We start from the raw sequence: 51,710 nt of genomic DNA, 5'->3' as shown, positions 1-51,710 counted from the left end.
GAAAATGAAAGCGCTGGCACGCAGCTATTATATGTCTGGTGGCCGAACATAGACAAAGAAATTGAAGAGATGGCAATATGCTGCACCAGTTGCCAAGCATCACAAAATTCACCACCCCTAGCTCCACTCCATCCATGGGAGTGGTCAGCAGAAAAATGGCAACGAGTGCATGTCGACTACACAGGACCAATGGACGGACATGTGCTCCTGGTGGTCGTCGATGCATACTCATAATGGCCGGAAGTTACACTCATGAAGTCTACAACTAGCGAGCAAACAATCAGTGTTCTTCATGCCATCTTTGCAAGAAACTGTGTCCCAGAACTACTTGTCTCCAACAAGGGGCCGCAATTCACTTCAGCTGAATTCAAGGACTTCATGACACGCAGTGGAGTGAAACACATGACTTCCGCTCCATTTTACCCATCCACAAATGGACTTGCCGAACACTTTGTACAGTCTCTGAAGTCTGCATTAACTTCTGCAAGAGGGGAAAAGGGAACACTCTAATGAAAAGTCTTGCAGTACAGTATTTGACTGATTTCTACTAGAATTGTAGCACACTTGTACCTGTGTACTCTGTAACTGCATTTACAGGACTGATTTTATTGGGGTTGCCACATCACCACTCTGGTATGTGGGATACCGGTACCAAAGTAATGGGCAGCATGGATACAAGGAGGTCATTGTTTTACTGAGATGGAGAGAAAGAGAGTCTGTAGAAGTGAAAGTATAGTCTTAGAATTTAGACCTCGATATAGCATTATCAATATGCAACAATAGTATAGACAGTTTAAAGGGATATAGCATTATCAATATGCAACAATAGTATAGACAGTTTAAAGGGATGGTATAGGTTTAGCTGAGATGGGGAATTCAGATTTTACCTTTTTACAATTTGTAATTAGAAACTATGAGATATTCAAGAGTATACAATTCTAAGAGGAATTCAAAGCTTATACTTTATTTAATTAAAAAAAAAAATGGTTTTGAATAGCTGAGATATATGAAAACAAAGTGGTCCTAATAAAAAGTGGGTACCATTTTTCACTACGACCTCTTTTCTTTTCTTTTTTTTTTTGATATCTCAGCCATTTCAAAACCAAATTTCTTCAAAGACTTAGAATTCCCGGAGAGGGAGCCATCTGCCATGCCTGGGAGTGCACGCTTTGGCATGATGGATACCGACAGCTACATGCATCATACCCCCGTCAAACGACAGGATCTCCAAATAAGCCACATCAGTAATACGTTTGGGCCACAGGTGATTGGGGGGCCTGCCACTGTCCAAAAGTTTGCGGAGTCAAACTGCGTAGGTGTGATGTGGAGTTACAGAGAGGCTGTCGCAAAAACATTGGAAAAGCTGGATACAGACATCACTGAAGGGCTCGCCAAGCATGGATTTTCACTTGATGATCCAGAGCTTATCATGCAGATCACAATGAAAGACGGTGCATACGGAATGGGGGACATTTCAGTTCACAAGGGCTCCTCCGACACTTATTTGCCTGACAAGGCTTTCAGGGCAGCATTTGCAGTTCTTCAGTCAGAGGTAGTGAAGGAGAATGGCACTCGAATCACAGTCTTTAAGGAGCAGAAGCCCAATGCCGTGCGCGTCAACAGGACATTTCTAGAAGAAGCCATCAGAGGCAGAAACTCGCTGTCAACAGCCGTTGACTTGCTGTGTGACATGGAGTTCGAGAGAAACCTCATGCAAGGCCAAGTGATGAAAATATACACGGCAAACTCCACACGTCTGCATTACCTCAAAATTTACAACTCCATGATCGACTAAAAACTTGATTGGTCTGACGGAGGATTGCAAGGTAGTGGTTCCAAATACCTTTGCACTTTATGTCACACCACTTGAGAATCAGCCAAGTCGGAACTTGGAAACTTCAAGATTGACCGGACCTACATGGAGACTGCAGACCTGGCATCCCATGTGGAAATCAATCCAGACAAACTCTCGCAGGCAGAATTAGGTGACATTGCCAAGGGAGTGAAAAGCAGGCCCATCCTCCTTTCTGATCCTGGAATGAATTTTCTAGATTCGACGCATGCTGACATCAATTTGGGCCAGTTTTTTCAGAAACCGAGCAGGTGTGGGCGGCAACACATGACGTAAAGAAACTCCTGGACGATGCCGAGAAGCGGTTGAATGACCATGTTCGTGAAATGATTGGGTTGGCGCTAAGCCTAATGATGCCTGGCAATTATGCCAGGAAACTCTTCAATCCTCAAAATGTATCATGTTTCTTGGAGCTCATTGCAAATGAAGAGCGAAAGGAACACCTGAAATCAGTTTTCAGTAAGGTTCGATGCCTAAGGAAGGTCTACAGGGCAAGAAGCCCCGAGGAAGAGGAAGTATCGAACTATAAGTCAACGACCGTCGACATGGGCAAATGGGCAAAAAGTTAAAATCTTAATCTTTATCTCAACCAAAGGCTAGAGAAACCTTATGCAAGGCCAAGCGATGAAAACATACCCTGCAACTCCACACGTCTGCATCACCTCAAAATTTACAACCCCATGATCGACGAAAAACTTGATGGGTCTGACAGAGGATTGCAAGGTAGTGGCTCCAAATACCTTTGCACTTTATGCCACGCCACTCAAGAATCAGCCAAGTCGGAACTTGGAAACTGACCTGACCAACATGGAGACTGCGGACTTGGCATTCTATGTGGAAATCAATCCAGACAAACTCTTGCAGGCAGAATTGGGTGACATTGCCAAGGGAGTGAAAAGCAGGCCTCATTCTCCTTTCTGATCCCGGAATGAAACTTCTGGATTCAACGCATGCTGACATCAATTTGGGTCATTATTTTTAAGAAATTGATCGTGAGAGAGATTGCAGGTGTGCAGGTGTAGGAGGCAACACATGACGTAAAGGAACTCCTGGACGATGCCGAGAAGCGGTTGAATGACCATGTTCGTGAAATGATTGGGTTGGCGGCAAGCCTAATGATGCCTGGCAATTATGCCTGGGAGCTCTTCAATCCTCAAAATGAATCATGTTTCTTGGAGCTCATTGTAAATGAAGAACGAAAGGAATGCCTGAAATCAGTTCTGAGTAAGTTTCAATGCCTAAGGAAGGTCTACAGGGCAAGAAGCCCCAAGGAAGAAGAAGTATCAAACTATAAGTCAACTGCCGTCGACATGGGCAAATGGGCAAAAAGTTAAAATCTTAGTCTTTATCTCAACCAAAGGCTTGTAATAGCCCCATGGAACTCATTGCAAATGCAGAAGGAAAGGAACACCTGAAATCAGTTCTGAGTAAGTTTCGATGCCTAAGGAAGGTCTACACGGCAAGAAGCCCGGAGGGTAAAGAGGTATCAAACTATATGTCAACAGCCATCGACATGGGCAGATGAGCAAAAACTTAAAATCATCTCAACCAAAGGCTTGTAATAGCCCCATGGTCACATTCACATAGAGCTGTTGTGACTCAAGAGATGAGACAATAGACACTCATGTTGCCGGTTCAAGTTTGCTGGCAGCAGTAGCACTCTCACTGCCTCCTTCTTTGAAGGCTGCCCATGGAGAAATCGGTCCTGGGGTAACTTGCTTATAAGTGTTTGACTACTGTACTTCTGTAGTGGTCATGTAAATTAAATCTAAGCTCAAATCATCTCTGTACAAAGCACACATAAGCACATGCATTAATCATAATAAAAGGAAACATAAATCATATTCACAGAGTCCAAAGGAACAATGAAGTGCATCCTTTAAGAAGCGCTCCCAACACTCCATATGTATTCAAAGATAAGCTTGAAAACTGATGTGGTGTCCCAAAAAGAGAGGTGGCATTAAAGTCTGTCACTGTCATTTCAGCTGGCATCGAAGACAACGAGTGAAGTTTCCATTGCACATTGCTTTCAGGTAATCCTTGTCTATGTTCTGTCCACACGTTTATATAGGAGTGGGTCCAAGACATGTTTGCACATGTCCATATCAAGGTCCTCCACTGGTACTGGGCGAGATGCTATGCCATGAAGTCCAGGGGGGTGTACACATTTTCTGCCACATACAAACTTGTCTCCTCATTTCCTGTAATGGCAAAATAAACAAATAAATAAAAGACAAGTAAATAAACAACATCAAATATAGAAGCTAGGCAATATTAGAAATTCAAGTGTAAAAAGATGTATAGAGCAACACATTATTCTATATCTTCACAAGGACAAATAAATTTAGTCTGAAACTAGGGGAGCATTGTCTTGGCAGGCATCAAAGTATTGGTGTCAACTGTTAACAGTACAATGCATATCATTCCATGTCAGATACCCACAAATAGTTTGTACTTAATTTACTGATCAAGGCAGGTTGAGCGCAGTTTTCTTCAAGACCATTTCAAACACATGATACTGTGCCATGCGTGTCATTGAAACATGTAGAGATTTGAATCACAAAATCAACTTAATGGTGTGAAACGCCATTCCCAGTCAGAGAGAAATCTGGATGGCTAAACTGAAGGAGGAAATGGTATTTATATGAACATGTATTTGGATGCAAAAATAGATTATTTCTTTGAACTGCAATAATTTTAAAGGTTGGTTTGCATGCAAGCATTCTACTCAAAAGATACCACTGTTTTCCAGAGCATGCAAAATAAGAGATATGAAATATACTACTCAAATACATTAATACCACTCTATCAAGGGCCATAGTTAAAAATATGATGCTGTACCCATTCACCATTTCTTAAATCTGTCATTTCTTTTTTTTTTTTTGTTTTTTTTTGGTTAGTTTGCTTGCTCTTTACTATTAGGGAGAGGTGGATGGGATGGGAAGACTTCCTGTTCTGTTCATATTGTTCAGACTAATCCATTTTCCAGGGCCCCGTTGCAAGAAAGTTGCAATCAATTGCAAATAATTGCTAATTTTGAAACAACCATTCTGATTGGCTCAGTGTCTGCCCTACTAAGAAGACATGCATGCAACAATGATTTTGATTGGCCAGTGACAATCAGTTGCAAGTTGCGTTTAATTCAAAGTTTCTAGCAACGGGGCCCAGGTCTTTTTGTTCTGCACCTAAAAAGTTGGCATTACAAAACCAGTGGTGTAGCCCTTCACCGACATTAAGCTTCGAGGTCTAGATTGAACTGTCAACCAAACCAAAAGGGGCTGCAACTACAGTAGAAGAGCAACTCACTTAATTTCAATTTCAACATCCTTTCCCTCTTCAGCTCCGCCTTCTCCTCGTCAGAAAGATTTGGCGCTTCCGTTGAGACTGCTGCGTTCAGGTCCAGGCCTTCCTGTCTCCACTTGATGAAGAAAACGCCGAGTAGTGTCCAAGTTCCAAATGCATAGAACAGCGACACTCTCCTGCCCCACACAGAATTCTTACTCCTGTCCAGCCTCCGGTTCAGAAATCGAAGATACTTCCACATGGTGCACCCAAACCTTCAGTCCAGCAATCCAATATGTGCTAAAACGTCACAAGGGATAATGTGAGGTTGGCAGACTCTATAAAGGGGCAAAGAGGAACTTTCTCATCGATTTTTCCAACTGTCACCCAGTAAAATAGATACCTGAGAAACAATCAAGGAAAACAGAAAAAGAAGAAGAAGAAAAAACAAACAAACAAAACCTCAAGATTCTATCACAGTTACAATGTAGAAAATAAGACTGATCGATCCTCAGTGTGCTTGGAAGATACCAGAGCTACCTAGGACGAGAATAAAGACAGAGGTGGCTAGTTTTTCTCCTCTATCTTGTCCTTTCTATCAACAAACAAAATTATGTCAATAACTTAAAAATATTTTACACAGTACAAGTAGGATATCAAAATCTTAAAAATTATTTTCTTATACTCTCACTGTCCTTGCACAGCTGGAATTATGAGTTTTGTGTGACAGTAATAGCATAGTGTACAACCAAGGAGGTTCAAGAGATGGAGTCACAACAGTCATACTCCCTACCTTTGATCCCATGTTTGATGCCGCCACTAAAAAACATTTACAAAAGTATGTGCCAAACTGGAACTGTCACACAGATAGAAGAACAATTGATTCATGTGTCATTGGCTGCATTAAATGACCATTATTGACCAGCCTCTCTCTTCAAGGATCAAGAAAAGTCTGCACTGTATGTCCTTATGATGGTAATTACATGTACTTAAGAGCGATACATGTGGTAGAAACATGGGGATGTGCAAATAAAAATTGTGCCAAGATTGATGAAATAAGAATAAAGATTTCTAACACTTGAGTTTACATGACTTTATACATCACCTATTGTAATCTCACATATACTTGCCTTGAAGAATGAGGAATATATACCATATTTATTTCATTTGTAGAAAGTGATCGGAAAAACAATAAATCGTCTTTCCAGTGAGGGTAGAATTTCAAATACCATACTTTCATATTAAACTATACACAGCCCTGTCGCTGTACACAAGTTCGCACGCCGTCTGGTCGGGCTATTACTTTCACAACATAGAAATTACAGCTTAGAGTGACTCATAGTTACACTTTTGCACATATTTCTGGATGGGATTTAAACTTTACTTTTGTGTCATATCACGACATCAGGTGAAATTTCATTTAAGTTAATAAATGAATACCGGTAAGAAAAATCACTGAAATAAAGCCAACATGTTGTTAGCGTTTCAAAATGAATCTTGGATTTTGGAATAGAAGTTGGATGAGTATAAAGAAACTAATTCACAGTAGGCTAACTGTTAGACCTCCCATTCCCAATTTATACCCAAACATCTCCTGTGGAATTTTAATCTACAGATGTCGATCAGATTGCTCAGAAAGATGACACGGCACCGAACCAGACCTCGATCATCAAACGACAATTGCACCTTTAAAATTACCTGTGGAAAAGTTTCTTTTGTCCATCCACAGAAAACTGACAGATATGTGAAATATTATCATTAACGTTTAATACAGCCAGTTGGAGTTGGACCTCCAACAAACCGCACTTGCACTGGTGAGTGCATAGTGATACTTAGACAGAAAGATCCGTCTGTCCGGAGGACTCTTTTATATTTTGCCATTAACGCTGTCCTCAAGGGGATCCGTGAAGCCAGACGCAGTCTCCGCGGAACATTCCCCGACGGACAGATACAGACCGATCTTTCGGTCAAAGTGATACTAGATTTAGGTAGTGATAGTGTATTAATGCACTAAAGCGGCATAGGCTAGCAGCTCCCCGGGGTTGAATAGATCTGAACACGCAGTACGTCCGGTTTTCCTTGGCCTTGTGTGGTTTAACAGTTCATTGATTGTTGTGTGTTGTAGTGTTCGTCAGTAACTAGAGTCTAGGGTCTAACCTATGTTTTACATAACTTATAAACCAATGTGTATGTTAGTGCGAATGGGGCTGCCGGTCGCAGTTAATGTGTATGATGACTCTTAGCCCGACCAGACGCTGTTACGCTATGCGAAAACAGTATTACCTGTCGCGACGTACCATGTACAGCTCAGCGACTGGGCTGTGTATAGTTAGATGACTCTATCAAAGCAACAGCGACGTGATTAAAATTACTAGTAATAGACTAGACTCTACTTCAAATTACGTTACACGGCATGGGGAATGATACGATTCCAGCAATACTCACTTGAGGTGAATAATGTTGAGATATACTTTCAAAGGTAGTGTGTTGTGTACACGACTGCCCACGTCCTTTGACACCGGCCGGCGAGCTAGCTGAGGGTAGAGATGTTCCCTTTAATTTTCTTTAGCTTTGTGTCACGTATGACTGGTTAAAATTCATGGTACAATTGAGTACGTACAATGTACGCGTAAAATCCGATGAGAACGTTTGCTATTGTGCTGTGCGTGCGTTCCATAGAGATATAAGCTCTATGGTGCGTTCACACATCCGCGCGCGCAAATTATGCCGCTCGCCCTCGAGCTAGTACGTGATTGATTGACCGGAAACACCGCAGCTTTTACGCCAATAATGCCATGACTTCGTGTTCTTTGGGCACCCACTTGCACAAGCCTCTCCGTCCGGCGGTGCGGCGGCTATGACAGCTTGGATGATGGTGGTACGTGCCCAATGCCGTATGCATGCATGGTATGGACTGACTGATCGCTCGACTTGAGTAGCTTCAATAGGGCAGTTGAGTTGTATCGGCATTTCATACCAGACGCTTGAGTAATTCAGGTACTCAGTAAGTTACAACACTGGGACTGAGTGAATGGAAGGGAGGTGACCGGTGACAGACCCTGACTGCTGAAGTGAAAGCTTGACCAGAAAACGGCCTCCCCTAGCCAGCGCCAGCTAACTCAAGTGAATTGCACAGACACAGTCAGAGTCAAACTCAACAAACATGGACAGTGATATACCATTTCGCTTCGGGGAACCTTGCAGAGAATCCTCCAGGACTTCAAATGATTACGGGGAAGACGACGACGGGAGGTAGGATTATTAGGAGAACTAGCCTTTCTTCATCAGCATGATCAGCTCATGCCTCAGGCTCAGTTGTGCAACTGCGAGTATGATTAAATTTTGATAAATTTTAAACGTGAATTTTCAAGAGCCTTTTCTTTCACTAGAAGTAGAATATATGAGATAAATTTATCCGTCTATAAATTAGCTTGGTGTATTAAAATAGTTAATACCATGACGGAAGAAATTAAGATTCTTTGATGTTGATAATGTCACACTGTCACAGACAATTACGCACATTACTAATAAAAAATAGATGCTTCCATGACATTTGCTTCTGTGACATTTGCTTTCATGAAATATCAGTAAATTTACATGTACGCTAAATGCCAAACATAACCCCTACCCACTCAAAGTAACTGCACCAGCGCCAGCGACCCTGCTGTTATGTTACTGGTTACAACGCCCCGGGCTTACCCACAATCCCACAAACACAGGGGTGGATCCAGGAATTCCGTTTGTTTTAACAAAAAATAGGGGGGGGGGGCGCGTGCACCCGGCGCGGTGCGATCCCCTGGCCCTGTGGATCCACCACTGAAACACAACCCTAAACTTAATCCTAATTCGTGCATCAAACTAGAATCTAGGTCTAAAATTTTAAACTTAGAAATCTAAAATTTATCACAACCCAAACTATTCCTTAGTCCTTGGAGAAAAAGACCGATGCAATTGTTGTATGAGCAAAATGTTATGTCACCAGAATAGGTGTGCATTAGCATTTCTAACTCTTTCATTTGGTTGTTGTTGGTGAGTTTGTTAGTTTGTATGTTTTTTTGTTGTTTTTTTTTTTATTGTAAAAAGACTTCTGGTTTGGAACCACAGCACACTACCTTTCATAATGATGGATAGTGACAATGTTAATGAATGTGGATGAGATGAATTTTATTCTCTTGGACTCACTGTATATGCCCTTGGTTGTGACACACTTTACTTAGTGTGGTCCAGTTGGCAAAGTGAGGTTTTTCAGCACTAATCTCAATGAGGACCTCCTAGTCTCTAGAGGTACAATCTGTTTTTGTTTTTGTACAAGGTACATCTAGGGGATCACCTCAATATATTCTAATTTTCCGCATCATCTTCTTCCTTTTCTCATTTTTCTTTAACAGTATTGTCAAATTTCTGTCCACATACAAGTATACAGCTGTATAATCAAAATTTTAAGCATATTCCAGAGTTATGAATGTTTTGTTTGGAAATGTGACTTTTGTTTTGTTTTCAGCTCAGAGGATGAACTGGACATAATCCTCCATGGAACTCCCGAGCAGAAGCGTCGTTTGACTCGCAGTCTGAGCCGTGGAAGCCTGCAGATGTCGTCCAGTGAAGATGAATTTGAGAAAGAGATGGAGCTTGAACTGGATAGGACGATGAGAGATCACGAGAAGCAGTTTGTGGCAAATGGTAAATCACCTTGATTTGAACAAGGCTTGAAAAAAATTCTAGGAAGAGATGGAATGGTCAAAATGAGAACATAGCTATCTCCAATTCATGAATTGCACTACCACATTTCACACAATAGTATATCTATGAACCTTTTTGTTACAGTAGTATCTCTTATGTTTTCTCCTAGGAGGGTGAATGAACAAACAGTCGACCTACAAGTCTACTCAGTTGTGATTGAGTCAATGACCCAAACTTACATCCAAACGTTTCAAACTATCATTTAGGTATTTAATGTAATCTTCAACATCATGAAATTTACTCATCCTGTTTTGCAGCTTTTGGTGGTCCCACTAAAAGGTGATATCTTTTGATGTGATTGTGCTAAAATATTAATTGTAATGATATGGCAAAGCCTGTGGCAGCCTCCAGAAACTCAAAAACTGCTGACCATTTTGCAAGAGCACTGTCTCAGTCATATGATTATTTCTTTTTTGCTTCCTTTCAGTTGAGAGAAGGCTGACATCTGCAGGAGGGGCTGGTACATCCCAGAGAGAACCATCTTCCACACAAGGTGCTCCAGGTGAAGCACCCCCTCCCTCCTCCTCCGCTTCCTCATCCCAACCAGCTGCACAGCAGTTCTACGACGACATCTACTTCGATTCCGACGAGGAAGAAAAGGGAGACAAGCCGTCTGCCAGTGGAGCTGGAGCGAGTGGGAGCAGCGAGGGGCGCAAGAGCAAGAAGAGTATGTATTAATGTCAGTCTTTTATTTTAAGGGCTTAAACCTTAGTCATATAAGGCATTGATTTGATTTCTTTGAGGACACTGTTGTTGTTGGTTTTTTTTTTGTCTTATATGATTCTTTATTAACTTCCATTCAAATAATACTGGCGACAGCAATAATTTTGGTATTACTGGACAAGGTAACAAAGAAATCATGATTGGTCACAGTAAACAGAAATAGATCCTTTAATGTGTTATACTTTTGCACTTTGGAAGTAGAACTTGACAAAGGTAACGATTGAAACTCACATTTCATTTTTGTGCTATAACAAATGGAATGAAAATAGTACAGGAAAATTTCAAAAAAAAAAAGGGGGGAAGTGTGTTATCTAAAAGTTACTGTTGTTATTTCAGAAGCTTGTTTGTCATACATAGAGTAATTTCCCATGAAATAATAATTTTATTCTCAGCATCGTGCATGCTTAATATGTATATATGTCATTATGTTTGGTTATCTTATTAAAATATTTTATTGTTGTAATCGATTTCGGCCATTTCTTCATGTTGGAAAGGAAATTTTCCCTTGTGAATGCCTGGCTCTAGATAGAGAGGGATCTTGGAGTGCTTTTTGGTTTGGGCTTTTAGGAGATCAATAAGGGCAGAGAGAATATCATACAGAGGTGGCATTGTACATCTCAAATATTTCTTATTCTGATTTTGCTTTGCAGGTAACAAGCAACCGAAGCAGCGGCCCATTCCAAGCAATGATGAACTGTTGTATGACCCGAATATTGACACTGAAAACCAAAACTGGATTGACAAGCAGAGAGCGTACTACTATCCCCGGAAAGGGGCGGGACAGTCGGAGAGTGGGAGGTCAGGTGCTAGCGGGACTGACCAAGCCGCCGGGCAGTCGTCGGATGGTGGAGATGGAGGGGCAGGTGTCCACAAGACTGACGCCATTTTGAACTGTCCGGCTTGCATGACTACACTGTGCATTGACTGCCAGAGACACGAAGTGTACTCGAACCAGTATCGTGCTATGTTTGTCATGAACTGCTGCATTGTTCGGAGCGAGCAGCTGCGATATCCCGCTTCCAAGAGGAAGCGCTGGAGGAAGAAGAGAAAGCACGATGAGGGAGAGGACGCAGGAGGAGATGGTGGGGGCAGCTCGGCCTCGGACGAGCTCTACCACCCTGTGAAGTGCTCAATATGCAACACAGAAGTCGCAGTGCTGGACAAGAGCGACGTTTTCCACTTTTTCAATGTGTTGTCGAGTGCAGCTTAGAAAGACCTCTTCTTTTTTTATCTTTTGAACAGTGTAAATAAAACATTTCACAATATTGGAACACTTGGTTGATGTTGACGTAGTGTGAGGGGCTCTTGAGCAAAAGACCTAGAGCATGAACTTTTCTGATCATGGAATTGGCTGGATGCTTACCGTATTTTTGTCTTATTGAGTGTCAAGATACTCGTAATATGTTAGATCTCATTGCTTCTGTTTCCAAGAATGTCAGGATTTGTGCTGTATATTTCAGATGGATTTATCATCTATCAGATGCCAACATATTTTATATAGACATTTATTAGCTATCTTTTTCATGCTTGTCACAAACCAATATTCAAGTAATAGTACCATTTGAAAAAACAACAACAATATAAATGAATTTGGTTTGATTGCCCTATAGCCTTCATTTTACTTACATTGTATGACTGTGAATTCTTAGGCACTGGATGATAAATGGTAATCTGATCCATTTGTGGCTTCAGCAGTTTGCAAAATGATCAGTTGGGTGAATATTTTCCCCATTTCATTTTATGTCAGATTGCAATGAAGTGAACAAATGACCATAGCATTTGTGTCCTTTGACAGCAACTTGTGCATATTGATAGAGAGGAAAATTACAGAATTTGGCCGACCAGGAGCATGAATGAATGCTCAACCCAATGACATGCACAATGCTCCATCTCTAGTTCTGGGTTTAAATTGATGTGATGTTTAGTCAGGAAATATGAGTGTCATGGAACTGTCTCAAGGGCTTCTCTGGTGTGTTTAGGGCATTTTTCATAATTTTTGTCATGGCCAGCCTAAACTTCCCTGCAGTAATAATGCTTAAATACATTGGCATTCACGACATGACAAGGGATCATTTATTTTGGGTAAAGTACAATATGTTTGTCATTTTTGTCAGAATTCCCTCACTACTGTACTATTTAAGTGCTTCTCCTCTTCACAATATTGGACTGTCAATATTGCCTAAGTTGAATCTACAGTGTATTTGGACTGAAGAAATAGCTTCAACTTTTTAAGGAAAATACATTGTATTACTTATGAGGGATTAAAATCAATAGAATATAAAGAGAAGAAGACTTTAAAAGACCTTCGATTTAGGCCATTAATCAACTTTTCCAAGGTCGACTTAAGCAAGGTTGACTGTATATACATATGATGTATTAATCTTCAAATGACCATTGTCAAAAGTTCTGTTCAAACTGCATGGTGATTCTGCTCCTTTTGTTGTTGTTGTTTTTTTTTTTTGGGGGGGGGGGTGGGATGAGTGCTGCATATTTCCAATATTCAGGCCATCATTCAGTTTCCATTTCTTCAAAATGTTTCCCTGTTTATGAAAGTCATTGAAAGTAAAAATAAACATCGCCTGTAACTCCAATGCGAGTATTCAGTGAAAATCATTATGAAAGGGTGGTTGGAGCAGCGCAACAAATTGCAGCAGCTCAGTGAAGGTACACTGTACCCGCAAATTCAAACTTACTGACAGGAGTATGTTTTGTCAGCTTGTCAAGTACATGTAAGAAGGCATCCTATTGCCTTCTAAGACCGTCAGCCTTGTTGATTTACTGCAGCAGCACTTACAAGGAATTGATTTCTGTTTCAGAGTATTCTCTACCTTGTTATTCTCATGGATCAATTTCTCTCTGACTCCACAGAAACTTATCAAGGATTTCTTTCTTTGTTTGTCTTCCAATCTTCCAAAAGATAAAAGATGTTGCTTTGTAACTGTTTTTCCTTGTGCTTAACTCATGAGAATGCTATTTTATATTATATTTTTGGCAGGGTGGGGGAGGGGAGTAATTTCGAAAGGCCTATCAAAACAATGATAGAAAATACTTGTAGCATACATATTAATTCTGTTCTTTCTCATCAGTTGCAAACTAATTACATGTCTCGAGTACAGTGAGGTACCCTAGCTGTCATGAAGGTAGAAATTGTGCGCAAGGTTCATGAAAACAATAAAAAGATGTACCAACAACAGTTATTACATCAAGTATAGCTTCAATTATTTATTTTTTCATTTGATAAGTCACACATAGCTCACAATCAACTTTGTTGAGATAAATGTACAAACAAAACAGGTGCATTCAGTAAATGGAAAGCTGGAACCCACAGAGATCAACAGCAAGGAGCTATGTCATCCTGTGCACACTGACACAACATTGGGGTTGAGGCATGCAAGCTTGTAATGCCTGGTGGCATGCCACAAGCCACAGCAGTCAACTTTACTACAACTGTCAAAGCTTGAGCTTTACACAGCTGTGTTTACTCTTATCTCTTATCTTACAGGGTGTGTAATGCCACATTGCAGATCAGTTTTTGGTCTTCACTATTAAAGCCTGCCCCTTTCTGGTTTTGCTTTGGATCTTTCTTCCTTTTTTTTCTTTTGAAAAGGGGGGGGGGTGCAATTAAGGTTGATGTTCCTACACTAGAATTAGGGAGGAAACTCAGAAGTCGGGTAGGCGAGAGTGTGTCTACTCTATTACCTGCACTATTTCAGCAACATGACTGTACCTGCTATGTCAGTCCCACAACTTGGACTAATATGTTTATGCTGGAAAACACATACATTGTACTGAACTTCTTTCCAAGTCAAATCCACATGGAGTGAACTAAAATACTATACAGTCACTCTCACACAAGTCACTCACTTGACAAGATCATGGAAAATGTCAGTGCTCAATTGGTTTTCCCCATGTGTATTCGGATATTTTGTCTACACAAGCATTTTCAAAACTCCAGAACGCCTAGATTCAGGGCAAGTGACATGGACTTGTGTGAGATTGACCAGAGTTTCATTTTTGACCAAACACAGAGAACAATCCTGAAAGACAACATAATAGAACAATGTCCATTAATTTCACAAGAATATGACAAGTGTCAAAAGATCAAGGTAAGGAAGAGTAAAAAATAATTGTTGCTTCCATCAAACATCTTGCTGAAACATGCCATTGAAGTAAATCGGGCAAGTACCGGTACACTTGTTAATGTACACTGTACTTGCTCTCAACTGACACGAAAAAAGTGGCTACTGTTAAATGAGCATGATTGTTGTTGGGTAACAGAAGGGATCAACCCAAACAAAGTCTAAATGTACCACAGTACTTCCTTGTAAATCCCTCCTGACCTAATCACAATTCTCTTTTAAATTTTACCTTTTGAGGGTAAGGATGCACAAATGGAATGTCATTACATATGAACAAGTGTAGAAATAAAAGAATATCAATGCAGCCACAGCTAATACAACACTATAAGTTCTACATGTTTACATTCAATAACACGTTCACACATGCCATACATATTACAAGCAAATCCAACCACCAGATGGCAATAGTAACTTGTGGCTATGGGAAAAAATTAAAAATGAAATAGCTTAGTGTTTCTACATTGTGAATATTTCTACGGACTTTACCATAACAAACGTATAAAGCACATTTAACATATCAAAAATATCAAAAGAGATAAACCTATATGATTGATAAAAGTAGAGGAAGTAGATGGTAGACTAGCAATATCATTCTACAACACAGTTTGACTGAACTGTCTGGGGACAGAGGACATTCCCATCGACAAATTTTGTAAATACAGCTAAAATGTTTAAGCACATGCCGATACATTCGTTGAAAGCACAACTTTCAAGGACATACCAATGTCTGGCTATTTAAATGTTTTTCAATATCAATTCACTAATAACTAATCAATAAATCACATGCACATTGGCTCCACTCTTTGGGCAAACAGACAGGTGTATACAAATCTTGTCTTCTTTTGTTTCCAAGAAATGAATTGCAAAAATACTGTGTCTATCCTCATGGCCACTGAAATGCCAGTCAAATTTGTGGCACATACCAAGAAGACTTGACATCTCATTCATTTTTGTCCATTGATACCAAATCTTTGGTTGTTGGGGGGGGGGGGGGGGGGCGGGTAGGGGGGCTGGTGATGACTCCCATGGCATTCTGAGACCCACGAAATGAGCCTCGCTCCCTTCGTGGAGGGACATGGTGCGGGCTGTGTTTGGTTCAGGTAGCTAGTGGGAAGTTCAATCGATGAGCAGTTCAGAAAAGAATCAATATACAATGTACCACTTAAGAAGTGGTCTGGCGTCACAACCTTTGACTTCTTATTTCTACCCGTACGAACAACTCTACTCAGATGCAGTGTATAATTCATCTTGTTAGAGGGGGAAAGTGATCAGGTAACATGACTAGTTGTGAACACTGCACAGCAATGATGACAGGGTGCTGTATGATCCTTCCAAGGGATGAAACGGGATAACATTACACGGAAAAGCTTGGGTCATAATCTGAACACTCAGTAGTCTTTTCTTTTTTAACAGTCATGGAAGCAAGAATGATGAGAACAATATACAATACATCATTTTTCAAACCAGTAAGGAATATGTCCAATGCTACTCGTAAGAAATTTTCTTTTTATCTAGCAAGCATTTCCTTCGTTTCTACTTTTGAATTTTGTGGAACTGTTTTCCTTGTTTTTCTATTTTACTTTTGTCGAGTAAAATCCCTTTCTTTCTAACACAGGCTCTTTTCTGTATTCACTGCTTCAAATGAAATAAAAAATTGCTCAGTTGAACTGCATTATCTTTCCTGTTGCACTTAAAAAGTTTGTTCCTTTGTCTTATTGCATGAGGAGGGCAGACTGGTCATAAACTAGATGTCCTTGAGAAAAGAATGCATTTGATAGAACAGAAGTATAAGCATGCTGCAATTGAACAGATAATTGCACTTTGGATGATAGTTCTTCAAAACTTACTTGCCCTTGCTTTGTAATAGATCATTTTCATAAATCTCAGTTAATCATCTTCACATTGCTGCAACCTATTGATAATAAATGCATGCTTTGGTTCAAACACAGTAAAATAAAAAAAAGTCCTAACTATGGATACCTGGTAACTCATGAGTTTGACCAGTACTCAAAACACAGTTTAAAATCGTCATTCTCACTATTTGCTGACTTGTTGACTAGCAAAACAGAATTATTTTTACGTCTAAAATGTTGGTGGAGAAATCTATTGACTAAAAAGAAAAGAGAGATATGATCTGTGTTAGGACATGAACAGATATTTCGCACATAGAAAATAAATCTCAGGTAGAGAGTATATTACAGAACTATGACAAAGTACCCATACCTGCTGCCAAAGTCAGTAAATTTTTGTTGATTTTCTCAATTACTTTGATTGATTTAGATTTCTATGTACAACTTACATGATACAAGGCATTGAGAGGCTTAGAGTGTTGATGAGACTTGCAAAATAATGCATGCCGGTCAAAAATTACCATCGCAAAATAAAATAACTTTCTCTCTCTCTCTCGTCTCTTCTCCGACAGAAAAGAGTAGGAATAATTGTGGATGATTTCTTCTATGCTAGAGTGGAGAGTCAGGGCATCTCCTCCTTTAAGGATGCTAGGCAGTTCCTCAGCAGCTGGACTTGTGCCTGAAGATGGACGGGAGAGAAAGAAAGGATAGAAGAGACATAAAGAGCACAGTGAGCACATGTGGGGCAAAAAGGGAAGACCTCTCTCTTAATTGTGCGAGATCAAAATACAGAGAATTTCTCATGACTACAGCAAAGCAAGCTATCAAGATATCTTGCTACCCTCCCCTTGGAAAAAACAAAACAAAAAAAAAAACGCCATAAAACAAATACGGCACACATCTTGTGATTATGAATCTCTTATGGCTACTAAAAGCATGAATCCCATCACCCTCTACACTCATCGCTCCTTGCCCCTCCCAGTAACCATTCCGTCTCCTTTGAACATTTAATCAGTTCACACAGGGGGCCTATCCTGGACTTTTGGGTATGCCTCTCCAACCTCACTGCAGAAGTGAGAATGGTTTGAAATAACATGCAGCTGTATAAAGCAACACTTACCCTCCCACTGAAAAGGCAGTACCTTTCTAAATGTGCACATGGAACGCAATAAAATTTCCTGTGTGCCTTAGGCTTATTGCATCACAAAGCATCTGAACCGTCGCAAATGAGACCTTGCTTCAATGAAATTGAGCCTTGCAAGAGCCATAATCCACTTAAGGTATGGTGGAAACATTGCTGAAAATAAGAAGCATGGTGATGGTCACCTACTAAAAAATGACTCGCATCTTCATCATCTGTCTTTCTTTTCTACGGAAAACACTTATGCAGTGTTCCTATTTAAAAACGGTTCTTGCTTATTGGGTGAGCACTGTATTAAACTCTTTAAAAAAAGCTAATATCTGTCACATTCAGTGATGCATGCCCCATGATATGATGCTCCATCTATACCTTGGCATGTTTGAGCTCCAGCTCTGCTAGCTCTGTGAGATTCTTCCGGTATGCCACCACTCTCCGCGCCTTAAAGTCCGACAGCTCCCCCTTCGCCACGTCCGACATCTTCTCAAACTTCTCGCAGGCCTCCGTCTGGTTCTTCTCCGCCGTGTGGACGTCCTTGTTCTTCATGCGGGCCTTCTCCAGAGCCTTGTTGGCATTCTGGTAGTTGACCAGAGCCCTCATGCGCCTGTACAGCAGATTCTGAACAAAATGGGCGAAGAAAGCTCAGATTATAAACCACATTTTGTATAAGCCATATATTTTGCAGGTTTTTATCTTCACTAATTTCATGAGTGGGGTGCTATCCATGAATTTGACAACACACAAATATACCGAGTCTGGTCCCCAAATGAATGCGAAGTGCAAGCATAGCAAGGGTACATTTCCCTGTTCATTACTGGACTCCATGGTCGCGATTGAACCACTCCTGTAATTGTCAGAAGTCCCGGTTTGCAAAAACTTGACTTGCTAATAAATATATGGTGTATACAGTGTAACATTTGACAGGTGACATATTGGCTTAAACCTACTCCACTAAAAGATACTGTTATGTTTTCATTTCAAAGTAGTTCATCACATTAAATGGGTTTGTGAAATATGAAAAAAGATGGCTTTGTAAAGTCGAACTGTGCTGTTTTCCCTATGTTCTTTTAATGTCAGTGCCAATATGAGAGTGGACCATAGTACAAACTTTAAAAAAAAAATTCTGCCCCTGTCACCCTTCAGAGGCAATGGTCCAGAAAATTGTCATGAAAACAAATCTTAAAGTATCAGATCCTTACATATTTTGTTTGTGAGCTCATATATTGGTTTCAAAATCTCTGAAAACTTCCTTTTATCAGGTGAAGAGTGTGAATGTCCAAAAACATTCCACAAGAGAGCTATGCCAACCTTTGCTGCTGTCGAGTCCCTCATGTAGTAGCGCAGAAGATCCGACTGCTTTAGGTCCTCATCTGATGCCACTCTAGCTTCTAATTTCTGTGGGAAGTAAAGTAATGGGGAACATCAATGTCGTGTTACTAAAATCTTTCTACTCTTTGCTGTGGAGGTTATTTGTGGGCAGGGCGTAACATACAGATATGGACTGCTTTTCGGGGCATTATTCATATTATTGCCCTGCCCGAAGGATCTCGACTCCATGCCATGACCTAAGAAGCTTGCACACCAAGGGTCAAAGCATGGATTTAAGATCCTGAGGGGCAATACTATCGATAATTCCTTGAATAAAAGCAACCTTTATGTTTCATACACTGAATAGACTTAGAAAAATTTTTTACTTGGCCAAATGCCAACGCACATCAAGAGCTGCCATAGATGTTTGTATTGCAATCGCATTGGACACAGGTCACCTCTCATGCTAAGGAAGCAAAGCATTTACAGTGCATGTGCACATATCCACGTACACACCAATAGAGGGCAGTTTAGCACTATGGGACAGTTTGGGTATTATGAAGCTGAAGGCAATAGTTAAATGTATGCCCCTGATTTCAACCAACCAGAATCAAGGATTAATCAAATGAGATATATAACAAGAGATAGTGTATTGAACTATTCTTCCTCTTTCGTAAACGAGCATTTATGCACAGTGCCCATAACTGAAAAGGCAAGTGCAAATTTCATTTTTTTGTCCAACAGAGAGGAGTAGTTGCCCTGAGGGAGAGGATAATAGTGGAGAGAGTCTTTGCATGACTATAACATCTCAATTGACTGTTTATTATAAAGAAGAATGCTCACATTAAAAACAAACAAACTAATATATCAATCAAGACTATAAATACACTGAAGGACAAAAAAAAAGGAGTGATCATCATGGAAACAGCAATTTCTAGCAAACCAACCTTCTGAAAGAGGGACCAGGGTGCTACATAAGCACTTGCCCGATTGCCCGGGGCAAGTGAAAATCAAATTCGGACAAGTGTTTTTGAACAATGAGAACAAATTTTTGCCCGAATTGGGCAAGCAAACAGTTTTGAAGCCATCTGTTTTCCACTTATTCCCCCCAACAAACCCATAAGGTCAACCATACAGAAGCCCAAAGATGATGTCTGTTTAGTGATGCAACGCACTCTAGACTATATTTCATTTCAGCAACTCTCCAACACTTTTGCGAAGAAGCCCTAATAATATATGCAATGTGACGGCAACACTTGATCAGACAGATTCTGTTGCTCCATTGCGTGCGAATCAATGTGTGCTGTTTATTCAAATGATTGTGTTGTTATTAAAGGACAAGTTCACCTTCATAGACATGTGGGTTCAGTCCGGTTGAGTGAATGCAGCAATATTAGTAGAACGCATCAGTGAGATTTTGAGCAAAATCGGACAATCCGTTAAAAAGTTATGAATTTTTGAAGTTTCTGCTCAGTCACGGCTGGATGAAAAGACTACTATAGCTTGTGATGTCACATGAGTACAACGATATAAAGAAAGAATAAAAAAAATTCAACATATTTCCATTTTTCTCGCATAACAAAAGAACACTCGACTTCTCTCTTTCAGAAGGCAGGGGGAATGATATTACCCTTAACATACGTCAGTAGCAAGTCGAAGAACTGTGCACTTTATTCAAAAAGTAAAGTTTTGTGAAATTCTCTTTTTATTTTCCTTAGAATCGTTGTACACATGTGACATCATACACTGTAGTAGTCTTCTCATCCAGCAGTGACTGCACAGATACTTAAAATATTCATAACTTTTGAACGGATTGTCCAATTTTCCTCAAACTTTCACTGATGTGTTCTACTAATATTGCTGCATTCTCTAAATCCTTATGTATATGAAGGTGGACTTGTCCTTTAAGCCCTTGACATACACATGGTTTTCAATATTATTTCCTTGTATTTTTGGGACTTTCTTTTCGGGCAAGCAAAATTAACATTTGGGCAAGTGCTTAGCGGCAAATTAGAAAATCTGCTTGCCCGACTGGGCAAGTGGTAAAATAAAGTTATGTAGCACCCTGGCGGACAATCTTTTTTTTTCCTAAAAATCAATGCTATGATTTTAACAAAAGTTGTTGGTTATTTCTTTTCCTGCCCTTAACCTCTGTATTTTGAGGGGAAAAAATACACTCCATGTTACCACATACAAAGTCAGAGCAAATGATACCACTGCAATTTAAAGTGAACATACAACTTTTACTTTATTGTCAATGATACACACTGATACTGACAGCGTATTGGTCAGAAGTAAAATGCCACTCATCTTTAACATTCAGAGATGTTTGAGCTCATACAGGGTAACTACACAGATATGAGTATTAACAGGTACAACTGAAGCTATATGAACTTACCCTCAGTTTCTCAAATGTCTCTGAAATCTTGTTGAAGAATCTATAGAAGAAAATATGTAGGCAAGTAACAATTGAATGAAAGGCAACAGTCACGTATCATCCTACAGACATTGCAAAATTGAGATTCTTTATTAACCCTCTGTGCGCTTTGCTTGCCGCTTGGCACAGGATGCCACATAGCATTGTACACACTGCCCAAAATCTCTGGGACAGGAAGGGTTAAAAACATCTCCACCTGCATCAAGCAAGTGCATCACCTGTAACAATTTGTTGACATTCCACCGCGTAACCTGAATACAGCTTGACGTAATGTTCTGATGTTGCCGACGTCTAAGCACAGCTGACCTTTTATGACCCCCCCCCAAAAAAAAAAATGTCCATATACACGCCAACTCTTTATATCCCTGCAATTATACAAACCACTCATTACAGTACATTAAAGTGGAACCCAAAAATATTACGTCTTATGTCAAATCACTAACTTGGCTAGCAACTGCCATCTCCCTTTATTGGTATACATAATATCTACACTCCATCTTGTTGGGTTTAGACATCTGCGCTGAAAAGAAGATTCATATTTGACGATATCACATACAGTTTTTGTAAGAACCTTAAAGCCAAAACATAGTTCTGGTACGCCTGCAAAAGTTGTCAAATTTCGCTCCCAAATGTGAACGTATGCCTAAGAAATGTGCGGAATAACGCTGTAATAACAAGATATTCGATGGGTAACGACGAAAATGCGAAATATTAACCAAAAAGGTTCACCGCAGTCGCTATCTCAGAACTTACCTGATGGGGGTCAGGCTAAACTCGGACTCTGGGACAACTCGGCCTCGCTTTGACGGTGGGCCGACGTGTCCCTCTGGATTGTACAGTGTTGTACTATGGGAGCGGCCTGTATAATAGCGCTTCGCGTTCTGGCTAGTCGCAGTTATGGTCCAGTTGATACAACGCGCGCATCAAAAAACCTCTTTGGCGCACATGTAAAATTAGTGTGCGCCTATCAAGCACTAAACAGCGCGTCTCAGCAACTCAGGTGATGTGCGTAATATGCCTGAGGACCGCGCGCGGTCCATTTGTTTTAAACAGGATTAGCGCACACTTTCCTGTCTGTTCAGTAAAGCCTCGTTTGTTATACAGTAGAATATCAATGGCAATCACGAACTGCATGTAAATTGTCTGAAATAGGGTCGAGTTTTCCCTGAGACCGAGTCAGTCTGGATCCTTCTGGAATAAAAGTCGGTAAACCGACTTTTATTTTTGATCTCAAAATACTCCAAAACGACTCATCATCTAGGCAAATCGCGTCAGCCAGGTAAGTTTCTTTGTAGACTCTTTCGATATATTGCAAGCAAATATGAAATGGTGCCAGACAGGTTCTCACACCCTTACCAAAACTATGTTTTCACTTTAAATGTTGCATCTTGGAAGCAGGGATATTTATCATTTAATTCAGCCATAAATCATCTCCCAATAATTGGTTCTGATTAGGTAACTTGGAATATGACTTGAAAATTATCAATTAGGACTTGATTCTAATGATTAATGTTGCAGGCCCCTGCTCTCACAAACATACACAATATGACAGTGCAGTTTCACCTTCAACATATTTGATCAACAAAATAGATATGCATGATGTACGACTTGAGTGCACTTACTTGTCTAAATCTGTTTTATCGATAGTTCCAAGACCTAATAATCCTGACGAGATTTTGATATATATATCTGCAACATCTGTAAGAAACAAAGATGGGAGAAACAAAGACAGTGTATGTAAAAGCTACTGAACAGACTGCTCATTTTCATAATTATATACCGTTACATAAAATAAACAGACATTCATAATGTTGAATAAATATAATCACTAAACAGATGCTAAGAATGGGGTATCCACACAATAACTCCATTGGATTCTTTGTCTTATTCAGTACACAAATGCAGATTGCAACCACTCTCCATACAGTATTTGTCATTGTGATGGATGAATCAGTGTTGGGTAATGTAGGAAGGATCTACCTCAGCATGAAAGTACAACAATCCTACTCTTATTCTTATTTCAGTAAAGAAGGGATATCCCTTTACTTGGGTATCAAGCAATGTTTTAAAAGTGGAAATTTTTGAGGTGTGGAAATTTTTGCACATTCCACACAACCAGAGACTAGCATGAAAATACAAGCACGTGAATATTTTTGCTTGCTATATGTACCACTATGTAATGTCTTGATTCCACGGAATTAAAAACGCTCAAAATTGATCAAACTTGGCCGAGCAGGAAAAATTACTCGTGCGAAAATATCCACTTTTACAGTACATTCAACATCGAAGACACACAAATAGAGAAATTATGCCTCAGATTGTGACTCCTTCAAAATACATATGATGGTTTGGCAAATGAAATCCTTAAGTGTTTGCTTGTCCTATCTTTGTTTTGTACATCTGTGATACTATCCATTGAGTCACAACAGCCCTGCTCTCTGTATGCCTAACACAAGCCCACTACATGGCTTTTTTGTTAAGAATGGGCAAGGCATTTCAGGTAAGAAGCAGAGTAGTCAAGACGCTGCTTTATTCATCCGGCCATCCAGTCAGGTGGCAATATACTTTGGAAGTTACGTTCACTTAACCTGTCCACAGGTTCATCTTGTTTTCAATATCTAAGAGATTTTATTTGCTTCTTGGATTAGGTTAGTATAAGTACAATGCTTCGCAAAATGTAGGCCATTACAATAATGCACTACTGTAAAAGTGGATATTTTCGCGCGACTAATTTTTCGCGCACGGCAAGGTTAGAAGAGTTCCACGTGCTTTTAATTCCGCGGAACATATGGAAAGCAAAAACATTCACGTTCTTTCATTTTCGCGCCAGTTTCTGGTTGCGTGAAATGTGCGAAAATTTGAACACTGCGAAAATTTCCACTTTTACGGTAAACTGAGAGGGAACTGAATTTGTACCTTTGTGTGCTCGTGTCATCTTATCTGACTTGCTTGTCGCGTCCTTCACCTTGTTGTGGTATTCCACCAGGAAGTTCTTCTCATGCTCAAAAAAAGTATCGACGTCCTGCGGAATATAAATTGAGAAGCGCTAAATGCTTCTGCTGTGCACCATCAGAATCACGCCCACACATAGTCAGTACACAGAAAGTGAGGCTCTCAAGAGTGATGAACAAAGTATACAGTCCGACCGCTCTTATCCGGCCATGTAGGGATTGACGCCTGTCCATATAAGCAACTAGGCCGGATATGGGACAAACAATGTTTATGTACATGTACATGTATCTGCCAACCCACTGGCAGTTAGCTTACACTGGAACTGGATCTATACTGGCCTATTCAAAATCAGTCCATTTTTTACAGAAATTGAAACATTACACTGTAAAAATTAAAAATGTTCTATCGGAATATTATAGGTAAATCATGTGAATTTTGTAAGAGATGTAATCAAGTTTGAAATCCCTTTCCTTTTTTTATTTTTGTCTTCACCGCATGAGCATGTCCACATGGCAGAAAAGTCAGGATAAGAGATAGCCCGATAGTCGAGGTCGGACTGTACATGCAGATAAAAGAGCTATATATATTTAATATTGACAGATAAATGAAACGTGGCAAACAGCAGTTAGTGCTGAAATGATAGGAAAACGAAGAGAGATCTTAGTGCAATGACTGCATGGATACAAACATAAAAGAAAAATAGATGGTGGAATACAGATGACTTTGAGACACAAAGTCTTCATCCTCTCCATCACGCATAGGCAAGTGTAGGATCAAGGCACCACATCACATTCTGGCAAAGGGAATGCCACTTTAATTAAAGAATCCATTAAAAGTTTACAACGCTAGAGAGGTAAACACTGGTTCTGTGTCATTACATTGCATTTATTGCCTCCGGCACCACTTCATGGCGAGGTATAAAAACGTGGACATGCTTCAAATTGCTGTAAAACAATACAAAAATGTCTAAACTGAGCTTAAAGCAAAGATTTCAGGAAAAAGCTGGAAAAAGAAAGAACCAACTGCCCTCGTTGTCTTACCTTCTGGCCAGAAACAAGCACTTCATCCACTGACTTGGTGACAAACTTCATGAGGCCTGATAGTTTCTCCTTCTTGTTCTTCCCTCGCACATTTAACTGGAAACATGGAAACAAGGCCCAGAACATTCTTATCACAAAGTGTAATAATCACAAATCATGCACTTAACCCTAACTAGGCCGGGGGGTGGGGGGGGGGCCTCGGCCCCCCCTCGACGTTCCGCGTGATGTATCCCAATCGCAAAAAGCTATCGCCGCGACGTTTCATGACTTTTTTCTTTCGAGTCTCCCGCATCTTTTGACACCAAATTTGCGACGCCCGTGCACGCGATTCCGAAGTTGTGCATAAATATGTACATGCATGTCAGACCAAAAATTGCGCAAAAACGTTAATTCGTGTACAATTTCAATGCAAACTGTGCTTACAGGCAAATTTCATAAAAGCATGATTATTTTGGTGTTTTATTGATTAAAATCAATGACTAATATATTTTCTTGTTCCGAGCGATGTCGCGGACAAATTTCATCAAAAAAACAATGAAAAACATAAAGTCGAAAAAACAAGGAAATACATAAGAAATTTAAAAAAAAATAAAATACTTTTTTTCTGATATCACAATTTTTTTTCATTACATTTGCTAAGGACACTAAAAAGAATATTTACACAAAAAATGTGCCTGTTTTGAGCTTTATTTTGTGATTTATACCAAATAGTTTGATTTTATGCATCATCATGCATAAATTAGCATAATTTAGCATAAATGATGATTTTCTGAAAAAATAACTTCATGGTATTTTAGATTACATCATAGGCAATGTGTGTGCCAATTTTCTTCACATTCGCGCGGTTGACGGCCGAGATCTGCCGTCAAAATAACACTTGGACGTTTGAAAGAAATCTACCTCTGACCCACAGACACCAAGACGAGGGTCATCACATATGAATGCACACTAATGAAGCACACCAAAAACGACGGTTTTGCGGATAAAAGGCATATAAAGTGTTTAGTTATTATAATATCTGTTTTCTGAATGCATACATCTCAATTCAAAACTATTTGTTCCTTTCCTTTGCACCCAACTAACCTCTTGCTTGTATTCCAGGAAGACTCGGAAGTTGTGATCATTTCGCAGGGTGGAGTGGGCTGCTAGACGCTGTAGAAACACTTCATGCATAGCCACAGTCTTCTTGAATGTTGCTAAGTACTCACTGTAGGTAGGCAATTTGAAAAAAAAAGAAAGAATCTGAATTTTATATGCTAACCTTTAAGGATATGTGCGATTTTGAAAAGTATGTGAACATGACATTCAAGATGTTCTCCTTGTTCTTCAATATTTGTATTAATTTGTTAATATGTATTGTGTGCAATATTGAATCATATGTGATATCATCCTATCTGCTAAACTTTCACCAATTGCTTCTGCTTCAAACTTTATGTATTTACAGCCAACTGTTGGGAAGTAGCTGAGGCTATGTCATGAACACAACAGGTATTTGCACTTCCTGTTTGTTTTTAGGTCAAATAATATGCATGGAATTACAAATTGGACACAAAGTCATAATTTCAAAAACATGTAACATCTAAATGTCAAAATGTGTCATATTGGGTGAAGTATATTCATTGTCCAATACTGCATCTATATCCTTGGTATGTACTGTCAGTTGTTTTGGCCACCTTCTCATAAAAGGAAGAAAATGAAAGGTTTCTTTTCATCCCCCCCCCCCCCCACCCACCATGATAAAGGGGTTAGAAAGTAATATGAGAAGTTGCTTAGTAAATCATGAACCCTAGTACATCCTCTCTGAACAATAATCTTGCATACCGAATCAAAACTAAAAGTGGAATTTGCCTCAACAACAAGCATTCTGAGAACTTTAAAGGTCTGCACCCACTATTTGGTATTTATCTAATCTGATGTTCATTTGTAACTTTTTGCAGCTTGGTTGAGGACTATGTTGTGACTGGTAAACACAACTATACAGCTTACGCCTTAGCTTGCTTGCCAGAAAATAAGACAAATACTGAGGAAATCTTACTGGACAGAATACACTTCCACTACATCCATTAAAAGCATTGCTGAACAAAGTTCTGTCAAGTCATGAATAGTTTCAAGTGTACAGCAACACAAAGTAATACAGCATCCTAATAACAATATCTGAAGGACAATAGACTTGCATACCCAACCCCACACAGTGTGACAGTACCAAAGCATACAGCATTTCAAAAGTAACATGGCACAGGATTAGACTTATGCCTCCAGCCCCCTACAGCATGACAACATCTCTGCAGTAATGTGGCTTAGACTTACGCCTCCAGCTCCTGCTTCATTTTGTTGAACTCTTCTTTTGTCATGGTGCCCTCACCCTCCCCTAACTTCTGGAGCTTCTCTCTTGATGCATCAAAGTCTGGCCTTGGTGGCGCTGGGGGAATCTATTTTCATGAGCAATCACAAAAGATCATGATGACACTTTGATGCACATTCGTAATACCTTAGCTGTTGATAAAGAATAGCTGTTCATTGTAAATGCTATGAATACATTTTGTCAACAATCAAAATTCTGAATAAGATGATTCAAACAATCAAACAATCAATCTTGCTTTTTGAAAAGGATGTGTATAGTTCATCCTTATAACAGTAAACTAACAGGGCCTGCATATACAAATGACATGAAACTTTCACATCAATTAGATATCAAGCTTGGTTCTTTATCACATGCAGAAACTTTCTACAGGCTGCCTGGAACTTTGGATAAAGAAAAGAATCAAAAACATTAATTCACGTTTCTCGCTGCCACATTTGTCAATGCTATGGTAATAACTGGGATGGCATTTCAACATTACATGAAGTAAATGCTACTTAAATAAGTCACAAAAATATCTATCACTGACTACATTTACTGCAATATATGGATGGCAATATGTTGTATTACTCCATGCACCATGACACAGCACTTGGTAAGCTTTGAAAAGGATCAAATACATCATACAAAGGCGACATTATTCCGTCTATCAAGCTGAATCAAAGGTAACGAGAGTGAAAGCAAAACAGCCTTTCGTTGCTTATGGAGACAATAAAACAAAAAGACGCATAAAAACCAATATCAGCATCTAATGAGGGTATTATGTTCAATGATTCTCTCTGTGCAGCAAAAAAGTCACACTTTCAATGACCACAGGAAGATACAAAGCATGAAGTGGGAGAATGGCAACTTACAATGATTCCCCCGTAGTCCTCGTTCTCTTCGTACATAGCATGGAGCCAGATGAACTCTTCATGTTCTCGCTGTACTGAAAACTCACTCTCGCTGAACTCAGGAAGGGTTGTCTAAGATAATGAGAACAAAGCAGAAACAAGTGTAGAGATAATACAAAAATGTATTTAACTTGGCAACTTCTTAATTTCTTAGTCTTTTTCTCCCCATGCACAAGGAAAATTGATATTAAGATTGAATACAAGTATGAGAAACACATGAACAAGACAGCAAATTATGAAGACATATCAACTGAAGTAGAGTTTTAGCAATATTTCAATAACAGTGATGATCAGATGATGATGATAACAACAACAACAACAATGATAACAACATCAACAACAAGTTTTTCTAGGCCTGCATTAACCAGTTAAGGACGAGTCCCGAGTATACTCAAGTAGGTGTCTATGAGAAAGGCGTGTTGTAGCGTAATCAGTCTGTCCTCGACGGGTTAAAAGACACCTCACAGAATTCCAGTTGTTTTGCAGGATAGTGCAAAAGACACAATGTGCAGAGGACACCAGATACGAAAATTCAATAAGAACTGTTCTCACTTCTCACACAGTTTGTAATGTTGTGTTTCATGTCAAATATCAGGACTTTAAAACCTCTACAGCATACACATCTATTGACAATAAGTACTACGAGTACATTGTGCCATTTATGCATGCCGTATGTACGTACTCTGTAAACTGAGAGTACGGTACATAAAGGGCAAAGTTGTATGATCTTGGTCAAATTGATGAAGAAACCTACTCTTTAATTCAAGAAATTACATTCTCCAATTGTGTTCTTCTATTTCTGAAGTGGACAGTGATTCTGTGGCTGATTGTAATAGCCATTTAATCTCACCAAACTTTGCTTCTAATGTATTCAAATACAAGTTGATTGAACATCCTCCCTCTCAGTTTTCATAGCATTATATGATAGAAGAAATGACAAATGAAGAGTCTGGAGGAATGCATGAGGTCAGTCCCACTCATTACTGCAAATAAATGCTCAGCTGCCCTTTTGGCATTACACACAAAACAACATTAATGCCAACACTACAGCATGTGCTACACCACTGAAATGCAATGATCATTCACACTACAGGACATTTCAACGCTGTGTGTTCTTACTAATTCTCAAATCACAAGAGTCAATATCATTAATGATGACATAAATTATGTATCACAAATGCCAAGGCACCTACAATTGTATGAGTAATCACCCATGAATCGCAATCATCCATAATCCTTGAGTTTTGAACTAAAAAAAAAACAACAAACCTGTACACCATAACCCACCGTGGTGAAATGCATTCTCACTCAACATAAGAAGCCCTATCCCATTTACATCATGTGCATACTTGGTTTACAATTATGAACAAGACAATAGGATCTCACACAATATCTATAACGCATCTTCTAGTCATCATAAAAAGCAGGTCAACGTACAACAAATGAAGTACCGTAATGTAAAATCACTGCTCTAGAAAAGCACTTAACAAACAAAATGAATCCAACAAACATGGATATTCTTGAAGCCATCACCGGCAAATGCAACTAAGACTCAAAACACCATTCTCACAAGAAAGATAAAGCATTTTCCCCTAGGAAAAAAAAACAACAACTTTTATAAAAAGAATGTCTACCACTATGTGAGACATCTACTGGGTAGTATGTGGCCAGTACCTCATGCACTATGCTTAGCCATTGTCTCTCTGCTTTGAATATCATGGTATTCTAAACCTGAATGCATCTGATTACCATCCAAACCCCATTGAAAACTTGAATAATTGACACAGTGCACACACAGAGTGCATCAGTTTTGCTTCAAAACAAAGGAGCTACAAAATTGTACACATTGAACTGAATGTCAAGTGCTTTGAAAACGAAACTAAGCAAGTAGAGTCTCCTCCAGAAAGGGCAGCACCAATCAGCATCAGACACATTTGTGTGCCTTCACCTTAAATCTTCTCCAATAAATCCATTGTATTCATTTTTGAAGACATAATGATTTCTTTTTCACTCTTCAATTTGTCCTGTTAAACATATCATCATATTTCTGTTTGGGCTAAAGAACTATAGATATAAGAAGTCTTAGGGGTATTATAAGTTAATTTTCCATAATTTTTCCTTGATTGGACACATACAAACATTGTTTTTAAAATCTAATTGATACCTTTCTGGAATATGATGCTATACCTCATGTAGATTGTTCAACACAGCTTTATTGAGACTCTTTTCATTCTCATGTCCCAATCTTATCAATATCAAATGAGTTAGAAATTTACTAGAATTAATTCAGAAATCAAAACACTCAAAAGCTACTACATCTCATAGCAGCTCATTCCATGCTAGAACTGGCAGGATCATAACAAAGCATAGGGGAAGTATGCTTCATTAGGGCTTCTAGCACAAAATGATTCAACAACCTATTATTAAGCTCTGGACAGGAAGAATCCAATATACCTTTGAACTCCTATCCAAGCCACTCCCTTGCCAAGAGAGATAGAGCAGAGCCACCATCAATGTTAACTCACTCATTAACACGAGCAACAATTCTGAGTAAGACATAAACAGTATTCTACAGTGGTGGTACACAGGGGGTTAAATGTCACTGATGTGTCTGCAAACTCGTGTGAGACTTTTTCTGAAGAGAGTATTAAAATGTCTTGATTGCAGATTGATGCTTCCTCTGAGCCCAAAGTGGGGGAAGTAATAACTGCTAGACTGCCAAAATATACAACAGCTGTTCATTTTCAAATGTGTGCATGTCTTTTACACACATTGAAAATTAATAAAGTGAAATCGATTTCAACCCTCTTCACCACTCAATAACACTTTAACAAACCACCAGTGAAAGTACACCAGTTACTGAAATGATTTTGTATTAATGTTCGCATTTTGTTCCAAGAGAACCAAATTTACTTGGAATCTCAACAAAAGTCACACTATGAAGAAATTACTAAAATATGTCAATACAAATTGATCAAGATCTAAATCTTCAGAATTCTCACTGTAGCCGACACATTTTATGACCAAGATTACAAAACATTATCAATCAAAAGAAAAATTCCAACCAAAAATTCCAATGAGACATAGCTCGAACATTTCCAGCAGATGATCTCTTCAAAAGGTCATACCAAGACAACCTTTTGTACATACTGTTCAGACTAAGAACCATATCACTTAGTTGTCCTACAATCATTGCTGCATTTATGTTTTCTTTATTCATACTATAAGCTCTTGCTTTGTGATAGTTTTAATAGTAGTTACAAATGTATATGCTGCAGAAGTTGACAGTAAGCAGGTAACAAATGGATTCCACAAAGGAACCAAAAACTAATGTCCACCAAGGCACATCCAATCCACCATTCACTACAGAGTCTACACCCAGATGGGTATTGCTCTGTAAGATGTGATGCACAGCCAGTAAAGATTCGTTTCTGTGAACTATCAAACAAGATATGACAACTAACAGGTAATGTTGGTGGAGAGCAAGTCAGCATTATTGGTGACTACACTATTTGAAATATCTTAGAGCTGTGGCATTTGTTTACTGTTCTGCCTGCATGAGTACAATTTAATGTCAGAATATGGTAATGCTCACTGATGGCCAAATGTAGAAGTGCAAAGTCTAGGGGTCAGCATTCCATCATGGAGCTGCAACACATACATATAATATGTAACTCCATGATTCCATTAACTTTAAGCTTTGGTCATCATGAAAATCAAGAATTAATTTACTTGTAACATGTAAACACCATCTCAAATTTGGGCACGGCAGAACTATCATTTCAATCATGACACAAAATGTGATAGATATCTATTTGGTGAGCAAAATTTCATGATAAGCTTTTAATGGCCAATTGTGGCATACTGTACGCAGCAAATCCCATGACAGTGGAAGTAAACCTTGCATAACCATTCATGATAATCCTACAGTTTGTTGATGAGTTACAGACACACTACTAATTATGTTCATGAAGATGTGGCTGCTATTCTTTATTTTTTAAATATTCAACTATCTCAATTCTATTCTTGTAAACAAAGAACATAAGAACACACTGCTTGTTAAAATGGAAAGTTTGTACCATATAATTTGTATGAGGTTGAGCACAAAAGATGAACATTCTAGAATCATGTCATATTATATGGCAAAGTCCGCTAAGCACAAGGAGGTAACCCTCCTTGCTACAAAGTATTCATATACCCTACAGTGCTAAAAAGACAAGGTACGTTTTTAAGCACATGATCTCTTCTACAAACCAAACAAAAATAATCTACTGCACTTCCCTGGACCAAAGGCAAGAGTGTGAAGCTGAGAAATTGTATTAGCAGTTTACTGGGAAATATTCATTTTACTCTTTGTGTAGAAATATGTACATACAGAAATACTGCAACAAAGACAAAGAAACAGTGGGGGTAAAAAGAGCAAATGCTGCCAATCTTGTGAAATTTTTTAACACAATCCAGGAATTAACAAATAAAAAAGAGGACTACTGAGGAAGATTAAAGACCATTTCATATTTTGCTAGTCTGAACACACTGCATTTTCATGCATTCACCCAGGTATGTAGAAAACAATTTAGAATGATAACATGATGCAAACAGGCATTCTAAAACATTTATCTTGATCTCAGGAAACAAATGTCAATACTGCCATTTCAAAGAGCATGCCGCAACAAACAAAGCCACCTGACATTGTAAACAGGACAAATGATTGATTACTTTCACATGCAATCTACTGTACGTAGAAACAATAAACACGACACAGGAAAAGAAAAGCAGCTCTCCTACAATGCAAATTGTGCTTGTAAGCAGTAGCAAGCGCCTACTCCATTCAGAATCTCAAAACTACAACATTCTTGCAGGATAGCTGAAGCTCACGAACTGAGGAATCTAAAAAGTATTTATAGCACACGAGAGCATGAACTGTAGGCGTCACTTGCTGAAAATTTAGCTTTCTACAGAAAGAACCTGTTCAGTCATATTTCATTTTAAATCCTTTGTTGATACAAAATATTGTCATCTTGTCCTCATTGTCAAGCATGTGAAATCAATTAAATAAGAATTTAATAAAGAAATAAAACAATATTGTTGTCCTCATCCACACCAATCTAACTATGTCTGGTTTATAGCTTGCAAATGCACAATATATATATATATATATGCAATTTGCTGGCATGCAGCCACTTCAAAGTTGCAATCTATTTTTTGGGTACCCCTTGGTACTTTCACAGATTAAAATTTGCCACAACTAAAATGCAATAAGAGCTGCTCACAAAAGCTGTAGGAGGCCAGCACTTTGCATGTTGGAGAGTAGCTTTTACATGTCCACTGCCATAGAATTTCAGAATCATTGGAACAAAAAAAGAAAATAATAATATATCTTCAAATGGCTGAAATCTGAGGGGGTAAAAAGCAGACAGTGTGCAAGAAGCAGGGTTAGCACTGACTACAAACATAAAAATCAAAACTTACTAAAGATAGGGTATCAAGCAAATTTGGTCTTGCAGGACGCTACAAAAAAGAAGAGAAAGATCTACAGACAATATATGTACACGTTTTCAAGCATCATAACATTGGGACATTCAAAACCATGCTTGACATTACACTATACAGTCTCACTTATCACAGCCAACACATTTGCATATAATGTGCATATATTCTGCAGCTAACAAAAACAATGAACTATACAAGTAAATGGAAAGATCCAGGAAATGTTTGGATGTGACATCAACTAAGAGCCCTTACTCTTGCACCTAAACAGATAACACTGTAATTGCAAATCCAAGCTAAATTCAAAAGCTAATAAATCTAAAAGTCACTGAATTGCAACTAATTTCTCTAAGTTTAGCTGTGGATGGCAGATACCAATCACATTTGACATAGGTTATATCAAGCTGAAAAGTCTTTTCACATACCCAGAAATTCCAACCCTCCCCACTTTCGGTGGCAGATCTCACTCTTTGAGGCTATTTTCTCTAAAATCTCCAGCTCTTCCATCTTAGTTTGAATTTCTCCCATTATGGTTGTGTGTCTCCCGCTTTAGATGTACAAATTATGTATTTTCTCCAGCTTGAAATTTAGCTTTCTCCCGCCCAACTTTAGTACTGTCACATATGTGTTCAAAAATAAGGCCAAAATAGCACCAAAGGGCATCTATAACCCTGGATCCATCACAACCCTGGATCCATCACATGTCGCACTTAGCGCTCGTGATGTGCACTGCACACACATAATACTGTGCGCATGTTCAGGTGTCAGAGTCTCCAGTTTGCTAGGGTAAGGTCAAGGCGGGAGAATCTCCCATATAAAAAGATATCTAGGGTTGGAGTCTCTGCATATACCCCCCCCTACATAAATCAAGCCCAATGTGCATCAATTTTTTTATCTCTCTAAAATTCCTCATCTTCAAATACAGTAGTCAGCCTTATAAGATGAACAAATTCAACTATGATACCACTATACCACATTTTACAACAGTTACACAGGTTTCACAAACAATCACCACAGGTATGCCACTACACATTGCAATACAACATAATGCGTACAAGAAATGCTGACCACCAATTCAATCTGGGTTTCACATATTGAAATGAAAACTTACAGAAAAAAAAAAAAACTGTGTGCCTGGGAATGGCAGCTACTCAAAGAAAGGGGGACTTTGACTGGATTACCAGTGCTGGTAAAAATGAAAAATGGTGAAAGTGCTTACTGGTATGTAAAAAGTTCTATTACTGTAACTTCATGATCACATTGGCTACCCGTTCTACACTTTAGTACTCTGCCATAACCCACACTCACTCTGTCATTCCATCTGAATGACTATAATATTTACGATGTAACTTTAAAAACATAACAAGGTAACAACTAAAACTGATAGTGATGTCACTGAGTCTATGCTGCCTGGTTCTCATTCATATCATGATGACTTTATCTAAAACATTAAAAAGGAAAGATGTTTGGGTCAAAAAGTGACAAATCAAAAATGCAAATGGGCAATTCCGCGGTTAGTAACGTTACATTTGAACAAATTTAGATATTTGTTTTTACTACTAAATTACCATTTATTCATTTAAAGCCAAAATTATGTCAAAAACATGTTCATCATTCCCAGGTTTATGATACAGAAAAGAATGATTACAATCCAAGAAATAATAGCATTGCTATGGCAACTGAAAGGGCTGGTTAGTAACGTTACGAAAAAAGGACATGACAAAAAAATCAATGTCTTGTAACAAAAAGTGTGCAAAAATTCAAGTTACTTCAAACAAAGTGTTGCATTAATTTCAATTATTGCATCATGACAAATGTTCACACAATGTTTTTCAGCAGTTCGACCAATAATTTCTTAGCTACTGTAGACCCCAAAAAGCATGGTTAGTAACGTTACGGTTAGTAACGTTACATTTGTCCGGAGTAATTCCGCAGGTCATTTCACCCTTTTGTAATTGACAAAATGTCACATGACTTCTGGAGTATTTAAATGTATTTATCTTTTACCCTTTAGCAAAACTTTGAGGAAAAAATTTCAAAGGAACCCACTGTAATTTGCATTTAAGTGAATTTCAGCATCCCCAGTCCCACATGTACATTTTAAATGATGGTTTTAGATCTCGCGAAATCAATAAATACGAAAGATAAAATCTACTGAATTTAAAAGACCTTAATGATTGGTGAACATCCATGGCATTAGTTGATACCTAGATTAAAGAGTAAGATAAAGAGGCACATTTCTTTTATCCATGTCATGTCCACCTAACTGCGGAATTGCCCAAATGTGGTAGCTCTGATCTACAAGCACCACAAGCAGGTTTAGCTCACTTGTGCTCTAAACTATTAATCCTGTTGTCATCTTTGAAACTTGCACTAATCTTGCTAACTTTGGATATGGAGGGGCTTACAACTTTACAGAGATGATTTCTTACAACATGATGTTCTAAGGTCCAAGAAGAATGCATAAGTTTTGTCTAACTTGTTTATATTTATAATAAACACTTACAGGTAGATTACCATAAATTTCCATTGAAGCTTTCAAAATGCAATTTATTATCTATAAACAAGACTTTTTACAAGTTTGGCAGGTTTGCAGGAGGGGGGGGGGGGCTTTGGGTTAAGCATGTTAGCACTGAAAATGGACATTTTAAACACATGCCACTTTGCCAGGAGTTTTTTAGTACAGAAAGTGACCCATTCATCAGCACTACTGCATTATCAAAATATTATATTCATTCTCTCATCCTCATAACATGTGCTGGTATACTATTATAACCAATATAATATGATTGTAACCAATATTGAATGTCCAATTGCATTAAAACCAAAATACAGTGGAAACTCGATATAACGAGATGGTCGGGACCGAGTCATTTTCCTCGTTATAGCCGATATCTCGTTATATCAGTAGGCATGAAAGAAGGCATAAAATAAAGACATTAATTTGCACATGTGGGACTACCCATCATATTTCAATCAATACTGATAACTTGATATTGTGTGTGAGGGAATTACTCACCTTTATGGGTAAGAAGATGTTTTTCGCCAAGGAAATCCAATATCAAGAATGTGTTTCTTATTAATTGTAGATGTTTGAATTTGTAAATCTATATAGCTTGCGATTGAATCAAGATCGTCTGTGGATTGGTATGTGGTTATCGTATGGGTGTGTGTTGTGTGGAAAGCTTGAATATGGTCTGCACAATGCTGTGTGTGTATGCGACACATTCTGTATGTACATTATGACTGCGTGTGTGTGAAGACGGGGAATTCCCTAAGTAGAAGGCCAATCACAGCATCAGATTGCCTCACGCCTGCTAAACGTCTTGATGATGTATGGCCGTCCCACCACATTTTCTGCATGTATCAGTGTGCGTGCACACACACACTTCACACGTACAACATGCAGTGCTTGCTGGAGTGCACTGAAGAAAATGATTATGTGTGTACAAGACAGTTTTTGGCGCATCAAGCTTTACAATCTCGGAAGATGATAGTACAGGCGAAGTAAAGCTTTACCGAAGGCATTTTGCTTTACCTCGCTATAGCAGGTTTGATTTACTATGTTTTTCTTTGTTTGGAAGTCACAAAATTTATCTCGTTATAGCAGTTATTTCGTTATAGCCGATCTCGCTATAAGAGTAGCATTTTACATAGACTTGTGTGGAAGGAAATTTGGGACCGAGAAAATTTCCTCGTTATAACCGATATCTCGTTACAGCAGTGTTCGTTATACCGAGTTTCCCCTGTAATATGATTGTAACCAATATTGAATGTCCAATTGCATTAAAACCAATATTGGATGTCAATTTTAATAAACTTCAACCATTCTGGCTGTCAGATGCTACTGACTCTACTTATAAAAGCCATCTTCACCATGCAAGCAAGCATGCAACTACACATTGTATGCATAGATCAATATGGCTTTTCCAGTTGTTTTAGAGCCCATAGTCCTTCAATTCATTTACTAATATTGCAACTGATGATGCCGTTCAAGTCTGAACTTCTTCAAAAGTACTGCATCAGCATCATCATGCAATATGGCTACTATGAAGTTAATTATCATCGACATGTATCATCAACGTTGAGCAGGTCCCATACTGAATATGCAGAGTTACAGTTCTAGAACTTCTATGTGTATGGAGACCCTACTGTCTCTGAATTTGGAGATTACAATATCTTAAATGTGCTCAAAATACAACAAATAGTAAGCAGCTTTGATTAACCATTTAACATTTTTGTCATACATGTATAAAATTGCACATAATTTGATAGGAATTTCTTTTAGACAAAAAGAAAAAAATGAAATATAACAATATATCTGCATACAAGGTAAGGAGTGCAAATGAATGGGTCATCAACGTGCAAATACGTCATACTCACTTTTGTGTGGACGGTAAATTTAACCTTGTCTCTCTCACTGAGGGCATCTGAGATGTCTACCAGGAGGGAAGTGTCCGTGTTCAGGTCCACATTGGACTCTGTCCTGGCCTGTGGGAAATGAAAGGATCTCATCTAATTCTACATCTGAAACGAGTGTATGAAAATGCTTGAATTAGAGCTTTGTTGTATGGCGGGTACATTTTTTTTTTTCTAATCTTGACGTGTGGTTATATTCTGAATAATGTAGCATTTATGACTTACAGTGTAGTTGAGGATACATGTAGACACTTCAAGGAACTTCTGTAAACTTTATATCTGCACTATACTGAACATTCCAGATGGGAGATGCAGAAATTGCTATGCCAATGCCATGTCATGGACTCCCCATGAATGATGCATGGCTATGACTAACTGTGACCAGCAGCCCCATACGCATAGCGTAATGGGGCTGCGGACTGTAGCATTCAGGATCATGACAGGGTAGTATCGCGGACAAATATCAACTTAAAATCGAAAAATTTCTTCAATTTGAAGACTTACCAGTGAAGTTGAAGTATTGACAACAGGGTTCGTGCAACGTTTGGTTCTGCCACTAGCCCCTTTCTGTTCAAATTGATGACTTAATGTGACTCGGTCGAGAGGAACCTGGGAGAGCTACACCGAATTGATGGCCAGCGCATGCCCACACATCACATGCGCACAATTTTCAAATCCATTGACTGGATAAGATGTCTGTGTGCGCATACGCTGGCCGTCAATTCAGTGTAGCTCTCCCAGGTTCCTCTCGACCGAGTCACATTGAACCAATTCGAACAGAAAGGGATTATTACATACCTTGAATGTGGGCGTAAAGTTAGACTTAACTTTTATTTGCCCCTCGGTGTCGTCATTACATGACATTAATAACTTTTAGTTGGGCGCTGTGCGGTATAACATGGACAAAAAAAATCCCGTCGGGGTTGTATTTGTTCTTGTCTTGACTCCAGAACCTCTCTAGGTTAGACTTAAAACTATTCATGGATGGGCAGTCAACTACAAATGATGGCAGCTTATTCCACTCACTAACAACTCTTTGAGAGAAAGAGCCCTGTCTCACTTTGGACTTTACATGTTTCTTCAGCATCTTAAATTTATGACCACGCGTCCTTCCTCCAACTGAGAACTCAAAAAAATCTGAAGACTTCATAAATTATCATCAATCCCATTCACAATCTTAAAGATCTGTATCATATCGGCTCTATGCCGTCTATATGCCAATGAAGGCAATTTCAAGTGTCTAAGTCTTGCTTCATAACTCAAAGGTCTGAGTGGACATATCATTCTGGTAGCTCGACGCTGTACATTCTCTACATTTACAACATTCTTCTTCCAATGAGGATGCCACACTGACGAACAATATTCTAATGTTGGTCCAACAATAGACTTGTACAGTTGAATAAATCTTTTTGAAAGTAGAAAGTGTACGATTGATAATTCCAATCCTACGATTCGCTGCAGTACAAATTGTGTCCACATGATGAGTAAAATCTAACTTCTTGTCATAATTTACTCCAAGATCTTTTACATATGTAGCTACTGGAATGGGCGGGTTTGTTTCATCCATTGTATAACTGACACATGGGTTATTCCTTCCATAATGGATAACTTTACACTTTTCCTGGTTAAAAGGAAGCTGCCACTTTTTTGACCATTCCATCACTCTAATTAGTTCAGCTTGCAGATTCAGTACATCATCATTATCATACATCTGTTAATACAACTTGGTATCATCAGCAAAGAGCTTAACTTCACATCTGCCACTTAACAACACATCAGAAAGGTCGTTTACATACAACAGAAACAAAATCTGCCCCAAAACACTACCTTGTGGGACTCCACTAGAGACTGCAGTTTGTGAAGATGATACACCATTGACCACCACTCGTGATCTTTCACTTAAAAAAGACTTAATCCACTTCAAAAGATTCCCAGTGATCCCATACGTTTCTACTTTCCTAATCAGTCGTTCGTGAGGTACACTGTCAAACGCCTTTAATACTATAATCTAAATATACAATCGACGTTTCCACCATTGGCAGAACCAAACGTTGCACGAGCCCTGTTGTCAATACTTTAACTTCACTGGTAAGTCTTCAAATTGAAGAAATTTTTCGATTTTAAGGTGATATCTGTCCGCGATACTACCCTGTCATGATCCTGAATGCTACAGTCCGCAGCCCCATTACCCTATGCATATGGGGCTGCTGGTCGCAGTTAAGCTATGACATGGTGCACTATTATCATATCATTATTTGGTTGCATGCTGCAGCATTATGCAAAATAAATCTCACAGGGACAGGTTTCAAAATACAGTGCACTCCCATTACAACAAACACGGTTATAACAAAATTTTGTTCCAACGAAATAACATTTCAGTACATTTTCACTCTCAGGTCCCAAAACTATCTCATTAAAGGAAAAGTTCACCTTCATAGGCATGTGGATTGAGTGAATGGAGCAATATTAATAGAACACATCAGCAAGAGTTTGAGGAAAATCAGACAACCCGTATAAGGCCAAGTAAAAAAAGAAACCAGTTTCTCGTCCTCGCGCGCATCGATTTTGGCCGCCGCATCGAATTTTTTACTATTTACTATTTTCAAAATGGCGCTGAAAATACCAAGAAATTCATAATTCTCGTCCCAGCCCGCTCCCCGCCCGCATCGATTTTCAGTTGCCGCATCGACTCTTTTGATATTTACTATTTTTTTCGGCCGCCGAAAAAAAAGAAAAGATCGACAATTCACCTACCAATCGTGACGTCTCATTTCTAATTTTTACGCCTTGCGTCCTCTACTTAGCTGTAGACTGTAGTACAGCTGTAGCTTCTGTGTGTAGTGCGTATGTAAGAACGCATGCATTTCACACTGCGAGCTCGGCCGATCGGCAAGAAGGAATGACCCACAAAGCAGTCGAACTGCACTGTAGTTGGATGGGCGGCGCGGCGGGCCGGCCTACTGGGCTGTGATGTACAGCGCACTCGGTACGTCGTGAACGCGATAGCGGCAACATTTTTGCGAACAATCGCTGATATTCCACGCATATTTCGCGCGTTGTTCGTAGTTTTCCCCGTTTCTGATATTTTAAGCGGATGAATTGTACTGTACAAATGCTTGTGAAGATTGTACGGTATCGAGTTTGTATACATTTTCATGTCATTGTGACTATGTGCATGTGTGTGCAGTGTCGGAAGGTACGATGCCAGCAGAGAGGTCCACACCTCCCTTGCATTTTTTTTTAAGACGGCACAGATTGGGGCATGGCGCGTGTTAAACCTATGGGAAAAACGTTGGGTTAGGGTTTTTGGTTATGGTTATGGTTAGGGTTAGGGTTAGGGTTGGGGTTAGGGTTAGGGTTAGGGTTAGGGTTAGGGTTTGATGGTTAGGGTTAGGATTAGGATTAGGGTTAGGTTTAGGGATAGGGTCCCCGATAGATTTTTAGTTTCCCCAATCTGTGCCGTCTAAAAAAAACACGCGTGCCGGATATGCCAGTGCAGTGGCCGTGCCGCACCGTATATCGGCAAAGTGTGCGTGTTTTGTAGCTGTCCAGGGTCCCCATCCCCTGGTCTGTCACGGCGATACATTCTATTTTGAAGAGAAAATGAATGCGCTTTTCCAGCATATGTAGAATTATTAAATGGGTGTATCTGCAAAATAAATAACTTTTCCACGGATTCTGGTTTTTCTCGTATTTCTGCGGGATACTTTTCTTCACGATGTGCACGGACACAGCCGTGAGTGGTATCATCTGTAGTGTGTACTGTTATACAATAATTCATCATCCAAATAATGAGTGATTATCAAATGTCTTTTTAGAACATGAAGAAACATCTTTAAACGTTTAATGCTAGAACGCCATATCAGTATCATTTTGACATCCATCTGCAATTGTACAAGCCAGTTTCCAGTTGAATGTGCTACAATTGTACTGTGAAGAACTGCAGATATACATACCAGCTGTGTGGACACAAAAAGTCACAAAAACCAATAAATAAAGCAGTGTTTTGAATATCATGGAATTTATTTCAGTCGTACATTTGTTGAAAGACATGTTTTATACCTGTTTCAATTAATAGCACAATACATCAGAATTGCGAGTACACTGGTATCAGAAAAGCCATTAAAACACTAAATACCAGTATTAAGATGGTCATTTTCTCTCGACATCTGTATAGTGGAAAGAAAAAGCAAATGTATTTCTGCATGCATGAAGTTTCATTTCAAGTATGGCACATATATCTATTTGTTTGAATATGCACAGAGTGCAGGCAAGACGTACACTTGGGACCTGGTCTCATAACACAGCTACCAGAGTGATATTTCATTTCATAAATTGAATATAGACAATTGTAAAGCCCTCTCTCGTTACCTTTCTCAGAATTACCGGACGAGAAACACATATTACTTTCATTTTGACGATCCTTGAAAAAATAGTAAGATATCAAATAGTAAGGACCTCCCTCATCGCCTTGCTCAAAAAACCCGGACGAGAAACTACTTTCTTTTTTTACTTGGCCTAAGAGTTATGAATTTTTGAAGTTCCTACTTAGTCACTGCTGGATGAGAAGACTACTACAGCTTGTGATGTCACATGTGTACAACGATACAAAGAAAGTATTCAGAAGGAAAATTCAAGATATTTTCACTTTTCTCGCATAATAAAAGAACACTTGACTTCCCTCTTTCAGAAGGCAAGGGGAATAAACATACGTCAGTGACGAGTCGAGAAAATACAAATTTTTTTCAAAAAGTAACATTTTGTGAAATTCACTTTATATTTTCCTTATATCTTTGTACGCATATGACATCATACACTCTAGTAGTCTTCTCATCCAGCAGTGTCCGTGCAGATACTTTAAAAAATCATAACTTTTGAACGGATTGTCTGATTTTCTCCAAACTTCCAATGACATGTTCTACAAATATTGCTGCATTCACTACATCCACATGTACTGTATATGAAGGTGGACTTGTCCTTTAAAGACATGAAGTCTATGGCACAAAATTTGCTGAAAACGAACACAGTTAATATGGTAAAATACTAGAAGTTAAACTTGCTATAATGACGCGACACCACTTTTAAGGGCTATTGATAAAGAAAAACAAAAGAAATGCGCTCCATTAAATGCAGATCACTTACGGAATTCTATATCAATAGCACAACACACATGCATAGGAGAACATCTAGCATTTCAATGACTTGTGTTTCAATAGATTGGGAATCGCTCAGTCAGGTCTGCAATGCACTCCCTGCTGTGAGCTGTGCTACACATCATTCCTGATGAATAGCTTAGCAAATCGTATTTCACTTCCAGTACTACGAACTTTCGGAATAACGAAAATTATTTCATTTTTGAAATTATGATTTTCAGATTTCTAACATTAACGCTAGATTAGTAGATTAGATAGCTGTAACATGTTAGGACTAGGGCCTACCGGTAATTTTAATTGTTTAACGTTAGACTTAGAATCTATGCTTCATGTTACGCACGGTCAAATTTTGGTACAGGAGTTCGAACCTTGGTGCAGGTTGTTTAGATCCATTGAGTTACTTTATTCTTGTGCATTTCAATCAATCGAATTAGCTAGACAGCTAGACAGATGGACCGATGGATGGATGTAGTGCCACTACTTGTACTGGACTGCGAGCTGTTTTGCTTTTGCTCTTGGTTGGCTACTCTCCGAGAGCTTGACTAGCTCTGCTAGCTCTTTCTACTGCAAACTGGTATTTCTGTAGAATCTAACTGTTTAGAACTCCTGACATGCATTGACTAGAACCTAATGTGGTGAAGACCTATCAACATGATCATGATGATCAATGCAATGAACTGAACTGGTTCATATAGGCTCTGCTGCTGCAAGAGCCTAGCCACTGCCACTCGCTCACTCATGAGAGACCTCTCGGCCATATGATATAGCACACAAAACATTTATCGGCAGTGTGAGCTGCAATGTTACTGTAGCTTTAGTAGGTAACATTGTTAGTTCTACGGCAAGTTCGTGTGGTGGAGACATCGGGATGAAGAGGACCATTAACACTTACCTTCCCCTGATCCTCTGCCAAGAGATCTTGGCTGTCTTCCATTCCGTCCTGTTAAATGAAAATGATTAGAAAAACACAGTTAGAGCAATAGTCATGAGCACAATTAGCAGGATGTTGTTATAATTTCTAGTGGATCAAAGAGGGTACACCCACCATCATGGCTGCGCTGCAGGTTTACACGTGCGCGTTCCTCATCATCACCATGTACGAGCGCGTATATATTGGGGGCGTGTACGTATGAACTCCAGCATCTCGCGCGCGATCCACGACCGGTGCTCGGACGATCCCTCTGCGCTGCTGGAAAACGCTGAAAAGATACACTACAGTACTCGAGCAGCGTTTTCTCCGTCCTTCCGGCAAATTTTTTTCAGTGAACGTTCTTTTTCTCTGAAGTGCTGACTTCCCATGATAAAGCCTTCTGTAAGCAATTAATGGCTGATTTCAACTCTCCCTCTTTAAATTTTCGCGAAATCTCCCGTTCTCCCGCCCAGGCTCTGTGTCTCCCGCTTGTAATGATTTCTTACTTAGTATGTGTTGAAAAATAAGCTTTAGATGTCAATAGGCAATTTCACATGGCATGCATGAATATCATCTACAGGTGTATGATAGGCATATTATTATGTGACATGAAGTTTTATTAAGCCGAAATATATGATTGAATCATTGAATTAGAGCATCGAGAACCCTATCGACCCAATTGTAAGGGACTTTCGCGCTTCGCGCACATCAAGTTGGAGTCTCCAGTTTGCTAGGGGTTCAGTAGGTGCTTGGGGTTGGAGTCTCTGTGTCACGGGGCAGTGCCAGATTTCTCTGACATATTATTACACTGGCGATATAAAAGACGCAGATCATGGATGATCATGTAGACATCAATGTTGTCTCATGTTTATCCTTGCAATGATATAATTTGTTATATTCTTATTTTCTGCTTTGCCATTCACTAACAGGCCCTATTGCACAGTGGTATATTCAATTTTTTTTTTCTTTCTCGCGATATTTGCTGTTTTATAATCACACGCTTCACATTCATTCATCCCTGGATGATTTCCAAAGAGCATGATTTTTACAAGGATCATTTTGTTGGCAGAAAAAGTTATCATATCATATCGTTTAGTGTGCTTTCCATCAGTTGACCACCCGGTGGATACATCACCGTGCTTTCCAGGTCCAGGATTGGATCAGTAATGGCCATATATACATTTGACTTACTGGGCGTATGATCATAGATAATTCAGGTAAAATTCAGGTAAAATCAAACGTTTTGTATTTCAATGGAAATGATATGTGGGAATAAGTGTACTGACAAATAAGGGTTACTCGTATAGAATTGGAGTATGCTAAAATTGCCATGCAGGAACTTTAAAATCCCAACGCATGGAAGATCGATACATAAGGCAGTGGCGGATCAAGGGGGGGGGGCACCACTTTTTAACTTTTGTTAAAACAAAAGAAATAAAAAGAAAAAAATGGGGGTACTTGAAACCCCCCTTTGCGGAATTCTTGAATCCTCCGGACGCAGTCGGACGCACAAAAATACACTCACATAACAACCCAAACTCACGCAGATATAAACGTGACAGTAATACACAGAATTCTCGTCATGAAATCAGTTTATACATGAAGCTTATAGGTCTATATGGAATATTCTATTTCAGTGTGTAAATATTTTCTTTCATACAGAACCTGAGTGATATCAATAAATATCAGACCCTAAAAGCTTGCTATAGATAGGAAAATAAACTACTATTTTTTCTTACCCATATATATAGAGAGAATGTACACTCTTAAAACATCCGAGTCAGAACTGATATGACCCGGAACTGGGTCCGTTGGGGTCACACACCGTTCCGGGTCAAAAATGACTTGGAATTTGGTCATGAAGACCCCGAATGGGTTCACCCTGACCCAATTCATGACTCTGAATGGGTCATATCTGACCCCATTCCTTGTCATTCAGGGGTGTATCCAGGATTTTTTCTGGGGGGGTCGTAACCAAAATTTTTGGACCTTTACCTTTGCGAGGGAGCGGAGCGACCGAGCGGGGGGAGGGTGTGGGAGGGGGGTGTCCCCCCTTCCACGGTAGGGAGTTTTGGAATTCTATATCTTAAAATGGGGCAATTTGGTGCATACAAAAGTGACTTTTTCGGCATGGCAGTGCAGCTTAGAAATAAGGTAAATTATGGCATACTAAAACTAAGTTACGAAATTTACGAGGTTTTTGACAATTTGCTGGAACACCACCTGGTCACTTTTTTTCCTGTTGTAGGCCTATATAGAGTAAAAAGCCCTCAAAAAAAAATGTCTTTTACAAAAAGTGGACCTCTTGAAAATTTGGGGGGGTCGTACGACCCTCCCGACCCCCCCCCCCCCCCCTTGCATACACCCATGTCATTTCTGACCAGGAACGGTGTGTGACCCCAATGGACCCAGTTCCGGGTCAGTTCTGACTCGGATGTTTTAAGAGTGTATACGCTGTTCTACTGGTATCAGTATATCTATATACGTGTAGAACACATTTTTATTTAAAACCAAACACACGTAAAATATTGGATGTACCTTAAATCATATTATTTCTCAGACTAGTATGTGTCCGGCACTACGGTCATTATACCCTGATACGCCTATACTCTCTTAAAAAAATCGAGCGAAAATGTTCACTCTTGAAGGACTGAGTGGATAACAGAAAAGACGGTGAATTTAGAGTGAAATTGGAGTGAATTTGGAGTGAAAATGAACATTTTCACTCAAAATTTACACTTTTCTGTTATTCACTCCTTCAAGAATGAACATTACACTTTCACTCGATTATTGGAGTATTGTTCATTAATGTGTGTTATGCTTAGTGTGATATAATCTCTTGTGTCGATAAGATAATAAAGAATCATCTTTTATATCTTTGTAAAGATGAAAACAAATGTTCGATCACACGCTGTATAACATCCATGCATTGTGCTTGAAATGTTCTGATGCATGTATTCGCAACAAGGACTGGAGGATGGTGTGCACGGTTTATTACATGTTTGTCTTTAGGTGCACACTGGGTGGCCGACTTTGATAAAAAACTATTATCCCTAATAGATAGCATGGGCGTCACCAGGGGGGGTGCGTTGGGTGCGAACGCACCCCCCTTCAGACCCGTAAAAAAAAACCAAAAAAAACAAAAAAAAACTCCAGTCTGCGAGCGACCTCAACGCCGGACACTAAATGATTATTATTTTCTATTTATTCATTTTTTTTTTGATATTCTGCATCGGGGACAAAAACAAAACAAAAAAGAAAAAATCGTGGGCAAAAGCAATTCTCGCTATCGCCAATGACGTAAAAAGTACCCGGATGTTGATTTAAGCGTCATTTACGGTGCATTATGGGATAGTCCGGTAGCAAAATCACTTCCGTTCGTACGCGCGTGATACGTGACTAATGCGATTTACACACACAACCGACTGTATTCTACGTGTACTTCCGGTTTTCTCGACTTGAATTACAGCTTTAATATGATTTGAAATTTCTCCATTCTTAAGAAATTGCTGTTACTACAACTATTGGTTGTTGCTGCGAAGCTGCCATGTGTTGTTCGCACGACAATAAATGAAAAAAATCTGCAGAAATAGGACCCTTACTGGCATGCGAGACGTGACGTGGCAGCGTGGGTGAAGTTTGCGGGTGACTCCACAGCGCAGTACGTGCACGCGCGACTTACTAGTAGTGGTAGTAGCACTAGGTACTAGTAGTAGACCTAGTACAGTGCCTACGTACATTGTACGTACGTGTACTTACTTGGAAGAAATTGCTTTGGAGACAGGATAAGTTCGAGATCACTGTTCGTTCCCGATTGTGTTCGCGACATTTCGACAGAGAACAAATAAAGAAAAAAGATGGGCATTCCATGACGATATACTGTATATCCAGGTGGGTGAATATTTTCCAGCATATTTTCAGCGTACGCAGAGATGACTGATCTGTGATGTACGCCGTACCGGTATGTGTTAGCTTATGCGCTGCGTGCAGTGAGTGGTGCATGCTAGCAAGAAAGGCCGGCCGCCGACGGCGGGGACTACAGTGTACGAGTATGCATGACAGGCCTGGCCACTCGCTGGCTCGGGCAGTATACTTGGGTGACCCGCACCTCGTCATAGTTAACGTTTGCGCATATTTGAATCACATTTCGCCACTGAAATTCTTTGAAATCCAACTCACATACAGGAAAAATGCTGAAAATTCCAATGGAATCACAAGCTCACTGATCGATATCGAAAATTTGCAGCTATCGTCGTCAAACGCGAACGATGCGAAATAGCTGTGCGCTAAGGAAGGGGCCCGCAACTCGTCACCCGCGCTCCCATAGACAAAGCACGTAAAAGACGTGTGCGGGTGACCGTGATGCTCCCATAGACATACACGTAAAAGATGCGTGCGGGGACAGTGGTGATAGTTATAACACGTAGGGTCCTATTCCGATTAAAATTTCCGATTTTCGCGAAAAACTGTTCGGTTTTCACCAAAATTTGCTTGGCCCTGCCAAGTTTCAAGCATACTGAACACAGTCCCGGGCATAAATTTTTGTTTAGTGCGCTTAAAACAATTTTAAGCGGGGTGACGGTATTCGGGCCCCTGACGAGGTGCGGGTACCTCGCTATACAGCGGCCTACTGTACTAGTATCCGTGGTCGGCGCTGCGCTCGTATAGGTAAGGTACACGTACGCGCACGCTAGCGTTGTGCAAATTATGCCCCGCGCCGGAAGTGCCCTTGCTACCAAGTGAACTAAATCTTGACGAGAAAGCCACATCCGGGTACTTTTTACGTCATTGGCGATAGCGAGAATTCGCACCCTGGTTCTGGCAGCACTGATTTTATACATAATTATCTAATAGTGCAAGTGTATTCTATACAGTGTTGACTATATACATAAATTTTGGACATCCTTCCCATACTTGGTCACTTCGACGCCACATCGCTGGTCATACCTCCCCCAGTCATGAACATGAACCGACACCTTTGACTACCAGTGGCGGATCCAGGGGGAGGGGCACACCGGGCGTCCCCCCCCCCCCCCGCCCCCTCTTAATTTCCAAAGCGAAAAAGTATAGCTACAAACGGCAGTTTTTGGACTGTAAAATGTCAAAATTTTCAAGCTCGCTCGCTGGCATTTAGTCGTAATGCCATTCTCCTGAAGTTGCTGCCAGAAATTGCCGGCAGTTCCACCCGGTGCGCCCCCCCCCCCCCCTTACTGCAAAAAATATAGCTACAAACGGCAGTTTTGGGACTGTAAAATGTCACAATTTTCAAGCTCACTCGCTCCGCTCGCTCGCATTTAAATTCTCCTAATATTGCTGCCAGTAATTGCCAGCAGTTGCGCCCGGTGCGCCCCCTCAATTTCGAAAGCAAAAAAAGATATAGCATCAAACGGCAGTTTTGGGACTGTAAAATGTCAAAATTTTCAAGCTCGCTCGCATTTAATCTTTATGCAATTCCCCTGATGTTACTGCCAGTAATCGTCCAGTTGCGCCCGGTGCGCCCCCCTTAATTTCCAAAGCGAAAAAATATGGCTGCGGAGAACGGCAGTTTTTGGACTGTAAAATGTAAAATTTTCAAGCTCGCTCTCTTCGATCGCTCGCATTTAATCTTTATGCAATTCCCCTGATGTTACTGCCAGTAAATGTCTGCAGTTGCGCCCGGTGCGGCCCCCCCTTAATTTCCGAAGCGAAAAAATATAGCTACATGGGCGTCACCAGGGGGGTGCGGTGGGTGCGAACGCACCCCCCTTCAGACCCTTAAAAAAAAAAAAAAAAAAAAAAAACTTCAGTCTGCGAGCGACCTCAACGCCGGACACTAAGTGATTATTATTTTCTATTTATTCATTTTTTTTTTTGATATTCTGCATCGGGGACAAAAACAAAACAAAAAAGAAAAAATCGTGGGCAAAAGCAATTCGCACCCTGGTTCTGGCAGCACTGATTTTATACATAATTATCTAATAGTGCAAGTGTATTCTATACAGTGTTGACTATATACATAAATTTTGGACATCCTTCCCATACTTGGTCACTTCGACACCACCTCGCTGGTCATACCTCCCCCAGTCATGAACATGAACCGACACCTTTGACTACCAGTGGCGGATCCAGGGGGAGGGGCACACCGGGCGTCCCCCCCCCCCGCCCCCTCTTAATTTCCAAAGCGAAAAAGTATAGCTACAAACGGCAGTTTTTGGACTGTAAAATGTCAAAATTTTCAAGCTCGCTCGCTGGCATTTAGTCGTAATGCCATTCTCCTGAAGTTGCTGCCAGAAATTGCCGGCAGTTCCACCCGGTGCGCCCCCCCCCCCCTTACTGCAAAAAATATAGCTACAAACGGCAGTTTTGGGACTGTAAAATGTCACAATTTTCAAGCTCACTCGCTCCGCTCGCTCGCATTTAAATTCTCCTAATATTGCTGCCAGTAATTGCCAGCAGTTGCGCCCGGTGCGCCCCCTCAATTTCGAAAGCAAAAAAAGATATAGCATCAAACGGCAGTTTTGGGACTGTAAAATGTCAAAATTTTCAAGCTCGCTCGCATTTAATCTTTATGCAATTCCCCTGATGTTACTGCCAGTAATCGTCCAGTTGCGCCCGGTGCGCCCCCCCCCCCCTTAATTTCCAAAGCGAAAAAATATGGCTGCGGAGAACGGCAGTTTTTGGACTGTAAAATGTAAAATTTTCAAGCTCGCTCTCTTCGATCGCTCGCATTTAATCTTTATGCAATTCCCCTGATGTTACTGCCAGTAAATGTCTGCAGTTGCGCCCGGTGCGGCCCCCCCCCCCCTTAATTTCCGAAGCGAAAAAATATAGCTACAAACGGCAGTTTTTCTACTGTAAAATGTCAAAATTTTTAAGCTCGCTCGCATTTAATCGTTATGCAATTCACCTGATGTTGCTGCCAGTAATTGCCAGCAGTTCCGCCCGGTGCGCCCCCTCCCTTAATTTCCAAAGCGAAAAAATATGGCTAAGAACGGCAGTTTTTGGACTGTAAAATGCAAAATTTTCAAGCTCGCTCTCTTCGCTCGCTC

At 39.7% G+C, this 51,710-nt stretch overlaps 2 protein-coding genes across 2 annotated transcripts; one reads left to right on the top strand and one right to left on the bottom strand.

Moving 5' to 3' along the window:
* Positions 1 to 8,150: 8,150 nt before the first annotated feature.
* On the top strand, positions 8,151 to 12,410 carry LOC139738400 (E2F-associated phosphoprotein-like). Its single transcript, XM_071649040.1, has 4 exons — positions 8,151 to 8,386; positions 9,636 to 9,814; positions 10,302 to 10,541; positions 11,248 to 12,410. The coding sequence occupies exons 1-4, from the start codon at positions 8,298 to 8,300 to the stop codon at positions 11,805 to 11,807; spliced, it is 1,068 nt and encodes a 355-aa protein (XP_071505141.1). The 5' UTR covers positions 8,151 to 8,297; the 3' UTR covers positions 11,808 to 12,410.
* A 3,326-nt stretch (positions 12,411 to 15,736) lies between these two features.
* Positions 15,737 to 44,799, bottom strand: LOC139739115 (sorting nexin-6-like). Its single transcript, XM_071649737.1, has 12 exons — positions 44,665 to 44,799; positions 38,584 to 38,691; positions 28,675 to 28,785; positions 27,769 to 27,890; positions 26,545 to 26,668; positions 25,462 to 25,557; positions 24,386 to 24,491; positions 23,092 to 23,167; positions 21,431 to 21,470; positions 19,033 to 19,119; positions 18,097 to 18,342; positions 15,737 to 17,265 (listed from the first exon to the last, which is right to left on the bottom strand). The coding sequence occupies exons 1-12, from the start codon at positions 44,704 to 44,706 to the stop codon at positions 17,209 to 17,211; spliced, it is 1,215 nt and encodes a 404-aa protein (XP_071505838.1). The 5' UTR covers positions 44,707 to 44,799; the 3' UTR covers positions 15,737 to 17,208.
* Between the last annotated feature and the right edge of the window lie 6,911 nt (positions 44,800 to 51,710).

The sequence above is a fragment of the Diadema antillarum genome, unplaced genomic scaffold (assembly GCF_040938485.1).
Source record: "Diadema antillarum isolate AM-2024a unplaced genomic scaffold, OU_Dant_1.0 scf00000029, whole genome shotgun sequence".
Taxonomy (NCBI): Eukaryota; Metazoa; Echinodermata; class Echinoidea; order Diadematoida; family Diadematidae; genus Diadema; species Diadema antillarum.
Note: the sequence above shows the minus strand (reverse complement) of the source record. Positions and strands in the feature narration are given on the sequence as shown.

Excerpts from the sequence above, each read along its gene's own strand:
- LOC139738400 (XM_071649040.1), top strand. The coding sequence starts at position 8,298 with ATGGACAGTGATATACCATTTCGCTTCGGGGAACCTTGCAGAGAATCC. Across the intron at positions 8,387-9,635 it reads GGGGAAGACGACGACGGGAG|CTCAGAGGATGAACTGGACA; the intron begins GTAGGATTATTA and ends TTTTGTTTTCAG. Across the intron at positions 9,815-10,301 it reads GAAGCAGTTTGTGGCAAATG|TTGAGAGAAGGCTGACATCT; the intron begins GTAAATCACCTT and ends GCTTCCTTTCAG.
- LOC139739115 (XM_071649737.1), bottom strand. The coding sequence starts at position 44,706 with ATGGAAGACAGCCAAGATCTCTTGGCAGAGGATCAGGGGAAG. Across the intron at positions 26,669-27,768 it reads ATGAAGCAGGAGCTGGAGGC|TGAGTACTTAGCAACATTCA; the intron begins GTAAGTCTAAGC and ends GCCTACCTACAG. Across the intron at positions 19,120-21,430 it reads AGACATTTGAGAAACTGAGG|AAATTAGAAGCTAGAGTGGC; the intron begins GTAAGTTCATAT and ends TACTTCCCACAG.